Below are 72,089 nucleotides of genomic sequence, written 5' to 3'. Positions count from 1 at the left end.
TTTGCTACTACTAATCCTTTATATTGACTTTTGAAGTTTACAAATGCAACCATTTAAAAGCTGGATGAAAGGTGTAGCACTGGGAAACACTTTTTGAAAGATAAATAGTGCATTTTATATAAAACTATATATAGATCAGACCAAAATGAGGGACAAATGTGGAGGAAATAAGGACAGAGGGACTTTGTTCCAAATTAGGGACAGTTGGGAAGTATGCTGTTCCTCTGTGCTGTGTGAAGGGGGGGTGTCCCTTCCCTCCAATCATTTCTCAGAGCTCTCCTTGCTGAGCTCTGCAGTGTGTAATTTTAGTAGACTGTTTTACTTTCTTTTAATAGTCACTTTTTCAGGAAGCTGGTCACACCATGCACAGGGTCATTTTCCTCTTTGGATCTCCTACAGCAGTGGGCAGTCCTCGATGCATGGAGGTGTTTGGTCCATGGTGCCCTGAAAATGGGTTTTGCTTTAATAATTGAATAATCATGAGTATTTTAATAAGATCATTTAGTTTAGTCTAGTTAACCTCTTGATGCCGACTGCGCACACAAACATGCAGCCCTGTAAGAATTACTTACCATGCTGAGAGCGTGTCCTCTGCACCTCCCAGCACAGTTGCCGGCAGTGATCGGTAAGCTCCCGATCAAGGGCGGACTGACAAATCATGGGGCCCCTGCGTCCTTGCCCAAACTCAAAAAAGCCTATGAAAAAGGTACCAGGGGCATCTCATGGGGCCCCCTACTGACCCCGGGCCCTCGGGCAGTGCTCGAGTTTCCAAATGGTCAGTCCTCCCCTGCTCCCGATGCATACTTGCGATTGGGAGCATTCCGATCATGTGACTGCTGTGACAGCCAATCACAGCGGTCACATGACCTAAAGGCCCGCCTTCTGGCTTTTGGAACCCTTAAAAGGGACAGAAGGCAGTTGGCGCCAAAGACTTAATATAGTACTGATCTATGGTGTAAAGTGCACAAGGCTTTTCCGTAGAACACTCTTTTCTTTTGTCTTCTTTCTTTATATCGAACATCTAAAAAGGGGGCAAACAGTGATGACATAACATCACTTACAGTTGTGTTCAAAATAATAGCAGTGTGTTGAAAAAAGTGAATAAAGCTCAAAATCCTCCTAATAGCTTTTATATCCATACACACAAATGCATTGGGAACACGACACATTCTATTCCAAATCAAAACATGAAGAAAAATATATCAAATTTGTGTTGTTCCTCTAAAACATTTGAAGAAAAGTGAATATTAGACGGTTCAAAAAAATAGCAGTGTTTGTATTCTTCTTTACAAACTCAAACATTCACTATATAAACTGAAAAATGTTTGAAGATTTTGCTTTCCTTTGAATGACTTAATGAATATTTGGTTGTATAAGCACTGTTTCTGAGAACTGCTGTACATCTGTGTTGCATGGAGTCACCCAACTTCTGGCCCCTGTGAACAGGTATTCCAGCCCAGGATGATTGGACGACATTCCACAGTTCTTCTCTATTTCTTGGTTTTGCCTCAGAAACTGCATTTTTGATGTCACCCCACAAGTTTTCTATTGGATTAAGATCCGGGGATTGGGCTGGCCACTCCATAACGTCAATCTTGTTGGTCTGGAACCAAGATGTTGCACGTTTACTGGTGTGTTTGGGGTCATTGTCTTGTTGGAACACCCATTTCAAGGGCATTTCCTCTTCAGCATAAGGCAGCATGACCTCTTCAAGTATTCTGATGTATTCAAACTGATCCATGATCCCTGGTATGCGATAAATAGGCCCAACACCGTAGTATGAGAAACATCCCCATATCATGATGCTTGCACCACCATGCTTCACTGTCTTCACAGTGTACTGTGGCTTGAATTCAGTGTTTGAGGGTCGTCTGACAAACTGTCTCCGCCCACTAGACCCAAAAAGAACAATCTTACTTTCATCAGTCCACAAAATGTTGCGCCATTTCTCTTTAGGCCAGTCAATGTGCTCTTTGGCAAATTGTAACCTCTTCAGCACATGTCTTTTTTTCAACAGTGGGACTTTGCGGGGGCTTCTTGCAGATAGCTTGGCTTCACATCGGCGTCTTCTAATTGTAACAGTCCTCACAGGGAACTTTACACCTTCTTTCATCTTCCTGGAGCTGATTGTTGGCTGTGTCCGCGCCATTTTGGCTATTCTTCTATCCATTGGAATGGTAGTTTTTCGCTTTCTTCCACGTCTTTCAGGTTTTGGCTGCCATTTTAAAGCATTTGCGATCATTTTATTTGAGCAGCCTATCATTTTCTGCACTTCTTTATATGTTTTCCCCTCTCCAATCAACTTTTTAATCAAGGTACGCTGTTCTTCTGAACAATGCCTGGAACGACCCATTTTCCTCAGAATTTCAGAGAGAAATGCACTGTAACCAGCATGTACAACATTTGCTGCCTTCCTTCCTTAAATAAGGGCAATAATTGCCACCTGTTTTTCAAAGAATGAATGACCTCACTAATAGAACTCCACACTGCTATTATTGCCCCTTTCAATTAGTGATTCAATTACACAGAATCAGCAGCATGCATGTCATGATTGTTGGGTCTGTTAGATTTCTATTACTCTACTACACCTGCTAGTAAATTATTTGCCATGTAGAAATATCATTTCTACCAAAAACAGTGATTGATCAGGTTAGTGATGTCTGACTGCTATTATTTTGAACACAACTGTACATTTTCTTCTGCCAGACTGGCTCACAGATAGACCCCCACCTTCTTATGCATTTCATCCTGATTGGGTTTTATCATAAGTGGGAGCCATCAGTGAGTCAATCTTTGGATAACTTCCCTCCGATCGCCCATCCAAGTGGAAGTGGGAGCGGGTAACTGTCAAAGCTAGGTGTCAAAAAATGCAAGTTTCCAAAGGTAGGTAGGTGTGTGTGTGTGGGGGGGGGGGGGGGGGATTTGGGGAGGAGCTGGCAAAGTGGAACTTCCCTTTTACATGACATTCGCTTTACATTAACCCAAGGTTCATATATGTGCGGGTGGTGCCGCTGCGGATTGGCACGAAAATCTGTGCAGCCGCACCATCCACACAGAGAATTGTGGACCCACGGGCAGGTGCCATTAGTTCTAATGGCACACCGCCCGCACTGGAAAACGCAACCGTACTTCTTCCCTGCGTGTCATGAGCATGGAAGTCCATTTAAATGAATGGGCTCGTGTGCCCATGCAAAACGCAGCCTGCATGGCCGCATAGATGTGAACCGGGGGTCAGTCGTTTCGGTGAAACGCATCATGCGAGGAGGTTCTAAGTGGAGATACCATGATGATTTTTCAGATACAATAAAGTTACATCCACCTTAAATTTGACCGCCACAAGCTTTTCTTTTTTGGATTCTATCATTAGGTGATTATTTATAAGTATTCATAGATATTAGTATAAAAAGGTTTGTTAGGAAAAGCAGCAACTTTCCAGAGCGCTCATCACATCTCCGATAAAAGAATTATCTCCATAACTCCCAACAAATACAAACACTCTGGAAGATTATTCCGACTCATTACAAACTAATAGACGCTTCGTTATGCTGATTGAGTCTCAAATTACCCTCCAATGTTTGGAGAACAACATGTCTCGTCTACAGGAGAAAATCACTTCTGTCAATATTTGTTTAGGTACAAATTCAAATCAACTGAGAAAGAATTAACTGAAGAGCTGAGAGGTGAATGCAGAGACGGGGGACGGTGAATGACAAAAAATGTAGTGAACAGAGATACGTTTTTAATGGGCTTAAAGCTGAACTCCAGGATAAGTAAATATTGTCTGAATATAATACGATTTGTGTATTCTTCCCTGAGACTTGGTGTACTTTGTGTATTTTTCCCAGATCTGTGCAGTAATCCAGTATGAAACTGACTCTGTGCAGGAGCTTCCTGTAATAAAGACCGGTCACTGCTGCTCTGTGTTTTTGTGCAGGGTGACTGGTCTTGTCTCCGCCCCTACTATCATTTTCTTTAGGCAGCCTGTAGTGGGTGGGGCCTGCTGAGTCCCTCCCACAGCTCTGCTCTCTGCACAGTGATGATGCCACTACTACTTTTACAAGGTAATATCTGACCTTGCAAAGGCGTTCGGTGTATGCAAAGTGGATTTACAGTTGCAAGAAAACGTATGTGAACCCCTTGGGATTACGTGGAGTTTTGCATGAATTGGGCATAAAATGTGCTCTGAACGTCATCTAAGTCACAACAATAGAAGAACACAGTCTGCTGAACATAATACTACACAAACATTAGATGTTGTCATGGTTTAATTGCACATAACATGTAAACATTCACAGTGCAGGGAGGAAAAAGTATGTGAGGCCCTAGCTTAATGACTTCTCCCAGAGCTAATTGGAGCCAGGAGTGAGCCAACCTTGACTCCAATCAGTGTGATGATATTGGATGTGTTGCTGACAGCTGTCCTGCCCTTAAAAAACACACACTGTTTTGGGTTTACTGGTTTCAAGAAGCACTGTCTGATGTGAACCATGCCTCGCAGAAAAGAGCTCTCAGAAGACCTACGATCAAGAATTGTTGACTTGCATGAAGCTGGAAAGGGTTACAAAAGTATCTCCAAAAGCCTTGATGTTCATGTGTCCACGGTAAGACAGACTTTCTACAAATGGAGAAAGTTTAGCACTGTTGCTACTCTCCCTAGGCATGGTCGTCCTGTAAAAATGACTGCAAGAGCACAGCGCAAAATGCTGCATGAGGTAAAGAAGAATCCCAGAGTGTCAGCTAAAGACCTACAGAAATCTTTCGCACATTTTTGTTGACACATCTACAATAAGGAAAACATTAAACAAGAATGGAGTACATGGGAGGACACCACGGAGGAAGCCATTGCTGTCCAAAAAGAATATTGCAGCACGTTTGAAGTTTGCAAAAGAGCACCTGGATGTTCCACAGCACTACTGGCAAAATATACTGTGGACAGATGAAACCAAGATTGAGTTGTTTGGGAAGAACACACAACACTATGTGTGGAGAAAAAAAGGCACAGCACCCCAACATCAAAACCTCATCCCCACTGTAAAACACGGCGGAGGGAGCATCATGGTTTGGGGCTGCTTTGCTGCCTCAGGGCCTGGACGGATTGTTGTCATTGATGGGAAAATGAATTCCAGAGTTTATCAAGACATTTTGCAGGAAAACGTACAACCATCTGTCCGCCAACTGAAGCTCCACAGAGGATGGGTGATGCAACAGGACAATGACCCAAAGCATACAAGTAATTCAACAAAACAATGGCTGCAACAGCACCGAATACGCCTTCTGGAGTGGCCCAGTCAGAGTCCTGACCTCAACCCGATTGAAATGCTGTGGCATGACCTTAAGAGAGCGATTCACACCAGACATCCCAAGAATATTGCTACACTGAAACACTTTTGTGAAGAGGAGTGGTCCAAAATGACTCCAGATCGTTGTGCAGGTCTGATCTGCAACTACAGGAAACGTTTGGTTGAGGTTATTGCTGCCAAAGGAGGGTCAACCAGTTATTAAGTCCAAAGGTTCACATACTTTTTCCTCCCTGCAATGTGAATGTTTACATGTTATGTGCAATTAAACCATGGCAACATCTAATGTTTGTGTAGTATTATGTTCAGCAGACTGTGTTCTATTGTTGTGACTTAGATGACGTTCAGAGCACATTTTATGCCCAATTCATGCAAAACTCCACGTAATCACAAGGGGTTCACATACTTTTTCTTGCAACTGTATATCCTTTGTGGCTATTGAGGGATATGTTTCAATTAAGGTTTTTGTGTTCAGCGTTCAGTTTTAACCAAAGAGCAACAAAGAGAACAAAGAGGTAGGGACTGGTGAAATGACAATAAAAATACAGAACAGAGGTGTGTTTTTACCAGATTTAAGAAATAATTCTATCAAAGACGCAGGTTGCTGTCTCACACAGAGGTTCTTTTTGCTCCATTGCTAACAGCCATCTATTGCTTACCTCGTAATGAGTCTGAAACCAATTTGGGTGGTGTCTGCATGTTCTCAGGTTGTAGAAAGGTATCCACAGAAACAACGGGCAGAATACAAACTTCATGAAGATAATGCCCCCTATAGTAACTGATTTCAAGGCCCCAGTGCAGAAAGGCACATCTGCTAAGGCTTGGTTCACGTCTGTGTGGGTGGTGCCGCTGTGGATCCGCACAAAAGTGCCTGCAGCCGCACCACCCACACAGAGCAATGTGGGACCCGCCGGGTGCCATTAATTCTAATGGCACACCACCCACACTGGAAATCACAACCGTACTGGGAACCGAAGTTCCCGTGCGGGCTGTGTTTCCTGAAGAAGTACAGGGACTTATTCCCAGGGCACGGGAGTCCATTTAAATGAATCGGCTCTTGAGCCTGCGCAAAACATGGCCTGCACGGCCACATAGGTGTGAACCTGGCCTTAAAGTGTTACTAAACCCTGGACCCTGCATTCACTATATCTGGTCTCCCCAGACCCTGCATTCACTATATCTGGCCTCCCCGGACCCTGCATTCACTATATCTGGTCTCCCCGGACCCTGCATTCACTATATCTGGCCTCCCCGGACCCTGCATTCACTATATCTGGTCTCCCCAGGCCCTGCATTCACTATATCTGGTCTCCCTGGACCCTGCATTCACTATATCTGGTCTCCCTGCACCCTGCATTCACTATATCTGGTCTCTCACAGTACACACAACATGGAAATGCAATTATTTTAGTAAATATAAACTGCTAAATTCCTTTTCTCATCAGCAGTATAGAGCAGTCTTGTGACTTCTATCAGTGTCCAGCAGAGCACTAGTTAAAGCTTGTAGGAGGAGTTTTCTTTCTGCTCTTGGAGGAAACCAAGGTTCCCGTGCGGGCTGCGTTTCCTGAAGAAGTGCAGGGACTTATTCCCAGGGCACGGGAGTCCATTTAAATGAATCGGCTCTTGACCCTGCGCAAAACATGGCCTGCACGGCCGCATAGGTGTGAACCTGGCCTTAAAGTGTTACTAAACCCTGGAACCTGCATTCACTATATCTGGTCTCCCCGGACCGTGTATTCACTATATCTGCTCTCCCCGGACCGTGCATTCACTATATCTGGTCTCCCCGGACCCTGCATTCACTATATCTGGTCTCCCCGGACCCTGCATTCACTATATCTGCTCTCCCCGGACCCTGCATTCACTATATCTGGTCTCCCCGGACCCTGCATTCACTATATCTGGTCTCCCCAGACTCCTTATTCACTATATCTGGTCTCTCCGGACTCTGCATTCACTATATCTGGTCCCCTCGGACCCTGCATTCACTATATCTGGTCTCCCCAGACTCTGCATTCACTATATCTGGTCTCCCCGGACCCTGCATTCCCTATATCTGGTCTCCCCGGACCCTGCATTCCCTATATCTGGTCTCCCCGGACCCTGCATTCACTAGATCTGGTCTCCCCGGACCCTGCATTCACTATATCTGGTCTCCCCGGACCCTGCATTCACTATATCTGGTCTCCCTGGACCCTGCATTCACTATATCTGGTCTCTCACAGTACACACAACATGGAAATGTAATTATTTTAGTAAATATAAACTGCTAAATACCTTTTCTCATCAGCAGTTGGAGCAGTCTTGTGACTTCTATCAGTGTCCAGCAGAGCACTGGTTAAAGCTTGTAGGAGGAGTTTTCTTTCTGCTCTTGGAGGACATAAAACCTCTGACCCTCTGTCTGGGCAGTGCTAATTGGCCCTGTGCTAATCACATGCACCTTCCCAAAAGAGAAAAAAAAAAACCTCTCTAGCAATACACACCAAACTGAGCATGTGCATGTGACCACGGGTTCAGTCTGTATCAGGTGGACATTTCAACAAGAGGAGGGGCAGAGAAGACAGGATCAAACAGCCTTTTTTACACAGTGCAGAGGATTAACCCCTTAGGTTCCACAGTGAGTATAACAAGCATGCTTTACTGCATATACAGACTGATTTTACTGTTGTGGGTTTAGTAATACTTTAAGCCATCCATAGATGGATGGAATCTTGGTTGGTTCAGCAGGGACCAGCCAAGATTTACACCATCTATGGGCAAGTCGATCCATCGATCAACTGAGGCACAACCATCCTGTTTGGTGTTTTCCTGTGATTACTGCTGGCAGTTATAGCCAATAGCAGCAATCATTGTGTTCTGCTGGCCAGGAAGGCTGCTTGCTAACAGAACACAATAGCACTGGAGGAGGGTCAGTCAACAGAAGGGTCAGTGTTGATGGGGAAAATGAGCTTGCTGGAAGGAAAGAAAATCGAAACATCTATGGCTTACCTTAGTCATACCACATTCTCAGGAGAGGATCCATTATGTTAGGGCTGGTTTATACAACACAGCGTGTTATTGTGTGTACACCGCTTGTGTATGGGTGTTTGGCATGAGAGTGCTACCGTCCCCAGCCATTCATTATTAAACCGGATCACAGTGCTTGCTTTTTGTATAAACGTTATTGTAGTTCTATGTATTGCAGTACGTTGCAGCATGCTGTTGTGATTAGTAAAATGTTTTTATGTTCTTCGTTTTTCCCCAGCGTTCACAAACACAATGCTTTGGTGTGAACCAGGGGCAGACTGACAACTCATGGGGCCCCCGGGCAATAGGGGATCATGGGGCCCCTGTGTCCTTGCCCAAACTCAAAAAAGCCTATGAAAAAGGTACCAGGGGCATCTCATGGGGCCCCCTACTGACCCCGGGCCCTCAGGCAGTGCCCGAGTTGCCAAATGGTCAGTCCGCCCCTGGTGTGAACTGGCACAAAGACAGCAATAACATTTGTGTGTCCTTGCATTGAGCCTGCCTTAATCAATACAGATCAATGCATTAGGTGTGAACAAGCCTTAACCACTTGCCTACTGGGCACCTACACCCCTTTCCTGCCCAGGACAATTTTCACTTTGAATGACAATTGTGCGGTCATGCAACATTGTACCCATATGCAATTTTTAGCATTTTGTTCACACAAATAGAGCTTTCTTTTGGTGGTATTCAACCGCCACTGGGTGTTCTATGTTTTGCATTATAAACAAAAAAAGAGCTAAAAATTTGAAAAAAATGTTTTTTTGTTTCTACTATAACATTTTGCAAACAGGACATTTTTCTCCTTCACTGATGTGCATTGTTGAGGCTGCACTGATGAGGCGGCACTGGTGGGCATTGATGAGGAGGCACTGATTATGTTGCACTGAAATGCAGCACTGATGGGTGTCACACTGGGATAGAATGTCACACTGGGATGGGATGTCACACTGGGATAGAATGTCACACTGGGATGGGATGTCACACTGGGATAGAATGTCACACTGGGATGGGATGTCACACTGTGACAGCGTGAGGAAAGTGCTGCCGATAACTGGCAAATGTATTTACATTGTGATCTGCTGTGTCATTGGACACAGCTGATCCTGTGGTAAAAGGCTGCTGTGATTGGCCTTTTACCTCATCATGTGATCAGCTGTGTCCGTAGGACACAGCGATCATGGAGAGCACCGGGTGAGCGCCGCTGGGGGCGCGTTCTGGGAGGACCTCATATGACGCCCTCCAAGAACTGGACAATTGCGCTGTAGCCATCATTCTGCAAGTGGCTAAGGGCCCATTCACACTAAGAACTGCATGTGAATCACACAGGAACGCATTCTGAACGGCTGATATCGCACCACACCAAGGTAGTGCATGCACTACTTTTTGAAACACACGGCAATTGGATCGCATGGTATTTTTGTACCATGCGATCTGATGCAGGCCAGCGCATTGTGTTTGTTACCTGCATTTTTGGTGTCATTAACTTTGCACTGACACCCACAGCAGATTGCAAGGACAGTGCATTTATGGTGCAGGAAGCCATATGGGAACTCAGCTTTCCCGCACTGCATTCTAGAATAAATAGGTTCTTAACCTCCTGGAGGGAGGCACAGATTTTGTGGACTAGGTTGGCGCTCTTTTCATTGATCTAATTTGTAAAGTTACTGAAAAATCAACTTGCAAAAAAGTCACAAATCACAGCAAGAATCCCAAATATATGATCTCCAGCTATAGTGAGATCTATATGTGACTCTATGGCTGAATGTCAGCAAAGAATTTCTGTAAAGTGTCCAGGATGTAAAAAAAAAGGAAAAAAAAAAACCCAAGCACATAATAACCCAATTTCCCATGCCTAAATACTGCCTCATTATATTTAGGTGGGCAGCCATGCGTGCAGCGAGCGAGGGGCCTGGAAGGAAGGAGTTGAGTGTGGAAGCAGAAGTTGCCTCTGAGGAAGAAGCAGAGGACGTCTCCTTGAAAGAGGTTCCAGAAAAGCGTCACAGTATGAGCACGGGACACGATATTAAATCTGCAGCTCGTTAGGGATAATCTTGCATGAAAATAATTTGATAGGACTAAACGACCCCACAGAGGGAGGTTATTTTACAGTCTTGACATAGAAAATGAACTATAAAAATTAGACTCCTTTTGATTGCACTTTTCCTTTTGTTGCAATTGAGAGGAATAGTTTTTAAAAGCCTCTTGTTCCCCGAGGGTTTATTTTTAAATATTTCATCTAAGCAGAATTATTTGCATCTTACATAAAGGAAAAACTGATGTAATTCCAGGAAAAAAAATACTTTTTCTATTTCTAATGGGACTCCATAATCTTAACATACATATTTCAAAGAATAAAAAAAAATTGGAGCCTCTCACAGCCTCTTTGTCCCACAGGAACCTTTTAAAAAATGTATTAGGGGTCACTGGGACAAAATTACCCACACATTGATGGCCAGTGGGCAGAATGCCCCTTACAGTGGTGGTCAGAATGCCACCCAAGAAAATAATCATTGGTGACATGCAACTGATGCTACCAAGTGACGCTGACCTCGGAACTATGCAGACACCATCTAATGGGAGGTCAACCAAGCACATCCCCAACAACCCTTGGAGGAACCCTAGGTTTCCAAGAATGATCGAGGTGGACAATTAATACTGTAAAAGGCTCTATACTGTGAGGACCTACTGAATAAAAAAAACTGCTGGGGTGTTCTGTGACCCAACTTAAATTACTTCAACATATCCTTACAATGGCCAAAAGAATGATTGTGCGTTCCTGAAACACCCCCACACTTACTGTTACTCCTAACCTCTGTACTTTAAACTTTACATAATACTGACCCCTGCACTCTATGTTGCATACTACTGACCCCTGCATTCTGCAATACTTAATCCTTACCTCTGCACTCTAGATACATACTACAGACCCTTGAACACTATGCTACATATGACCAACCCCTTCACTCTGTGTTACTTATACTGATCCCCTGCACACTCTGCTTTACTTACTCCTTAACCCTGCAATGTAATGTTACATACTAATGACCCCTGCACTCTGCTTTACGTACTCCTGACCTCTGCACTGTATATTACATACTACTGACCCCTGCACTCTGCTTTACTTACTCCTGAACCCTGCAATGTACGTTACATACTACTGACCCCTGCACTCTGCTTTACTTACTCCTGAACCCTGCAATGTACGTTACATACTACTGAGCCCTGCACTCTGCTTTACTTACTCCTGAACCCTGCACTGTACGTTACATACTACTGAGCCCTGCACTCTGCTTTACTTACTCCTGAACCCTGCAATGTACGTTACATACTACTGACCCCTGCACTCTGCTTTACTTACTCCTGAACCCTGCAATGTACGTTACATACTACTGACCCCTGCACTCTGCTTTACTTACTCCTGAACCCTGCAATGTACATTACATACTACTGACCCCTGCACTCTGCTTTACTTACTCCTCAACCCTGCAATGTACATTACATACTACTGACCCCTGCACTCTGCTTTACTTACTCCTGAACCCTGCAATGTACATTACATACTACTGACCCCTGCACTCTGCTTTACCTACTCCTGCACTGTATGTTACATACTACTGACCCCTGCACTCTGCTTTACTTACTCCTGAACCCTGCACTCTGCGTTACTACTAACCTCTGAACTCTGCATTTCATACTCCTGACCTCTGCACTCTGGTTATATACTACTGCCTCCTTCACTCTGCGCTACTACAGATTCCTGCACTGTCTTTTACAAATAACTGACCCCGTGTTACTTGCTACTGACTCCTGCACTCTGCATTACTACCGGCCCCTGCACTCTTCAAACCTTCTTCACTTTTTAGAGTGCCTTGCTTTGTTATCCCTTTTAAAAAAGGGTGCTTCACCCTGGTGATCTTTGAGGTCTTCCATGCTGTTCAGGTAGGTCTCCACTCCACTTCCCCAAGTCTACGTAAACATAACAAAAGTGCAGTAAATAGTGAGGTGGCTGCATTAAAGTAGAACTACTGGCAAACATTTTTTTTTTTCATTTTGGACAGAATAGACAGGGATTAGAACCCCTGTCAGGTTTTTATTCCTGTCCATGACCCCCCTATAGGGAGTCTCACCCTATCTGTCGTATTTACTATTATCTTCGAAAGTAAAAGAAAATCCCAAAATTTGGAACAGAAATAGAGGGGAAATCGTCCTGGGGAACACTAGCTCTGGTGATCTTGGTGACACCTCAGGATTGCCTCACTTTGGAGGGATTTCCCCTCACTTCCTGTTTGGCTATGGGACAGGGATTGAAGGGAAATCTCCCCAATGGAACACAGATGGCAAAAAAAAATGATCAGGGTTTTAACCCTCCCTTACCTTATCCAAAATGAAAAAGTCTTGCCTTTACATCTACTTTCATTTTCTTTTTTTCAAGCATTTTCTTCAAGTACAGAAAAACAAATGGTGATCCTGCCTGAAATGTTGTCTCTTTGTAACTTCCTGTGGACTGAATACAAAGTTTCCTGTAAGTTCCGTCCAACTCAATTTGTAGTGGGATGGGATGTTCTTGTCCCCTACTGAAAGATACCTAGAATTCATTGAAAAAGAAAAAAGTGAACACTACTTGGGGGGGCACTACTGTGGCTGGGAGGCAGAGGTCACTGCTATGGGGGACAGAGGACACTACCAATTGGGGGGGGGGGGCTGATGTATAGAGGGCACTGCATGGGGGGGGTGCAGAGAACCCTGCTCGGGGGGGGGCACTACTGTGGGTTGGAGGCAGAGGTCACTGCTGTTGGGGGGGGGAGGGAAGAGGATACTAAAGTGGGGGGCAGGGTGATACGAAGGGGGTAGAGGACACTGCTATGGGGGGGGGGCAGAGGACACTAGTGTGGGTTGGAGATAGAGGACGCTGCTATGGGGGGCAGAGGAGTGTGTGTATGTGTTAAGGGGAGGCAGAGAACACTGCTTTTGGGGTGGTAGGCAGAAGACACTACAGTACGGGGGGGGGGGGGGGGGATATGAGGCACTACTGTGGGTAGGAGGCAGAAGACACTGCTAAGGGGGGCAGAGGACACTACAATGGGAAGGGAGGAGCTGATGTGAAGGGGGTAGAGGACACTGCATTGCGGGGGGGGGGGCAGAGGGCACTACTATGGAGGGAGGGGGGCACTACAGTGGGGGGGGGGTGATATGAAGGGGGCAGAGGACACTACTTTGGGGGACGATGTGAAGGGGGCAGATGACACTACTTTGGGGGGATGATGTGAAGTGATGTGAAGGGGGACAGAGGACACTACTTTGGGGGATGATGTGAAGGGGGACAGAGGACACTACTTTGGGGGATGATGTGAAATAATGTGAAGGGGAACAGAGGACACTACTTTGGGGGACGATGTGAAGGGGGACAGAGGACACTACTTTGGGGGGATGATGTGAAGGGGGACAGAGGACACTACTTTGGGGGATGATGTGAAGGGGGACAGAGGACACTACTTTGGGGGATGATGTGAAGGGGACAGAGGACACTACTTTGGGGGATGATGTGAAATAATGTGAAGGGGGGCAGAGGACAATACTTTGGGGGAGGATGTGAAGGAGACAGAGGACAATACTTTGGGGGATGATGTGAAGTGATGTGAAGGGGGGCAGAGGACACTACTTTGGGGGAGGATGTGAAGGAGACAGAGGACACTACTTTGGGGGATGATGTGAAATGATGTGAAGGGGGACAGAGGACACTACTTTGGGGGAGGATGTGAAGGAGACAGAGGATACTACTTTGGGGGATGATGTGAAGGGGACAGAGGACACTACTTTGGGGGATGATGTGAAGTGATGTGAAGGGGGACAGAGGACACTACTCTGGGGGATGATGTGAAGGGGGACAGAGGACACTACTCTGGGGGATGATGTGAAGGGGGACAGAGGACACTACTGTGACACACTTTCATGCCATCTGTCAATTGGGAGCTTGATTTTTTTTTTTAAAAAAAGTGTGCCACCCAGCTTTTCCCCTCCCTTCCTGGGGATCTTTGATGTCCTCCATGTTGTCCAGGTAGAGCTCAACCTCTGAAAGGTTGCCTACCACTGATCTAGTCCACTCCTCCCCAGCCTGACTGTCCCTGGTCCGCCTATTTTGTTTCTTCAATCATGAAGGCTCAGCATCACATGTGGGCGTTACCTAGGGTGGTCTGTATGTAAATGCACTCTACATAGAAACACCCACTCCTCCAGACTGCCATCCACCCATCAAGACTTTTTTTATATTTGCATAACTCCTCCCAAGAGCCAGCCCACTGCTTGTATCAAGACTGAGGCAAGGTCATGTGACGTTTTCAGGAAGCTATGTACACCCTCCCAGCCGTGATCTACCTGCGTTGTATATAGAAGCACAAAGACCCAGTGAGGATATCACTAGGTTCAAAATAAATTATGTAATGAAAACACAATAGTTACATTTTTAAAATCTCATTAGCCTGTTGATGGGAGGAGTCAGGGACAAAAGATAAAATAGAAGCAGATTAAACTTCAGCTTTAAAAGCAGATCGGGCTATTAAAGCATTTGATATGAAGGTCATCAGCGGAGTGAAGACACAGCACTCAGCACATTGTAATGTATTCAGTGTTACATTTGTCAAGATAACAGCTACACAGAAAGTGTTTTATAGACCTGACAGAGGCATCGTTTTTTATCCCATGCAGCAGCCAGATCTGAGAATGTTCCAGATTCAGATTTATTTTTGCACATTACAGAAATCTGGCAGCTTGACAACATCTGGCCCCTACATTGTTCTTTACAGCCACCTTGTGACCTGAAGCCAAGCAAGATGCCGATGTCCCATGTGCAGCAGTCACTCGCTTCTGTTGAACTGATCAGCTGCATACCAAGAAACATTTTTAGGAGCTAAAAAAGTAGAAATGCATTGACTAGGAACAAGCATGCAGCCATTGATGGCACCTGTGAACATCTGATTAGCAAGCTTGTTTTGAGCCAGTGGCATAGAAAGTGTGGATGTCAAAGGATCAGCGCTGACAGCAGCCATGTTTGTTTGCCAGAAAATATTTATTTTACCATTTTACCTGTCAGAGGACTTGTAATTCTGTTCATCCAGTCCTGACATTTACACAGGTGTGTGACCAGGCTGGACAAGAGACCCAAATTTTCTGTTTGCTGTATTTTAGTAACACTTACAGGTCTTGTCCCTCCCCAAGGCTGTGAATAGACAGTGCAAGGAGAAGCTGCAGACAGATTTGTTTTTCTCTGTCATTCTGCCCTCTCCTCCTGTCAGCATGGCCCTTGTTAGCACGAGTACTGAAGTACATCTGATTGGCTACTTGTGCTGCTTCTTCCTTCACCAGTCTGAGCTCTGCTATACAGAGAATGCAATACCAAGTCAGATTCAGGTACTTACACAGAGTACTTTTTTTTTTTTTTTATAATTTGCAATAATTTGGGTAATTTATATAGGCCTGGTATACAGCTTTGATTACATTTTTTGTTCTTCCCCTCCTAGGGTGTACTGTATCAAGGAAGGCTTGGGTAAAACCAAACATTTTGAATGCCACACCAAAGCTATGTATTATTCCTGATGACATGCCCCCTTTATGGGAATGGGATAGACATGTCCAAACCTTCCCCATACAATTCAAGGAAAAAAAAAATGGGGACTGCAAGATGTTCACTTCCGCTGTAGCCTCAGGTCACATTCAATGTGTCCGATTATAATCTGTATTCATCTGACATGAGAGATGTTTAGAAAGAAATATATTTAGTAAAATGTTGTCAGGGGTGAACTGACCATTTGGAAATTCACGCACTACCCGAGGGCCCGGGGTTAGTAGGGGGCCCCATGAGATGCCCCTAGTACCTTTTTCATAGGCTTTTTTGAGTTTGCGCAAGGACACAGGGGCCCCATGATCCCCTATTGCCCAGGGGCCCCATGAGTTGTGAGTCCGCCCCTGGTTATTGATAATATCAGAATTTGTTTTTCTACACATGCCATATTATTACATTGCTCTGCCTTTGTCTGGTTTCTTAGCCCACATTGATAAATGGATTAAAAGGAAAAATAGGACATGCTAAGGCTTGTTCAGCAATAGCCCAGGTTCACACCTAAGCGTTTTCTGCAGCATTTTGCAGAACCACAGTACAGTCCATTTAACATGATTTCCTATGAGACATGTTCACACCTGTGCGCTTTCACTCGGTGCATTTTTTGGAAAGGGTCAAAGACTTTTTTGAACAGAAAAAGTTGCGTTTCTGATTCTATAGACTGCAATGGAAATGCTACAGCAAAGAATGTATTGCGTTTTTGTCGCGTTTTACGGTTTAAATCTGCCTAGCAACAAGAAGAATTTAAAAATATGAAAAAAACATCAAAAACGCAAGTGCAACAACGTAAAAAGCAAAGCAAAACGCAATGCAGAAATGGCTCAAGCTCAACCTGCAGAGGTGTAAAGAGTAAAAGGAACATCAGAAAAAAGAATAAACCGCGGGAGGCTAAACTCAAACTAGGAGACAAACTGTACAAAAAAGAATTGAAAGAGTAAGGACGCCCTCTAGTGGATGTTCATGTAACTTTTATTGCACAATTCCTGACAAAGAGCTTAATGGCAGCCTATAGACTAATGCAGGCATAGATGGGTCGAACATCGGACGATTTTTCGAACGATAAACAAAAAATCTGTCGTTCGTTCAGCCAACGTTACCACCAACGAGTAAAAATATCGGCCGACTAAATCCTAAAGTTCACCCCATAACTTCTGTCCCTTGCAGGTCACTGCTCATGCGCCGATTTTTTTTAATCGTTAAAACGAGCGGCCGATTTGCCCATCATTGCTATGAAAATTGGCCAATCGACAAAATCGGCCGGCTTTTTTCCAACATAGCCGATTAAAAAAATGCGTCAAAATCATGAAAAACGGCCGACAAATTCACCCACTAACGATCCGAAAATCGGACGATTATTCTTTCGGACTAATTTTCGGCCGATTTTCGACCCATCTATGGCCTGCATAAGGCTGGCCATACAATTTTCTAACAGTTTTCTGCCCAATTTCCTTTAGATTTACCTTCCATTATGTAGTGCAACGGCCTGCCTAATTAGATAAAATTGAAAGTGTTGTTTAGGTTTGACCTATTCTATGGTTTTTGGTAAATCTAAAGCAAAATTCTCATGAAAATTGTATAACATGGCCAGCCTTAGTCCTCATACACACAGGGCGTTTTTGCAGCCGCTTTTTAGGGACATCAGGCGTTTGTTTCTTTTTACTGCTTTCAAATGGCCCTCCACGTTATCCTATGTGTCCATGCACACAGACTTTTAGTAGCAGTAGCGTTTACCAGCATGCACCTCTCGCACATCACATGCGCAGTATGGGCAGAGCGCGGCGCAAGTTGTTTGTAACAAGTTGCCATAACAATGGCGGCAACAGTGGAAGTTCACGCCCCATTGTTATGGCAACCCGTCAATCAAATGACAAAGGGAATGATTTCCCCATTTAAAAATGGCGCTTGGCTCTGCCTGGCATCGCATCCTTCCGATTTTGAATTAATGCGATGCTACAAGCAGAGGAAGCTTGTTGATTCCTGGGATTGATGACTCATCGATCCCAGGTATCAATAGGGTGGCAGATGATGGCACGGAAGTGCGGGGTAATAAAACAAAAAAAGGTATGTAAACCTTGAAAAAAAAACAAAAAAAAAAAAACATACCGAACTTTTACTGGCATACATCAAGGAATATTTTAACCACTTCCTGTCCGGACACTTTTACCCCCTTCCTGTCCAGGGCAATTTTCAGCTTTCAGCGCTATCACACTTTGAATGACAATTGCGCGGTCGTGCAACACTGTACCCATATGAATTTTTTACCATTTTTTTGAGACAGATAAAACTTTATTTTGGTGGTATTTATTCATCACTGGGATTTTTATTTTTTTGCTCTATAAATGAAAATGTCCAAAAATTTTGAAAAAAAGTGTTTTTCTTATAAAATTTTGCAAATAAATATTTCATCATAAATCTTGGCCAAAATGTATTCCGTTATCTTTTTAGTAAAAAAAAAAAAAAATAAGCCAAATTAGTTTAACCAAAAATTATCATTTGTAAACATTTTTTTTTATACATACTGTCGCCCTAGCAGGACAGTGGGGTTTTTTGTTTTTTTTTTTACACTGATTGCTTTTACACCCATATAGGATGTAAAATCAATCATTTCTCTTTCTCTCTGTCTGCATTCTTGCAGCCATTGAGAAATACTGTGATTGGTCACAGCTTGTCACATGGTACAAGGCTGTTGTGAATAGCCTTGTACCATGTGACCTCTGTGATCATTCACAGATTTCACATGTAGTAAGCAATGATGTCAGAAGTGACATCTTGCTTACTACTTTGCATGTGATCACTGATTGGCCAATCAGTGATCACCTGATCGAGATGTCGTACAGATCCGACGATCGGTGTTTCACTGTGTCCAGAGGACACAGCGGGCACCGGATCGCGGTGCTGCGCGCTCCCGGGGAGCCCGCAGAAGCAGGGTGCGGGGAGGCCATTTATAAATGGCCTCCCACCCCTGCAGTGCCACCGTCCGGCCGTTTATATACAACAGCCGGTCAGGAAGTGGTTAAAGGAAACTTTAAAAAAACAGGTGGAACTCCACTTTAGCCACTTCCTGCCAACTGTACACAGGTGGGGGTATGGAGGTAGGACTTATCCCATGGTCACACATACAGTGCATTCATAAAGTATTCAGACCCTCTTCTTTTTGGTCGATTTTGTTGTTATGTTGCAGCCTCATACTACATTTGTTTAAATTATTTTTTTTCCCTCAATCTACACTCAGTACCCCATAATAACAGAATTTTAGAAATGTTTGCACATGTATGAAAAAGGAAAAAGTGATATCACATTGAGTATTCAGATCCTTTGCAACAACACTTTCAGCTCAGCTGCCTCCCGTTTTTCTTAATTGTTGCTGAATTATTTCTACACCTTGATTGGAGTCCATCTGTGGTAAATTCAATTGATTGGACATGATTTGGAAAGGCACACACTTCTCTATAAAAGGCCTCACAGCTGACAATGCATACTGTCTCAGAGCAAAAGCCATGAGGTCAAAGGAACTGCCTGCAGAGACAGGAATATTGTAAGGCACAGATCTGGGGAAGGCTATGAAAAAGATTTCTGCTGCAAGAGCACAGTGGCCTCCATAATTATCAAATGGAAGAAGTTTGCCACAACCAGGACGTTTTCAGTCGCCCAACTAAACTGAGCAATCAGGAGAGAGGGGCTTTAGCAAGAGAGGTGGCTGAGAACTCGATGGTCACTCTGACTGCGCTCCAGCGATCCTGTGTGGAGATGGGACAGTTTCCTGAAGGACGGCCATCACTGCAGCCCTCCACCGAGCTGGGCTTTATGGCAGAGTGGCTAAACGGAAGCCTCTCCTCCAAAACACATGAAAGCCTGCTCTGAATTTTTGAAAAAAAGCACCTGAATGACTCTGACTTTAACCATTTCAATACCGGGCAATTTTACACCTTCCTGCCCAGGCCATTTTTCACGTTTCAGCGCTCTCACACTTTGAATGACAATTACGCGGTCATACAACATTGTACCCAAACTAAAATTTTATCATTTTCTTCACACAACTAGAGCTTTCTTTTGGTGGTATTTAATCACCGCTGGGGTTTTTATTTTTTGCTAAAATTAACAAAAAAAGACCCAAAATTTTGAAAAAAAAACACGTTTTTCTTTGTTTCTGTTATAAAAGTTTAAAAATAAATAATTGTTCTTCATAAATTTAGGCCGAGATGTATTCTGCTACATGTCTTTGGTGAAAATAACCCAAATTAGGATGTATTATTTAGTTTGTAGGAAAGTTATAGAGTTCACAAACTATGGTATAGATCTGAATATTGATCAATCCTGAAGTACTGACAGCCAATCTAATTTCTTGAGGTCCAAGAATGTCAGAACAGTACAGATATCCCCCCAAATGTCAGAACAGTACAGATATCCCCCAAATGACCCCTTTTTGCAGAGTAGACAGTCCGACGTATTTCATAAGAGGCATGGCAAGTTTTTTGAAGTTGTATTTTTTTTGTCATAATTTTTCGGAAAATTAAAAAAATTATTTTCACTATTTTTTTTTTTTTTACATACTGTCACCAGTGCAGTACAGCATCATCATATAACTGGCATGGCGGTGAACAGAGACACTGACTGGTGCTAGTATGAAAAAAAAATATATATTTTTTTTATTTTTTATTAAATTTCTTTTATTTTTTTTAAGATTTTTTTTTCATATTTTACTATGACCAAAGTAGTACAATATTACCATAGTAACATTGTACTACTTTGGGGAAGTGATCATTTTTTTTTTTTTTTACACAATTTGCTTATAGCAAAGAATTACTTTGCTATAAGCAAGTATTTACCTGAATGACATTGATTCATTCAGGGTTTTTTTTGTTTGTGCTTAGCTGTGATTTGGCCACAGCTAATCACATGACATGTGCATGTGACCTGCTGTGACCATTCACAGCTAGGCACTAGTATACAATGGATGGCATGAATGAAGCCATCCATTGTATACAACTGTCATGTGATCTGCTGTGATTGGTCACAGGTCACATGGTATCGGCAACAGGAGCCGGTACTCAGATCTGTCATCGGCCGTGTCTGAGGTACACGGCCGGTGACAGATCACGCTGCTGCACGGCTCTGCAACTGCGCATGTGCGGGAGCACGCCAAATGGCGTGCACCCGGAAAGCTACAGCGCTTTTGATGCCGCCAAACGGCTATAGGTTAAGGAACAAGATTCAGTAGTCTGATGAAACCAAGATTGAACGGTTTGGCATCAATTGTAAACATTGCCTGGAGTAAACCAGGCACTGCTCATTACCTGCCCAATGCCAGACCAACAGTGAAGCATGGTGGTGACCGTATCATGCTGTGGGGGAGTTTTTCACCAGCAGAGACTGGTAGACTGGTCAGCATTGAGGGAAAGCTGAATGGAGCAAAGTACAGAGATATCTTCAAGGAAACCAGAGAACATAGTCCTCAGTGCCAAGCTGCGCTTCGGGTGTGCGGATCCTCAACTACTTTGCAATCAGGATGCCCTGACACATGTACAGACGCAGGTGAAAACAATGCCATCAATAGTAGCCAGAGTACAATGACCCTCAGCCGCGCTGCCTGAATACACACTAAAGTGGAAAAGTAAACCACTCATATACACATACATACATTTTGTTTGCCCTCCGTCACTGAATGTGTGGCCTGTACACATGGACTATACACTCACCAGCCTCTTTATTAGGTACACCTGTTCAACTGCTTAACACAAATTGCTAATCAGCCAATCACATGGCAGTAACTCAATGCATTTAGGCATCTAGACGAGGTGAAGACGGCTTGCTGAAGTTCAAATTGAACATCAGAATGGAAAATAATGTGGATTTAAGGGACTTAGACCAGTTTGCATGGCACAACAACCATGCCATGTTCAGAGTATTTCAAAAACTGCTGATTTACTGAGATTTTCACACAACCATCTCTAGGGTTTACAGAGAGTGGTCCAAAAAAGAGAAAATATCCAGTGAGTGGCAGTTGTGTGGATGAAAATGCCTTGTTGATGTCAGAGAATGAGCAGACTGGTTGCTGCAACAGTCAGATGGTAGGATCAGAATTTGGCATAAACATCCTGAAAGCATGGATCCATCCTGCCTTGGTCAATGGTTCAGGCTGCTGGTGGTGTAATGGTGTGGGGGGATTTTTGCCACTAGCTTGGTGTACCTAATAAAGTGGCCAGTGAGTGTATGATGTATAGGATTGTATAAGATCTACTTGATGATTGTCAGATTGTATAATCTGTCCAATTATTGATATGTAGTATAACATAAGCAGTAATGCACATATATGTATCTCTTGCAATACAGAATGGCAGAAAATCCCCCTATCCATGTGTGCAAAGCTTGTTGTCATACCAAAAAAGAGTTGAAGAATGGAGGCTGTAATTGTTGCCAAAGGTGCTTCAATGAGGTACTGAGTAAAGCATGTTTTATATTGTTTCAGAATGAAGGGGTTAACTCTTACCAATGGGGTGAGTGGGGGGTGCCCTTGCCTGACAGGAGTTACACTATTGGAGTATTTAAGTGTTGGTACAAGGCATAGGTCTTCTGGCTCTGAGGAAGAGGGCAAGTCCCTCGAAACACGTTAGCCTGCCTGACTTGTACTGTCCCTCTATGTGATGTATAGAAGACTAGAAGCTGATGTATTATGACAAGCTTTGATGTATCTGTTGGCTTGTGAGTATATTACCTATTTCTACCAATAAAAGATATAATTGAGGAGAATGCCCTAGGCTGGAGTGATCTGTTTGTTCTATGGTTGCAGCCTGTCCAGATTACCCAAGTCTTGAGGGGCAGCAAAGCGTGACATGTCTATGAAACCCAAGATGTCAATACAGAAGTCTATTATCTGTGGGAACCACTTTCCAGCACAGGAGGTTGTGCTTTTGTTTGTCGATTTGGATATCCTCCATGAAAAGTGATAGCGGCGTTCGTTGGGCACTCTGCAATGGTATGACCTCCCAGAGAAAGGATCTTGGGAATCCAATGAAAATCTGTCAATTTACGCAGCACTTTACATATATATATTGTACATTCACATCAGTCCCTAATGCAGGCCATAGACGGGTCGTATTTTCATCCGCACGAAAGATCAGCTGATATTCACGCCGTTTGTGGGGCCAGCCCGTTGGCCGTTTTTCGTGGATCTTCTCATTTATTTTTATCGGTCAAGCTTGAAAATCCACAAAAAACTGCATTGGTGGCAGTATCGGCAACAGGGCCGACCCGATTTTCCGTTTATCGTTTGACAATTCGGCCGATAAACGGCCTGCATAACCCTCAAGGGGCGTACAATCTAAGGTCCCTAATTTACATACATATACTAGGGCCAATTTAGACAGGAGCCAATTAACCTCCCAGCATGTCAGTGTGGGACGAAGCCAGAATACCCAGAGGAAACCCACACAGGCACAGGGAGAACATGCAAACTCCAGGCAGGTGGTGTCGTGGTTGGGATTCGAACCAACGACCCTAGTACTGCCAGTGCTAATTATTTAGGAAATGTGCTGCCCACCTTCAACATGACTATTCTAAACACACAGCCAAGAAAACACAAGAATGGCTTAGGGACAACTCTGTGAATGCCCTAGAGTGGCCCAGCCAGAGCCCTGACTTGAACCCCTCTGGAGAGACCAGAAAATTGCTGTCCGTCAACATTCCCCATCCAACCTGACTTAGCAGAATGGCAGAAAATCCCCCAATCCAGGTGTGCAAAGCTTGTTGCATCATACCCACAGAAATACTCAAGGCTGTAATTGTTGCCAAAAGGTGCTTCAACAAAAGTACTGAGTAAAGGGTCTGAATACTTGAGTACATGCAATATTTCAGTTTTTCCTTTTTAATAAATTCAGACATTTCCAAAATTCGTTTTTCACTTTGTCATAAGGTACAAAATGTAGATTGAGAAAAACCCTGAATTTAAACAATTGTAGTATCAGGCTGCAATGTAATATAAATGAAAAAAGTAAAAGGGGTCTGAATACTTTATGAATGCACTGTATGTATGTTTTTTGCTGACAGCATGCTCAATCACCTTTCCCCCGCCACTGTGATTGTGCTCCCACCAACAGCTCCCAGTCTCATACCAATTAGGAGATGGTAGGACTGGCTTCCGATCATGTTATCACTGACAGCCAAAGTACTCACATGACTGAATCCAAGGAAATGCCTCCAGCATCAAGATCCAGACCAGTAGGATGTGAAAAAGGGGTAAAAGCCAAATGTCAAGATTAAAAAAAAAAACAAAACAAAAAACATGCAAACGTTTAAACAAAAGTGCTAGAATCAGCCTCCTGCAATCCCTGTACAGCAGAGGTCAGACTGGAAGTGGAAGAAGCAACACAAGAAGCCAATCAGCCATGCTCATAAGGGACATTCTGATAGGAGAGTTCAAAGTGAAAGAAAGATGAGCTCATCAGTCTGCTAGGTTTCCTTTAACTGTCCAGTCACAGGTTGGGGGAGGGACAAGACCTGTTACTGAAATGCAGCTGAGAAAAATCAGGTCTGTGCAGCAGAGCTGTGAACCTCAGAATATCAACTGATTTGTCAGGTAAAACATCTCCCTTATATGTATTTCTTTGTGTACTGTATTTAGCCTGGAGTTCAGTTTTCTGTATTGAACAATGAAGATATCAGCTTGCACATTCACTAAGCAGTCAGCAATGACTGACAGGTCCCCTTTAAGTGACAAGTACCAGCATGTGCTGGCTGAGCCCACAGAAGGCAAAGCGCAACCAATAACTCCAAACACCAGGACACGCAGAAGCCGTTACATATAAGAAGTTGTTCACTCTTTATTTTGGATGACATTTTATACATTAGCTCTTACAGTGAAAGTTCGGTTACATAGCAACCCGTGAAGCCAATGACGAGAACTGTTGCGGCCCTGGCGGCAGGCGGGCAACATACTGAAACTCGGCAATGTAACATTCTGTCCATAGTAGAGTTTTTTTGTTTGTTTTTTTTAATTCATATTAAGCCATATTTAAAAGCATTGTCCCGGCACTGAAGCTCCGACAGAACAAAATGAGATATACAACATATACTGCTTCCATGGATAATAAAAAAAGGGGAGATACTTTATATGTAGAACTAGTAGCAGCTACCTCAAACACTGAAATACTTTGGACATTGCAAAGACCATCCTTAAAATGAAACTCCACCCGAAACTTTTTTTTTTTTAAATTTTGGAGTCACGTGATGTTTGACCCAACCCTTCAGGTCTAATGCTGTCCATCATCCTGGACAGGGAGATCGCTTTACCCGTTGATCCGTGCTACTCAGGCCACTGATGCAAGATAAACTCCTCCATCCCCCTGCCGCCTTCCCTCTAGTCTAGTGAACTCTACTTGGCCATTGATGAAGAATGCACTCCAGAATATGGAAAATTGTTACTTGGAACATACTGTTCTTGGCCCCTCCTCCTTATGTTTGCATACCAATGGTTCAGCTCCATCCCGAGCCCTTAGGACAACCATTTCCTAACTTATAATTCAGGTAAAATCACCCTTCTTCCCTGTGTTTTTATCTGCAATCATGACAAGACAAGTCAGGGAGGGTAAATAAAAAAAAAAAATCCTGCTCTGAGGCAAGGCCAAGGTGGAAACAATATTGATGCCACCTCTGAGAAAATACGTAGCCTTCACATCAGACCTAGAAACCAAGCTGGAGAACAGAAAGCTAAAAGACGGGGCAATGATGATATACCAGGACCACCATACTTTGGGGAACCAAGCTAGAGAGCAGAATAAAAGAAGATAGAGACAATGATATACCAGGACCACCATACTTCCGGGAACCAAGCTAGAGAGCAGAAAGGAAGAAGATAGAGACAATGATATACCAGGGCCATCATACTTCGGGGAACCAAGCTAGAGAGCAGAAAGGAAGAAGATAGAGACAATGATATACCAGGACCACCATACTTCGGGGAACCAGCTAGAGAGCAGAAAGGAAGAAGATAGAGACAATGATATACCAGGACCACCATACTTCAGGGAACCAAGCTAGAGAGCAGAAAGGAAGAAGATAGAGACAATGATATACCAGGGCCATCATACTTCGGGGAACCAAGCTAGAGAGCAGAAAGGAAGAAGATAGAGACAATGATATACCAGGACCACCATACTTCAGGGAACCAAGCTAGAGAGCAGAAAGGAAGAAGATAGAGACAATGATAAACCAGGACCACCTTACTTCCCGGAATGCGACACAGGTAATGGAGATATACCAAGACTGCTATACTTGTAGGAACAAAGCTTAAAAGCCAAGGGGAAAAAGATGAGGCTAAAGGGGATATATTGGGGCTACAATGAGAGTCATGCACACAACCACTGGCCACCATTTGAGGCCAGGCTTGTGTCCACCGGCCCAGCACATAGAGAACATCCTGGATCAAGAGATCTAACTCCAACCTATGAGGTCTTTCACTCAGGTAAGCCTCATTTGATGGAAACAAAAATACCGTAGGGGGAATGTTTTTCCAAAAGATATCCTGATTGACACAGAGGTAATGAAGATATATCGCCATTCTTCCATCTCTTGCCCCTCTGATTACCAGCTTTTGTTCTCCCAAGTATGGCAGTCCTAGTATATCCCATGACTACTGTCACTTCCCCCTCTGCTCTCCAATTTGGATTTAGGATCTTCACAGGGTACTTCTTGTTTTCCTAGATGTCACTTCTACCCCGCTTCTCTCCACAGCATATTCTTTTACCTTTCCCTGACTGTCCTATCATGACTCCAGAGGGGAACACAGAAAACAAGGGTAATTTCGCCCCAGAAAAGGATGGTCTTAAGTGGTCACAGCTGGTCCACTGATATGTGGACATGATGAGGCAGGAAAAAGGGATTACCTCAGCAGACAGAGCAAGGCTTTCATGACATCAACTCCCAGGACAGCAATAAAGTTCCCCAAACGGATCAACCCTACCTTACTGCAAAATAATGTTTTGGGTGCAGTTTTGCTTTTAAATTCCATATCAAAGAGAATAGATACAACAGCAAAATAAACTGAAATATTATGTCAACCAGCCTGTTACTGGCTTAGAAAAGACAAAAGAAATATCAGTAAAGAGTTTTAACAGAAATGTTTTGGTACACTCAACGAGAACCAGATCCACTTCTCCCAGGCATACAATGTAAGCAGGGCTGCCAAATAGGAGATTAAAGGTTTCTATTTAAAAAAACAAAACAGGTTAAACCAGGTAAATAAAAAAAGGGAAGATCTGTATTACATCAATTGAACTCTGAGCATAAAAAGACAAACCAAAGCATAACAAGTTAACACCAACGTATGTAGGTCAGTTTATGTTTTCAACCAAATTGTTGGAAATGGGCAAACTACTGAAGAATTCAGGAGCCTTTTAGTTAACTCTAAAAGCCAACAGCATGTTATCCATACAGGAGAAGTGGATTTTTTTTGGTTGCTTTATCCATATGGCCATTAAAACGTTTTCTGGGGGCTTAATACATTTTTGGCGCTAAAGGACGTTAACGCACTACCTACCGTGCAATGCAGGGCACTGCAATTCGGGTGCATTACCTTAGTTCAATGGAGTGCCATTCAGAATGAAATGTATTGCAACGCAATAGTGTAAATGAGCCCCCATTTTGTATGACAACTACGTGAATTTTCTTTTTTTGTGTAGTAAAATGTATTTGCTTTTAGAAGGCTTTATTTGGAAAAAAAATATAAAAACATACATAAAATTTAACACATATAACGTTTCAAATGTATGCTTAAATTAACCCTCTGCAAAAGCAAACTATAGCTTAAAACAGATATGCTTCAGGTTTAAAGGCGACCATTTGTGCCCCCCCCCCCCCCAACAGTAGAGAATAACTGATAAATTGCAGATAAAAAGCCTGAAAAAGGGCTCATAAAACCCATTTCATCTCCTTTTCTATTTGGGTTTTAAAAAACAATGAAAGAAATAAAGTAAATTGATGTGTTACATGTACCGGATAAACACATGGGCATCTCCATTAATACGAATGCCTAATACTAAGTGCCGAGAGAGTGCAACATAAGATGGCTTCCTGCATATATTTGATATTATAAGCAATCGTGTTTTAGAAACTATAAATTGAAACAGAAAAATAAAGTGAAAACAAAAACGCAAGGAGAAAGGTTTGCCAATGCATAAAAGACAAAATTTCCTATCTAGATGTCTTCAGGTGATGCGAGTTCACACACCATGCCTTTTCTCCAAGCTAGGTGGTTTACAAAGATTTAGTGAGTGGCACAAACATAATGACTGTGCATTCACAATTACATAATGAATGCACAGTTCCGTGGTGGTGCCCTGTACTCACAGTGTGTCCTCAGTCTTCCAGGTTAAGTGGTGTTCAGCGCCTTTCAACCCAGGAGACTGAGGACATCTCGGGGTGCAGGAGAGGCATAGCAGAGGACAGTGCCAGACTAAAGGTTTGATAAAGAGAACTTATTACATGATCACTATTGCACTGTGTACTTATAAATCCTGATACTTCAACATCATCCTCTACACAACAGAAGGGCAGTAAATTCCTGAGCACATGTATGCAAAAAATTCAGTGGAGCTAGCCTTTGGGGTGCAGATGACACAGACCAAGTAGTTCAATACAATCAGTCCTACAGCCTGAATACACTGCAGAAGGTGGATTCATCTGTACACATCAGTAACTTTACTTCCCCACTACTAGGAAAAGAGGGTATGAAGGTAGACTTGAATTTCAGTAACAGATAAGTGAGACTGTGACTGGTTCCCTTAAACAAGTGTACCTTTGACTGGAAAAAAAAAAATGCAGCAAATTTGATGTATTGATGAATGTGCATTTACTAATTGTGTGTGATGAAGCCTGAGGGGCATTGCACTATGATCAGCACATAATGGGTGCAGCTTTCAAACTCCTGAATTGTCTCAGGTCTGTATAGAAGTACAGACCTGCTGGAGGAAGTGCAGCTCAAACCCCACATTGTGCATAGTCCATCTGCTGTGGTGGCAATAAGGCAAGCATTACATGATTACATTTTTGCTTTCCTGAAAATCACTTGATAGGGAAATCCCTCCCGCAGTGCTATTGTGCTCTGCCGGCAGAACAGGATTACTGCTAGCTGCTATAGCCGGCAGCAGTAATTGCATGTAAAACAAAATCCTGACAGGCTGGTTGTATGCAAGTCGATCGATGAATTGACTTTGGGTACAACCAGCCTTTCCATAGACGGATTGAATCTCGGCCAGAACTTGCTGAACCACCCGAGAGTCGATCCATCTATAGCCGGCTTAACTGTTTGTTTACAATCCCAGGTTGGACGATGTGGTCCTGTGTGGAGCCATGCTAAAAAAAAAAAAAAAAAAAATTAGACTTTTGCATGGAGAATCACCCCCGATATTCAGGTAAGATAGAGTAGGCGTAGCGTGAAACATTGAAACAAACGTGGATTTTGCCTTTAAAACCTGCTTACTGCCTCTTAGACTCCTGGATTCTTCAGATAGTTGCTGACTCCTATGCTGCTAACATAACACAATAACAAGAGTAAACAATAGTTTAAGAAAAAAAAAAAAAGAATGTTTTAAGCTTTTATGTTTTTCTTATAACATACACACAGGCTTCTGGGTTTACAGTTCATAGGCTCTTAGTATCAATTTATAATATTATTGTTAAAATTCATGTTTAACTTCTGTTTAAAAAAAAAAAAATCGTATCCAGTATGGTAGGTACTTAGGACAATATATGTAGTGAAAAAAGGCACTGGGATCAATGTCTGGTTTGCAAGTGTTATACATAAAAAAAGGTATTGAAACGATGTAATTTTTCTTTGCAAGTGTTGTTCTTCGAGAGAAAGATTATAGCTACATGTATTGTGACTTCTGTTCTCCCACTGCGGCTCTTTACGTATAAAAAATAAACTAAAGGGAGAAAGACACAGTACAGAGTAGGACTTGAAGAGATAAAAACAGTTCCTTACACGAACCACTGTCACCATTGCACACCTGACTAAACTGAAAACAGACCATAGACAATGTGTGGCAGGTCAAGCTCATCAATGGTGCTTTTATTTTTTGCATTTCAGCAGATCTAAAATTGAAAGGCTACATCAGATTGATAGTCCAGATACAAATTCTAGTCTAGTATAGTGTCAGATGGAAGATCAAAAGGGGGTAGCCAATGTGTTTCGTAGGTCCAAGAAAAGCCCCCTTAGGGCTTGCAATGGGAAACAACATATATGGACTGAATAGATGGGAAAATCTTAATTGTATTTTTAGTCATATCAGTCACAGGTCTCAGCAGCAGCTGATTAGCCAACCCTAGTTCAGTCCAGATAACTAGTTTTCAATTTCAAGCCATGATGAGAAGGGTGTTTGTTCTGGAGTGGATTTACTAATATCTGGTGCAGCTCTGCATAGAAATCAATCAGCTTCCAGGTTTTATTGTCAAAGCCTAACTGAACAAGCTAGACGTTAGAAGCTGATTGGCTACCATGCACATCTGCACCAGATTCTGTAAATCAATCCCATTGGCTTTTAGCAATGGTTCACATATGTGCATTCTTGTGGGCCGCGTTTTGCGCGGGCACGAGAGCCCATTCATTTGAATGGACTCCCGTGCCACGCAGGGAAGACGTCCCCGCACTTCTTTGGAAACCACATCCTGCACGGGAACCTCGGTTCCCAGTGCGGTTGCAATTTCCAATGCAGGCGGCGTGCCATTAGAATCAATGGCACCCGCTCGCAGGTCCGCATTCTTCTGTGTGGGTGGTACGGCTGCACGGATTTTTGTGCGGATCCGCAGTGGCACCACCTGCACATATGTCCATCTAGCCTAATTGGATTCTGATCCTACACTGGAATAGAATACATATAGGCTATCAATCAGTGGTGTGGCACTTCCATCTTAGACCTGCTGTTTTTGTACTACAAACCAAGGAAACTGTTAGAACCCTCTGGGGCGTAGAAGCTTCCAGCTCAGAAACCAGACAACCTCCAGTAACAAGATAATACTACTGGACAGCAATATCAATAGGACAACCATAGGGTCCAGAGCTATTTATTCTCTTTCCCAAGTTTTTGCATTTCAGCTCAGCTCAGACCTCTTCCTACATAAAATTATTCTGCACTGCATTTCTTCACAACTTATAAAAAGAAAAAAAAAAAAAAAAAAAAAAAAAAAAAAAAAAAAACACGGCAGGGGGAGACACTTGTGTGAAAAAACAAAAAAAAAAAAAAAAAAGTTTATTTTTGGGACTTTGCTAAAAAATAAAAATTTGTGGCACACTCCAGTTCTTAAAAGCAGCTGACCAAAAATTTGGCTTCTAATTAACCAATAAAACATGACGCTCCAGGTCACGTCATTCATACTCCACATCTTGTAAGGAAAATGCCAGCTTTAGCCTAAAACGTGGGCTGTTTATAATGCCATAAAATGTCAACTACAAAAAAACCCCAAAAAAAACAAAAAACACAAAATCCTGTACTTTAACGATTTTAAAAAAAGGATATGGCAAGACGGCTAAAAGTGAATACAGTACATCACGGGAAGAAAAAAAAAAAAGTCTTTGCAGGCAACACTGGCTGGAAATAGTAAAAACACTTAATGGGTAAAAAAAAAAATAATGATCATCTAAATTATGTACAATATTACCTAATTCAGTCATTCTCAACGAAGATTCCACCAGAGGTTGCTAGGGGCTCTTTAACGTGTGTCTGATTGACCTCCCATTTATTGGTGCCTGCATAGTTCCGTGGCAAACGCCACTTGGCAAAACCAGTGGCATGACACCAGTTGTCTATAAAAGGGGGCAATCAGGCTGCCGCTTTAAGGAGGCATTTTTCCCTCTGATCACCAAAAAGCTGGTTTTAGCAGGGGTTCCCCAAGACACACAAATAATTTTAGGGTTCCTCTGGGGTAAAAGGTTGAGAAAGGCTGATCTAAATTGGTTCACGACGCAAACCTAATCACGTTCGCAAAGGCTGTGCATCGTCATTCATTACGTTTAGTTATTTTTACCCCAACACACGAATAGATATGTAAAAATGAAACGTGAAAAAAAAATACAGTATTTCCTTTTGAAAATGAAAGTATAAGCTATGTCCAATGTGGAATGTACTTACAATAACTGGTAACAGGGCTCTACAATAAAATTCTTTTTATAAAAACACTATAATGCCCCCCCATTCCCCCCCCTCACACACGCTTTAACGACTTGCCACAAAGATCGTCCAAACCCAATGAGGAAAGGGGGAGATGATTCATTCGAACATCAGACAAGTTCTCTCCATCATAGACAATATTCATTCATGGTTCAACAGCAAACCCTGGCAGAAAATGCAATACAAGTCTGTAGAAGCCCGAGTCCTTATAAAGGACAAGAATCACTTGTTGAATTTTAACGGGTACCCGATGGCTTTTTCCAGGCACTCTACTAAAGAACCTGCAGAGAGGAAATCTCTCTCCACTTCAACAAACTTGATGTAGATAGTTTTTGGGGAGACGCCTGGCTCCACCTTGCAGTTCTGCGCTAAGAATCCGTTGATGCTTGCCCACTCTTTGCTCTGGTTCTTGACGGTGGACTGAAAGTGGAAAAACAAGCACTGCTGCAACGTGATGCTTTCGGCAATGCCGAGGTAGCAATAGTTAATTTTTGGAGGTACCGGATCGTCAGACTCAGAAGGACTGTCACAATTCCCATCGTTGACTAAATCCACCACCGCGTTGTCGGAAGCTGGCTTGCTCCGCAATTCTTCGTAGCCAATGGCGTAGAGACCCGGGCATTTTGGAATGCCCCCAGGCAAGAGGTATTGGACGATGTCTCCTCCGATAGGCTTGGAGTGCGCAATGGGAATCCAATCTGTGTCCATGTGCAGTTCCAAACATCGAGCTTCGCTGATTGTGATCTCCAAAAATTTGTAATAAACGTTTTTCCAATTCATCTTCTGCACTCTGGTCATTACTACCCGCCCCTCTGGCTTCTCAGGATTGAAGTACTCACGGAGTCGCTTGCCCAACGGGACCTGGGAACTTATCTCTGCGTAATGGTACCGTATATCCTCCTTCCACCTCGTGTTATAACCAATTCCGAATATTGCCAGTTTGTTAGAGAGGTGTAATCTCGAAAAATCTGTCCAGCTCTGAAACAGCTCCCACTTAAGCTGGACGGACTCCAAAATGTGCATTATAGTCTGCAGCATATCTCTTTTCCTGGAAAGAAGAAAACATATTAAAAGCTGAAGAGTAACGCATATAATGATACCTTTCCTAATTCAATTAAAATATTTCAATCAAATAATTCGGTTTTCAGGAAATCTTTTTTTTTTTTTTGAGACCTAGGGAAATCACTGGGTCTTTCTGCTGGTCCTTGCTTCATAGACAAAAATTTGGTGGCAGAGGCCATCAAGCTCCTGTAAATGGCACAGCACCCTACCTCCAGTGTTATATGAAAGTACACATCCCCAGCACCCCTTTAGATGTATATCACTTGCTTGCCACTGGTTGCTGCAGACTTTATCTGTGCAATCTGCTGATTAGTTGTTTAATTACACTCAAAGAGAATGTAATCATACAATTGATCAGCAGACTGTTCAGCTAATTAGCAGCATGCGTGTCTAAATGGATGCCTGGGATATGTTCTTTTATACAGTGCTCAGCAAAAGCAGCATTGTGTGATGACAGCTCTAAAATTGCAAAAATGATTAATGGCAGAAAAAGTCAATAGCGGTGAGATGTGGATCAACGAGCACAGGAATCAGAAGGAGAGGGGATTGAGGATAAATGAAGCCATTCAGACAGGAAATAAAGGTGAGCTCAAGAAAGCTGTTACACCTTCAAAGGGCTAAATTTTGGAGATGGGAATTGCAGGGAATTTAGAGAAGCCAGATTAAACAAAGGAATGGACTTGTTACAAGTGTGACGGAAAAGGTAAAGCTGGTTTGAGATTTAAAGTGTCAGCAAACCCTTAAAGTTATTCTCTACAATTAAATGTGTATAATATTGTGAACTTTTAATACATTGAAAATGTACAGAAGAAAATATCTTTTGATCCTTTCAGTGACTTCCTCTTGTTTGTTAGCCATGGCAACAATCTGCGGGCCTGTCTACCCTCCGCAGTATTTGCCAATGCACCAGATTATTAAAAAAAAAAAAAAATGCCCAAGGTTTCTTTCCTGCTCTTAACGGCCGCCTAGGTGGTAGATGGCACTAGTCTGCCCTGCCATGAATGACAGGACACACAGGAGGAGCCACCGTCGATCGCTATGGAAGCCTGAAGGGGCGGATAAACGTTTCTGAATGACAGTGGCATCTCCTCTCCCATAGCCTCAACCACTGTGATTTACCTGTGACATTGGTGGAAGCCACCGAGTGTCTTCTGCAGTCTTTACCCCCAGCCCTCCAAAAGCTGCAAGGAGAAGAGGGGGACCAAGCAATCAGGTGACAGTAATGCACCAATAGCAAAAAAGAAAAAAACAAAAAACATTCAAGAATCCAGTTTAAAGAAGCCCTCTTACTCTTTTTAAAGTATGAAAGAGCAGCAGGAAGGTCACAGCTTATGTGTTAACAGATCTTTGGCATTGGGGGGGAAACCCAAAGCGTCCAAATCTCCTTTATTACTCATACAAAGCAGTACTCAAGTGATGCTCCAATTCTCTCCTCTTCTATTTACAAGAGGCAGGGTCTTTCTTGGGGTGTCCATGTCACTGTCTTCATAAGGAGGACACTTCCATTTGGCTGTACAGTAGCAGGGTGCTCTCAGGATCCAGGGACCAGCCAGCAAGCACATTTGCAGCTTTGGATTAGCGGTCCCTTGCACCTATAAACAGCGTTGGTAAGGGAAAGAGATGGTGCATAAAGCTTGGCTTCACAAGGTAAGAGAAAAAAAAACAAAAACGTCCAGGATGAGCTAGAGCAGGGAGGGAGGGTTCACATTTGTCCAGGGATGGTCTTTAAAGAGATGCTGTCACATTGGTGATTCAGGGCAAATTGCTTCTGTATAAAGAAGATTCCCCCGCCACCCTCAATTACTTTACCAAGCCCCCTGCTGCTCCTTAACCTGGGAAGTTGTGTGCTCACCCATACACAGAAGCACTGGGCATTTTGTAGTGCAAGCCACAGGAGGGGGAAGTGTCCAGGGATTCCTGGAGAGGTGAGAATAAAGTGGTCAGCTTTACACAGATCCTGTCAATTTACTTCAAGGCCTCTCATTCCACCATATTGCAGCAAAATGCACTGTGCAAATGTTAAATTACACCCCAAAGCATCTGTGCTGCAATGATCCACAGCGCACCACAATGCATGATGTGTCGCCAAAAAAATAGGTGTTCTATAGCCCATTCATTTTAAATAGTAGGCCCAATGCACATCACTCAGTGAACATTCCTCTACATAGACAATGACAAGGTCTATAAGAATTGTGTAACACATAGAAGAACATTGGTGACTTCAGCTTTGTTTCATAAAATGAGTGAACTTCTATGCTAACAGAACATGAACACAGCCATAGACATTTACACAACACTGGGATTCTTTTCCCAATACAGCACACCTCATGGACATGGAAATTCTGTCAGAGTGTTGCATTCTGGGAGGCAGGGATGGTATCACAGGAGATCAAGGAGACTATGCAGAGCTGGGGCACTGGAGAATGGTTGCAAGCAGTGGTGGGGATCACACTTTGACCTTTGGATCACGTGCGCCTCAAGACTTATATAAAATGCATACAGCAGCACTTTATTACAGCTACTTACTGTATATCCTCTACAGAGTCTCTGCTCTTCGGCGGTCTCTTTGGAATACTGATTTCTTCTAGATGAAAAGGAAGAAAAAAAATCCATCAAGTGAACAAAAACCTAGGAAAAAAATGCTATCTCTGTAAATTTGTCTGCACTACAACTGTGCTACTTTGAAATGCAATAGATAAATCTCAGATTTAGAAGACTGAGTTTAGAAGGTTATATTAGTGCTTATATTTTGCATTCGCTGGTTCCTCCCTCTTTCCCCAGCATTACATTTTTAAATAAAATCTTGCCTTTTTAAAAAGAAACATTTATTTTAATCCACCAACATCACTGGGTCTCTGTGCTTCTACCATGCAATGCAGACAAATCATGCCTGGTGGGAGGGGCCAGTAGGGTGTTGTACATAGCTTCCTGAATGCATCACACCCTCTCAAGAGCCCCCAGTCCTGACACAGGCAATGGGCTGGATTCAAAAGGAGTTATGCAAATATCAAAATGCCTTGATAGGTGGGTGTCAGTCTGGAGGAGTAAGCTCCTAGGCAGGCTGTATTTGCATGTAGACCATCCTAGATGTCCTGCAGCCAGGAAATAAGGCAGGTTCTATCTGACTTGCTGCAGCTTTAATTGGACATTATGAGAAGCTCACAGCGAGCAATTAAATCAGAGCAAGCAATTTCAGTAGAGGAGGGGAGCCTGTACAACTGTGCAAGACTTTGTATCAGACAAGGTCGCAGGGGGCTCAGAGCTTGTAACCAGGGAACATATTGACCTGAGTTTTCTTGGATTTAGGTCTATTTAGGAGAATTCCAACAACTATAAGCAGGGATGTGCAATTCATATCACCGGACGCCCAGAACATGCAGTTCCGGGCGCTGGGCAGGTAGGTTTTTTTTTTTTTTGCCTTTAGCTCACCTGTCAGGTGGAAGCATTTGGGCGGCAGCCCTGCCACTCGATTGCTTCCACACAACCTACAGTGTGAACCTCTCCCCCCTGCCCACTCTATATGTCCCGGGCTCCGCTTGCCCATCTGCGGTGTTAAATAAAATTATTATTTTTATTCTTTTTTTTTTTTAAATGGAAGTTACACCCAAGCATATAACCGCCCCACATTTTTCAAGGCCCCACATTTGTACGCACAGATGTAAAAGCACGCGCTGGGGCACCTACACATCAAAACATCAATTGCGATACGTTACTTATGGCCGCGCACGTTAGAATGAGAGCGATAATTCTAGCACCAGACCTCTGTAATGCTAAACTGATGACCTATAAGGGGCTTTAAAAGCACCGCCTATAGAAAATATAGGGTACTAAAGTTTGTTGCCGTTTCACGAGTACATGCAAATTTAAGATTTGACATGCTGGATATTTATTTACTCGATGCAACCTCGTCTTTTCGATTTTACAAAAAATTGGATAATGTTTGCTTTTTGTGCTCTAAAATTAACTTAAGTGTATTTTTTTACTGAAATTTTGTGTTTCCTAGACCTTTGATAATATTGTGTGACCTAAAAAAAATTGAAACTATAGCTATTTTATTCTCCAAGATCTCTGATTTCAGAAAATATATAATGTTGGGGGTTTTGCGTCATCTCCAGGCCTTAAATGATTTTTGACCGTGTGCAAAAAATGCAAAAATCAGCTCTGGCAGCGAAATGGATAAAAGATAAGCCCGACACTCCCCTTTCCTGACAAGCACCCAATCGGTGCTCATTACACTGCAAGGTCTCTCTCATCCCTGCTAGTCCCCGGGTGCGGTGCTGGAGAGAGGCGGGAAGGGGAGGAGATAAACAGCGCAGTGTTAAAAATATTAAATGTTTAAGTCGCCATAAAACCCCTTTTGTTTTTAAAAGCCCCAGACATTACTTAAAGCAGATTTAAATACGGTTTTGGTTAAAATTTATGTTTTTTTTATCAGGACAAGTAGATTGTCATGAGGGACAAGTAGATTGGGACACCGATTTAGTCCCTGGATATGTAGTTTTTTTTCAAACATTTCCACACCCCTGTGTAAGGCGGTCCATTCAGATAAATAGGTTGCTGTAAAACACATGCTATTCCATGTGAATCCATAAATTTATAAGTCACCCCAACACACTAATACAGCAGCTGGCTATGCACCCCCTATTGTGGCATATCAAAAATGTAAAATTTTTGCCTGAGAAAGAAGCATAAAATGAAAGTTGAAGTCAGAAGTCCATATGTGGACCTATGTTGGAAAGGCTGTGGCCAAAGAGGCACACTTCAATACATGTGCTAGGGTTGCCCTGTGACATCGATTTTCTGGGTGGAAATCCAGGAATGCATAGCTGAGATCCTGGCATAGACCTTCCCTTTTCCCCAAAACACGTCTTGCGCCATGCCCCCACTACCTATAAACTTAGTGCTCTCCCTCATCTGCTCAATGCCGCAAAATATCTTATGCCTATTCATTGGAAGAACCCATATGTCCCCAGCCATGGAGACTGGTCTGGAAAGGTGATGGAGATAATGTAGGCTGAGGAGTGGATTGCCACGTGTAACAGTGCTTGGGATTGCTTTGACTCCACCTGGGCCACATGGAGGCACAACATGTCTGGGTTGACCACGGTCTCCTCTAGCCTAGAAATTACCCTGCTGGCCATAGTGGAGCCTACATTCAAACAACTTGTCAAGGCGCACCAACAATCCTGATTCCTTTTTTCCCACCTCTATTTCTTTACCTCATTATATGACAAGTTTTTTCCTAATAGTATTTTTTTTTCCAGTCTGTGACCTGGTTTTGGTTGACATGTTCCAGAACCTCAGCAAACGATTGTGTCCTTTATCCTGATTAACCTGTATGGTTTTATTTACTTTGTCATGGCCTGATTTCTGGCTACACTTTTCCTCTCAGCTTGACTTAGGGACTTGTCTCACCCGTGCTATATGTGGGTCAAATTCCCACCTGCTGGGCTGTCGCTCATGGATGGCTTGATGGCATTTGAATGGCACACACGGCCTCACCGCCTGGCTGGATGGCCACCAGGTGGCTGAGAGAAACCTTCCTGAATAAACCCTAGGTTGCTTGTCTAATCTGTGTAACTCTGATGGTGTCCGTGGGCCATTATTTGCACCGATTGTGTTTGTGACATCACCTTTTTACTCTTTTCATATTCCTATCTTGTCAGAGATCAGTCCACCATGTGGCTTTAGACTTATTTTTATAGAGTACACAGTGTATGCCTCCTTTAGACATGTTTAAGCAGTACTGGAAACTTTGTGGTTGCTGTGATATTACTGCTTCAACATTGGATGAGAAAGTTCTTATGGATGCTAATTTTTTTTTTTTGTGCTATAATCTTTGTATTGTTTAAACGTTAAAGATTACATAAAAAAGAAGTCCGTATAGGTTGTTTATCTGTTCTGGGTCAGTGAAGAAATCAACAAGACAGCTAAGCAACAAGCATTTGTAGAAATGCCGAGTGTGCCACTTCCACCCCCTAGAGAGCCACTCTCAATGCAGACTATGCCCCACGCATGTCTGGGAAGGAGAAAAAGCCAACTGCACTCCAGGAAACACTAAAACACTGTCAACTTTAAGACAAAACAAGAAGAGTTGCACCTGGAACCTCCTCCCCTTAATAGGAAGTGGTTCCCTACAATCTGTAGCTTACTAGTCGTTTGTCAAAAAACCTAACAGAAATATTGTAAAAAAAGAAGAGTTGGTGCCAGGCATGGGCTGCTTGTTTGTGTAATTCTGAAGTCACCAGTGGTCAGTCTGCCGGTTTCTCTCAAAAGCTCACTGTACACACTGCTCTTATACAAAGCTCAGTGTACGCTGTTCTGATACAAAGCTCAGGCCCATGTGAACAAGGCCTTAAAACACTGTACAGTGCAGCATCAATGGGGTGCTTTATTATAAAAAATAAACACTAGAACATAACATCCTACAAAGAACAGCAGAGGTAAGAACAGTGCAGTACCGTCATTTGGGGGACATGGCAGTGGCTGCTTCTGGACCACCCAAGGTCCTAAAAAACAAAAGAAAAAAAAAAAGACAACTTAACAATGCTCATTAAACAATGCATTGCTAAGAGTACTTATGAGGAAAAAAGTGCAGAAACCTATTGAAACAAAGTAATTGCATCTTCAGTCATTTTAGAGTTGTCAGGACAAAAAGCTCTTCTGTTTGGTTGCCTAGCAAATACAGTTATTTGCTTTATTTCATCTGAACTCCAGGAATAATAAAAACCTACCCTTGCAGTCGGGTAGGGTCTGGGTCAAGCCATCACAAGCCACCCTCCCCCACGAATGGTTTAATGCACATCTATGCCTAGGGTTCTGGGACTTTAACCTTCCCCCCATGGGTCCTGCTTCTAACTCCTCCGCAGCAGCGAGCACTCCCTCCTCCAGAAATAAACAATGCACACATCATGACGTGTAAGACCAGCCCCTCACCTGCATTCTAATGGTATTAATTACTGAAACTTTCCATTTGTATTCAACTTATTTTAGACCAAGCAATGTCATCTGGTAGTACTCAGATCAGCCCAATTCCTGCACCTTCACACCTAACCATAGATCTAAAACCTGCATACCTAAATTTGATGATAAGCCCCAATTCAAGCTCCTTCAACCCTCAGTTTATATACCTTTAGATCTCAGATCAGCCCCAAATCCTGCACCTTAAGACCTCAGATCTGCCACAATTCATGCACCATTAGAAATGCAGGGGGTCCCTGACATCCAAAGAAGCCAGCAGTCCTACACCGGTACTGGGAGAGAAAATGGTGGGGGGGGGGCACAGGCTGAGAAGGGAAGGCCATGCTTTTTAACCAATGACCTAGTGAGCGGTCAGAGGTACAGCCACTGGCAGAGGCATTCTGGGTGCCAATGAAAAAAAACAAAACAATTGTGAGTCTATTTGGACACACGTGTCCATAGGTTGCCAACCCCTGATACTTTTTATTGACATTCATTAATATGTAGATCCAGAGTTTTTTGTGGGGAAGAAATAAAACCAGTCGGCTCTATCTGGTGCTCCATTGGGAGAGATTTCCACTCACTCACTGTCGGCAGAGACAATGGCTTTACCAGGCAGGAAGCAAGGGAAAAATCTGCTAGAGGGACACACACAACAATAAAAAGTTGACAGAGCTTAGCCATCACCTGCTCTAACAGAATAAAAAGCAATTTCATTTTTGCCGGTGTTGCTGTTTGAGATTTTATCCCACTACCTCCCTGGTGCAATAGTTGTCCTGGGGGCAGGAAGTGAGAGGGAAGGTTTCCAATGAAGTATTCATAAGTATGAAAGGACCCCCCAGCACAAAAATGTGCCCGGGATTGACAAGCGTTGGCCTCAAGACACAGGAAGTGGTGGTCTCTAGCACCAGATGAGAGTGTCAGCAGTGGTGGTCACCATATTTACAGGTCTCCTTTATTTTCATGCAAGAGGCAACAAGGACAGTTCTGTCAACAAACACTTTAGTACATAATGCCAGTTATGGTCAACCATGTCACCGAAATGAGTGGAAGAAAATACAGTAAAAGCCAGCACTATTTTAAATCACAGAATTAAAGAGTGGGAATCACCTGGTAACGTCTGACCTGGCTCTTCGGACCTCTTGCCAATCTCCTCCACTGAATCTTTGCCTCCACGGAAGACTTCGCATTGCAGCTCTGGTCGTGTGTGCAGCTCGCCAGCATTGCGGTATGGCGCAGGTGCCAAGTATGAAATGTTAGACTTTTCTACTCCTGTGCAAGTGTGAGAATGTTTTATACCATTTTATGTTAACTACTCTATTCCTCTAAGGGCAATTAATTGATATAGTCAGTTTGAGCATAAACAGTTTTGTAAGATCGCTTGGCAGGATGGCCATGGTTTGGACCATAATGCCATTTGAAGATTGTTAAATATAGTTTGTTGTTGATCAGACACAGAAAATGTGCACGAAGGCACACCAGTGCATCTGGCAACTGGTGGACTATATAAAAACCCCAACAGAACAAAACTGACTAGTAATATTTTGTATGAAGACTTGAATCTTACCCAGTTCCTCCCCTGGGAAGCCCTGGATCTCTTGGCTGTGGTTGCCCCAATCCTCCTGGGAATAGTCCTCCATGGTGCTGCCGTCAGACTCCATCTCCTGGTACAATCCACTGCTGTTTATTAGCACTGGTTGGCATGGCTGTGTGTCCCATCCGCCCTGGCCAAACACTCGTTCTAGCTGTTCAAAAGTGTAGCTGCTTTTCCTTTTCCCAACACCACGCTCTTTCACACGACTGTAGCATCTGCGCAGAGTCTGAAGTAACAAACAGATTTCAAACTCTAATCTCTGTACAGAGGAACGCTATCAATTAGATCGGAACCTAAACAAGTCAAAAGACATATATGGCAATAAATGGCAAAATCCAACTGTTACTGCAAAGTAACTATTTGTCAGCAGGAAGCTTCTGTTTATTGTGGGTATATACACTAGGTGTTACACTTGCATAAAACCAGAAACTGCATGAGGTGGTGGCAAGTCATCTCCTCCCTCTTTAAAGTGGAAGAAAGCTTAATATATTGTAAAGCACTGAGCAAACTGTTGGCGCTATATAAATCCTGTATAATAATAATAACGATTCTTGAAATATTTTCCTCTCCCCTCCTACCCATCTTGACTAACCTTTATTTTAAAAAGATATGTATACTCCCCTATTTTAAATCTGCCCCAGTAACATGATCGCACAGCTCCAGCTCCCCTCTGTCTGTTGGAGGCTGCTGCAGTGGAGAGGAGGGACCACTGACAATGGCAGCGCCATGGGAGCCTATGGGTGACGTCACCTCCCGGAATTCACATCTGTTGTCAAGTGCTCCCAGAAGCAGATTGAAAATAGAGAAGTAGACAGATCTTTTTTAAATAGGTTAGGTAGGAGGAGTGGGGAGGGAAATTATTAAGAATAGTTATAGTTGGGGTTTACTTCCACTTTAAAGGAGAAGTACTGCCAAAGCCCTTTTGGCTGTACTTCTCCTGTGAATCATAGGAGTGCAGTTCATTCTGCATTCCTGTGACTCGTTATCAGCGGACTGAAGTCTGCTGTCAGCTGATGTTACTCAGCCGGTCCATGCTAGGAAAAGATCCCGAATTCGAAGTCGGGATCCATCCGGCTCAGCCTCTCAGCGAGCCACTGAGAGCCTGAGCCAGCCTCCCCCTCCACAGCCCAGCACGCAAGTGAGTGCTGGGGGAACAGAGCAGAGAGTGGTGACTGACAGTTACCGCTCCCTGATCAGAGCGGAGAGGAGAACTCAGTGATCAGCGATCATGTGATTGCTGCGTTCTCATCCTTAGAGCCGGCAGGGACAGATGCAGCATCGGACCAATGCTGAATCCACCTAGGTAAGAAATATCTGGGGGGGGAAAAAAAAAAGTTATTTCTCTTTTCATCAGTTTGAGAAGGGACATAGTAATGCTTAGTACATTACCACAATGCACTGCAACACACATTACATGTGCTGGTGTGATGGAGTGCCTGCCATTCATTCTGAATTGTACTGAAATGAAATGCTTCTTGCCAGATAGATGTGCCTTGCAGCACAGCTCACTAACATATTGTGGTATACAGTCAGAAATGGTGCTGGTCATGCATGGTCTAACACACCTGTGGTTAATGCACTGTGATGGTGGGTATGGACCCTTACATACATTTTTCTGCCAAGAGGGGACAATTCCAGCAGCAACTTGCTCTGTGCTTATTATTGAAGGCTCGCCAGTGGAGGAAGACCCCGGGAGCACGGCTCACCCCGCACTGCATGAGTCCATGGATTACATGGAAATATTGAAGAAAGAAAAGACGGATTGGAACAAAGTTTTGGAGTATATGGTATTGAGAGATATAAACAAGTTTTAATTGAGTAAGGGTGTTTAATACAGGCAGTTAGATGTGGACACTAAGTGGGGCGACACGTCAGTAACCACGGGGGGATTATATGTTTTTTGTATATTTGTGTGGGATAATGCACTATATTGGAGTTTTCTTTTTTTGAGATTTCAGGGATTAAAGGAATATCTTCATGAAGGTGGATTAAATCAGAGAGCACGTATATAAAAAGTTTTTGAGGATATCACAGACACTGAAAGAATATTATATTGACTTTTGAACTTTCAGGGGTGAAAGTGGAACTTTTGCGTCTAGGGAGACTTAGGATTTTTTAGAGTGATTATTGTTAGGTGAACCGTATTTGTGTGAATAATACAAAGACTTTCTATAGCTTGGCTCCGTAAGAAGCATGTGATAATCTACAATAAAAGTTTGGCCAGTTTTTAAATCCTTGCAATGCATATAGTTCACCCGGCAGTTCTTTTCCAACCAAAACTGGAAATAAACTTTAAGATATGTCACTTTTATAGGTGTTGTCCTTTAACAAACACCCCACCTCCCTAGAGACAGTCCACCTGGAACACCACATTTAGTCCCATTTCCAGCACTCTTTCCTCCAACCAAAGCTGGAGCCCTGGCTCTTCATACTCTGTAGGAGTGCCTTGGCCCCATCCCTTTGGATAAATTGTACTCATTACTAAAGGCAAGTAGGCAGTTCACTTTGTAAGGGATGGGCATCTTGGCAAGTGAATTTTCCCCAGAGCTTAGTGAATGTGGTGAAATTCCACTTTGTAAAGAATACCCAATCACATGTATGGGGAAACATTTATTTTTTTTTGCTTGCATGATTGAACCATAGAAGTTAGCAGAGCTTTAATACATTCATTAACATCTGAGGAAAATGCCCTTTACAAAGTGCTGAGTGTTTACCTTTAGTAAACCAACCCATGGTGTCCTCCAACAACTTACCTACAGGAATAAATGGCACCACATAGTACATGAGCAGCATGAAAAGGAGCTGGATGGAACCTTGAAGTATGAAGGCAAGTATAATCCCAGGAAGGCTTAATGTAACGGGTCGGGGGGGGGGGGGGTTGGGGGGGCATGGTGTAACATTCTAAGCATTATAACATTTGTAGAATGACCTTTAATAGTAATAACTAAAGTGACCTGTGCTGTGCTCACACACCTCTACTGTGCCATTCAACCATCAGAAAAGGAAAGTCCTGTGTACACTAGAGTCGCACAATTTGGCCCAGCTCTGTAGGGGCTTATTCCTACTTGCGGCTGGAACTGTGGACAAACCCTAAAGCCTCATGTACACTGCTGCTCCTAAATGTGAGCTTAGGAGCTTTTGGCGTTTTTGTTTTTTCCCAAGGCCCTGAACTCAACTCAGTAAAAGCCTATGTGTCCATGCACACACAGCCTTTTAACAGAGTTTAGGGGCAGTTAAATGTCCCTGCCCTGAATGCATTAGAATTGCGTTCAGGAGAGGAACGTTTTGGCCAATAAACGCCAACAGTGGCAACAATGATTTTAACCGCTTTCCCGCCACCCTATAGCAGAAATACTGCTACAGGGCGGCAGGGGTGTGCACACCCTACCCGTGCCGCCTTTGGTGGCCTCACCTGTCGATCAATCAGTCCCTGCCATTGATTCCCCGCCGGCTATCGCTGTGTATCAATGACGGGGGGAGAGACCTGTATGTAAACATCTCTCCCTGTCAGCTCCTGCACATTGCTTTGTATTACTCTACATAGCATAGCAATACAAAGCAATGTGCTTACACAGTAAAGCACATACACAGCACACAGCAAAACAGCACACAGTTAACCATTTGATCGCCCCACATGTTAACCCCCTGCTGCCCAGTGCCATTAGTACAGTGTCAGTACTTCTCATTATCACTGTATTGGTGTCACTGGGGTTGTCAGTGACAGTCAGGTCCCCCCCAGTGTCAGAATGCCCATCGCTGATCATTACTATATATACACACACTATATATATATATATATATATACACACATATACATATATATACACACATATATATATATATATATATATATATATATATATAGCTATATCTATCTATACACACACATATATTTTATATATATATATATATATATATATATATATATATGCGATTTTTTTCCCCAAGAAAGACATGTGGCAGAAGATATTGATTTTGTAAAAATTTTTCACTGGACATGTTTTAATAGTAAAAAGTCAAGAATATTGTTTTTTTTTTTTCTCAAAATTGTCGGTCTTTTTTTTTTTTTCTATAGCGCAAAAAATTTAAAAATGCAGTCGATCAAATACCACCAAATGAAAGCTCTATTTTTGGGAAAAAAAGGACATAAATTTAATTTGGGTGCAGCATTGCATGACTGCGCAATTGTCAGTTAAAGTAACAGAGCCATATCACAAAAAATGGCCTGGTCAGTAAGGGGGGTAAATCCTCAGGAGGGCAAGTGGTTAAGCACCGCATTTAGAGCTTGGGCGTTTATTCATTTCAAGGGCATGTACTCCGGTAAATGAAATGAATGTCCAAGCGCTAAAAGTGGGTAACCAAAGTAACCTTTGTAAAAGTTTTTGCTGCACTTAGCGTTTTACCACTGCCGGTACAGTTAGGGTCTATGGCAGTTCCAGTGTACATGTAGCCTTGTACCTCTGCAAGTACCAGGTATTTTCTTTGCCTTTTGGCAGTGAACAGAATTGAAGAGAAGCAAATGTATGAGTAGAAGGGGAGAGACCTAACATATATTTGCTTTACCCTCAATAGGCAAAGTGCAGATTTGCTTTAAATCGTCTGAGAAAAACCGCCTGCCAACATTGCTCCCTGCTCAGGAGAGACAGTTTCCTACTTTTTGTTCAAGTTCAGTTGAATAAGAACTGCACGGTGTTTCTCAAAATATCAGCTTCTCAAATGGATCAATACTCTACAATACATGTGCATGAACTACGACAATGGTACCAAGTGTGTGACCCCCGCCCCCTCCATTAGTTGAGCATTGAGCAGAATTAACTCCCAGGTAAGACCATCATCTGGGACTATATGGTGGTTGTCCATTGTTACGGCATCTAACAGGATGAGACCTCTGAATTATACGGTAACACAAAAGGCCTTGAAAAGGTCTAGGGAAGGACTCTTGAAAGGTCACTATTGAACCCTAGTATGAAAGACCACAGTCTCATTTATTGGATAGTTTAATCCACGACATCTTGAATATCCTGGTTGTAGAGCCTACACCAATACTGACAGTTTTAGTTACCTTCCTAGATCCAGAACAAGGATGAACTGGTGGAAAACACAATGCAAAGGAATGCACTGCAATACTTGGGACTTAAATATATCTCCTATGCATCTGTACAGACGTTACCTCCTCCAAGTGAATTCATCGGTGGATAAACCTTCCAATATATTTTAAGGCCGGCTATACAAGAGTCGATTTTCAAATGATTTTGTGTTCGAAAATCGGACCTAAGAATAACTGGACGATTTTCGCCCTGTTAGTGGGGCAATGGCACCGACCGATTTTTGTGGTTCCTCCCCATTTCGTTTATCGGGCATGCTGGAAAATTTATGAAAAACAACCGATTTTCTAAATCGTTGGTGGCACAATCGGATTACAGAACGAACGATGTTGTTGATCGAAAAATCATTTGGAATTCGACCCATGTATGCCTGCTTTAGTATAGGAACAAATTAAGTTCTCTAATGTTTTCTTAACTACTTGCCGTCCGGCCGCTGTATATAAATTGCCGGATGGTGGCAGTCCAGGGGCGGTTTGCCATTCATAAACGGCGCCCGCCATTTTGGACTGTGCGCACTCCCTGGGAGCGCACAGCACCGCGATCCGGTGCCCACTCTGTCCTCCGGACACAGTGGAACACCGATCGTCGTACGGGACCTCTGTGCGAGGTCCCAATCATGTGATCACTGATTGGCCAATCAGTGATCACATGCAGAGTAGTAAGCAAGATGTCACTTCTGACATCATTGCTTACTACGTGTGAAATCTGTGAATGATCAGAGATCACATGGTACAAGGCTATTCACAACAGCCTTGTACCATGTGACAAGCTGTGACCAATCACAACTCATACAGTATTTCTCAATGGTTGCTAGAATGCCGCCAGAGAGAAGGAGAAATGATTGCTTTTACAGCCTTTATAGGTGTAAAAGCAATCGGTGTAAAAAAAAAAAAATCTTCATCACCCCCCACAAGTAGTACAGTGTCACCATGGTGACACTGTACTGCTAGGGTGATAGTATGTAAATAAAAAAAATAAATATAAAAAAATAAAAATGTAAAAAAAGTTAAATTTTTGGTTATAAACTAATTTAGGTTTTTTTCTTTTTTTATTAAAAAGATAACTGAATAAATTTTGGCCAAGATTTATGATGAAATATTATTTATTTGCAAAATATTATAAAAACACTTTTTTCAAAATTTTTGGACTTTTTCATTTGTATAGCAAACAAAAAATAAAAATCCCAGTGGTGAATAACTACCACCAAAATAAAGTTTTATCTGTCTCAAAAAAATGCTAAAAAATTAATGTGGGTACAGTGTTGCATGACTGCGCAATTGTCATTCAAAGTGTGATAGCCCTTAAAGCTGAAAATTGCCCTGGACAGGAAGGGGGTGAAAGTGTCTGGACTTGAAGTGGTTAATAACAACGGGAATATGCCATCTCTCTCTATAAAGCAAGCCTATGCTTTGCCAGGCAGGTATGCTTTAAACCCAAACTCCAACATATATTCACCTCTTTTATCACCACTGCTCCGTTTTGTTATTGGGAGGAAAGAAAATCCCCGGGGACTTTAGAATAGGAAGGAGTAACTGATTGCACTGGGCCAATCACACAGCACCACAACCATCACATAGGGAGGTGTACATAGACCAGCATTGACTGGCTGCAACAGACCATTTTTCAGCTTTTCTACAAGCAGCTGAAAACCTAACGGTAGCCATACACACTTCAATTTTATTATCCGATCAATGCGGCATTTGAGTAAAACAATCAAATCCACAAACGATTGAACAGCCACCACTTCACTTCCAATCGCTTTAATCTTAAAGGATAAGTTCACCTTTGGGAACAGGTTACATGTTCCCTCCATTTTTAGGGTGGAACATGTAACATGCTCCCAATGCGACAGCCACTGCCCAATCTTGGTCCAAATGAACTATCCAAATCCACAAGAAATCTGGGGTTCTGCTTTAAGTGATCTTTGTCAGGGTAAATCATCAGGTTCATTTGAATGTGTCCTCTACAGCTGCACCTACCTGCTTTTCCTTCACACCCTGCCTTCCCTATATGAGAGGGCTGAGAGGGACCAGGTGTAATAGGAGGAAGGTAGTATACAATATGCAGGGAGGAGATGCTTTCATCCTCTCATAACACTTACTGGGAGTGTCTAATGGAGGGGGGCTCAGGGTACTATGAGGAAGGTAATGAAGAATGTAGTGTGTACTATGGGGGTACCTTCTTCCTCTCACAGCACCCGCTGTTGGTCTGTGATATAGAGGGTAGTACAGAAGAGAAGGTAGAGTAGAGGATTATTCATCCTTTGGTGGCACTGGCTGAGGGTCTCACAGATAGGAGGGCAATATGGAGGGGTACTAACAAGACACTTTCATCCTCTGGTGGCATTGGCTGGGGTCTCATGAATGGGAAGGGTAGTATACAGGGGAGGGTTACTATGGGTGTATATTCATCCCATCATATCACAGGCTGGGGGCTCTGATGAAGAGGCACATGTTTTAGAGTGGAGGGGGTTACTATGGTGGTACCTTCACCCTATCACATCATTGCCTGGGGACCTCTGATGGAGCAGAGGGTATTATAGGGGCATTATGGGGGTACTTTGTTCTCTCACATTACTGGAAGGAGGTCTCTCATGAAGGGGTTCTATACAATGTCAAGGTATACTGTGGGGTTAGCTCATCCTTTTTCAGGATAGACACAAGAGCAGCTGTGATGAAGAGTTGGGTATTATATAGGGTAGGGGGAATTATCATCCTATTATCACAGGTTGGGGGTCTCTGGTGGAGAGATGGGTACTAGAGGGGAGAGGGGGTACATTCACCCTATCACACTGCTGGCTATGGGTATTTGATGGAGAAGAGAAAATACTACAAGGGTACCTAAGACCTCTCATCACTGGTGAGGCAGGAAGGGGGAATGTCTCATGGAGAGAAGGGGTTATATATACAAGGTGAAAGGGAACTGTGGGGATGTGTACAGGAAAGGTATACTATTGGGGATATCTTCATCATTTGATGAAGGTAAGGAGTAATTTCAACCACTTTCAGCTCCAGGTAGGAGTTTTTCATGGAGAAGGTGGTAGAACACAATGCGAGAGGCTACCATGGAGGTACCTTCATTCTCTAGTGGTACTGACTGGTGATCTCATGGATGGGGTAAGTTCATCCTCCCGCCAGGAGTCTCTCATGGACAGGAAGTATTATACAGGAATGTTGATACTACAGAACATAGTACTATGGGGGTACTTCATCCTCCTGTGGCACTGGCTGGAGGATATTATAGAATGAAAGGGGTAGTATAAAGGAAGTATAGTATAGGTGTACTATGGAGGTACCTTCATTTTCTTGCAGCACTGGTCAGGATTATTATGGGGCAGGCAATATGGAGGGGGACTACAGAGTTATATGGGGGTAACTTCATGGAGAGGAATAGTAATATGGACAAGGTAGGGGTATCTCCAACCTTCCACAGTACTGGCTGGTGGTCTCTGATGGAAGGCGGCACAGTAATGTTGGGCAGGTATTAGAAGTGTACTCTGGGGGTAGCTTCATCCTTCAGCACTGATTGTGGAACTCTGAAACAGCACTTGGTGCTATGGGTGCTGCTTCATCCTCTCACAGCACTGGTTGGAGGCGTTTGATTGAGGAGGGAGAGGTATTGGAGTACCCTTAACCTCTTACCATATTGGTTTGGGTCTTTGATGTGGGAGAGAGTATATTGGAGTAGCCGGGGGTAATGTAGAGCTACATTCATGCACTTGTGGCCCTGGCTCTGGGTCTCTTGATGGAGGAAGGGTAGTACAGAGGAAGGAAGGTGTAGTATATGGGTACCATGGCAGTAACTTCGTCTCTTGATAGCACTGCCTGGGGGTATCTGATGGAGAAAAAGGGTAGTATGTGGTGGGAGGGGGTAGTATAAGGGTACTTTCATTATTTGTCAGCACTGCCTGGGGGGTCTCAGATATGGCAGCAATTAGTTCAGGGGTACTATCGGAGTATCCTTATCCTCTCACATCACTGGCTGGGGGAGAGCAATAATATAAGGGTACCTTTATCCTCTGGAAGCACTGGTTGTGGGTCTCTGATGGGGGAGGACGTTGTACAGGGGTATCCTCACCATCTTGTGTTACTGGCTGGGAAGGGGAAGTCTGTTGTGGAGGAAGGGGTAGTATGGAAGGGAGGAGTAGTATAGGAGTACCGTCATCCTCTGGCAGCACTGGCTGGGGGTTTCGGAGGAGGAAGGGGGCAGTATAGAGGTACTATGTTGGAACCTTCATGGGCTATAGAATGAGGTAGTATATTGACACTATGGGGTTAACATCATCCTCTGGTAGCAATGGCTGGGGGTGTTTGATGGGGGTGGGGAGATAGCATAGAGGTAATATGGAGAGGAAGAGGGGGTAATAGCATAGGGGTACTATGGAGGGGAAGAGGGGGTAATAGCATAGGGGTACTATGGAGAGGAAGAGGGGGTAATAGCATAGGGGTACTATGGAGAGGAAGAGGGGGTAATAGCATAGGGGTACTATGGAGGGAAAGAGGAGATACCATAGGGGTACTATTGGGGGGGCAGGGATAGTATAGGGGTACTATGGGGGGGTTATAGTATAGGGGTACTATGGGGGGGTTATAGTATAGGGGTACTATGGGGGGGTTATAGTATAGGGGTACTATGGGGGAGATTATAATATAGGGGTACTATGGGGGAGATTATAATATAGGGGTACTATGGGGGAGATTATAATATAGGGGTACTATGGGGGAGGGGATAGAATAGCGGTACTACGGGCATATTGAATAAATTAACTGAACCAATGCAGCGCTACAAGTGGATATTCTACCTAAAACCAAATGTGATAAAAATACAAAAAAAATATATATATATATTTTTTAGAATAATTATATACTTAACCACTTGACAACCGGGCTATGGCCGAAAGATGGTTACAGCACGGTTGTCCAGTTCTGGGAGGGCATCATATGATGTGCTCCCAGAACCAGCCCTGGCGATGTGGTAAAAGGTCAATCACAGCGTCCTCTTACCACGTGATCAGCTGTGTCCAATTACACAGATCACCCGGTAAATGCAGTTGCCGGTTGTTGGCTGCACGTTCCTCATGCTGTCACAGCGTGAGGAAAGTCCTGCCGATAACCGGCAATTGTCAGAAAACAGATCGGCACTGATGATCAGTGCCCAGCAGTGCCACCCACCTGTGCCTTTCAATGCCCATCAGTGCTGACTATCAGTGCAGCCTCATCAACGCACATCAGTGAAGGAGAAAAATTACCTGTTTGAAAACTTTTATAATAGAAAACAAAGAAAAAATTTTTTTTTGTTTTTTTTTTTTTGTTTATAGCACAAAAAATATACACCCAACGGGGATTAAATACCAAACGAAAGCTCTATTTGTGTGAAAAAAAATGATAAAAATGTCATATGGGTATAGTGTTGCATGACCGTGCAACTGTCATTGCGACAGCGCTGAAAGCTGAAAATTGGCCTGGGCTGAAAGGGGGTATAAGTGCCTGGTAGGCAAGTGGTTAAAAAAACAAAAAATAAGTCCAAAAAAAAGTTTTCTTCTTAGTGACTCTTTTCCTTCTATAATCACCAAGTTCTTCAGTCACAAACGTGCGTCCTTCCACCACCAGATGTCTGCTCACCTCCAGCACTGTGACCTCACATAATACTGTGTCCTGGTCTGACTGCCCTTGTGGTCCCACAATGGACTCTGAAGACCACTTGATGATCAGTTTTAATCCCCACCTCGTTCGGGATGTTAGATCTCACCACCAATTCACCTCACCAATAAAAAGACTCCACATAGTGCGCAAAGCTTTATAACATTTTAATATCAAAAATAATATACAAATGCAGACTCACATGCAAATGGTGCCTCACCGCACGAGGTGTGTACTGCTTTTGGTTATAATAGCTTGGCAATCTGAGAAAACTGTGCCGTGAAGAGTCAGCTGTCTCTGCCTACAGCAGTGTGCGCTCCGACACTGACAACCTTCCAATATAAGGAATAACATCCACCGCTGGTGCCGCTATGCTTACCGGCCTGGACGGCAATGTATCCTCCGGTGCAAGCGTATTGCAACCAGTGTGCACTAACTCTGCAGTGATCACTGACTCCGTGTTGCGTCGTGACGTCATCCAAGGCTCCTACCCAACGCATTTCGTCACTCATCACATGGCGTTCTCAAGGGGAACATGAATGAACTGTACGACGCTAATCGGCCATATATAGAGAGACCACAGCGCCATTTTGTTGTAGATAATTGAGGCACATCTTCTGAAGGGATGCATATTCTATCCTAATCGGACTAAAACGAAAAAGGAGGAGAACGAGGTGGGGATTACAACTGATCATCCATCAAGTGGTCGTCACAGTCCATTGTGGGACCACAAGTGCAGTCAGACCAGAACACAGTATTATGTGAGGTCACAGTGCTGGAGGTGAGCAGACATCTGGTGGTGGACGGACGCACATTTGTGACTGAAGCACTTGGTGATTATAGAAGGAAAAGTGTCACTAAGAAGAAAACACACATCAATTTTTTGGACTTATTTTTGTTTTCTTTAAGTATATAATTATTATAAATATTATTCATTTTTGTATTTTGTATCACATTTGATTTCAGGTAGAGTTTCCACTTGTAGCACTGAATTGGTTCACTTCATTTATTCAATATGCCGTATAAGAGATAGGGGTTTGTGCAGAATTGTAATGTTGGATTCACTCCCGTTTATTGTTTGTCATGATTTGGTTTGTTGTTTATAAAAGCGTGCAACATTCACTGTTTAAAGAGGTACTAAGGGGGGAATTTATAGCATAGGGGTACTATGGGGCGAGGGGATAGCATAGGGGTACTATGGGGGGAGGGGATAGCATAGGGGTACTATAGGGGGAAGGGGGATAGCATAGGGGTACTATGGGGGGAGGGGATAGCATAGGGGTACTATAGGGGGAAGGGGGATAGCATAGGGGTACTATGGGGGGAGGGGATAGCATAGGGGTACTATAGGGGGGAGGGGATAGCATAGGGGTACTATAGGGGGGAGGGGATAGCATAGGGGTACTATAGGGGGGAGGGGATAGAATAGCGGTACTATAGGGGGGAGGGGGTAGCATAGCGGTACTGTGGGGGAGGGGGTAGCATAGGGGTGCGGTGGGGGAGGGGATAGCATAGGGGTGCGGTGGGGGAGGGGATAGCATAGGGGTGCGGTGGGGGAGGGGATAGCATAGGGGTGCGGTGGGGGAGGGGATAGCATAGGGTACTATGGGGGTCCCTTCCTCCTTTGGCTGGCCAACCCTGGTGGGTATTACAGATGGGATGGGGGAGGGGTGGTAGCAGTACAGATGTGTGGGGGGGAGGGGTGGTAGCAGTACAGATGTGTGGGGGGAGGGGCGGTACCTTCATCCTCTCGCGGCACTGGCTGGGGGTCCTCTCGTAGCCCAGCTCGGCCAGGGCCCGGGACACCCGGTCGTACATGGCGGGCCCCGGGGCTTTGGTGCCGAAGATGGTGCCGGCTCCCTCCAGCTGCTGGTAGCGGGCCTCCACCAGCCTCTCGTTGCCCCACACGGCGATGAGCGCGTTGGTCTCGGCGGGGGTCCACGACATGCCGCGGCAGGCGGTGGAGAAGGAGACAGAGGGGGAGGGGGCAGGGCCGCCTGTCACGCCGGCAGTGAGCGGGGAGGAGCGGCTCGGGGTGGACGGGTTGGACAGGGAGCGCTGCCCATCGCTCAGGCCCGGAGAGGCCGGCGATAAAAGCTCGCTCTTCGGGATTTTCAGACAAGACGAAGCCTCGGACGGAAGCTCCGAATTACAGGGCGCCGCCATCTTCCCCCTTGTGTGCGGCCGGAAGTGACGTATTCGGAGGGGGCGGGGCCGGGCCTATCACTGCCAGACCAAAGAGAACCGCCAGGAGGATGGAGGGGGGAGGATAGAGGGGAGGTGAGGACCAGGATGGCCGGGGGAGGTCCCGGGGATACTCGGAACCCCAAAACAATTCTCCCGCCAATACACTCGTGTCCTTTATATCGCTGCCATCCACCATAGCCCTTCCTGCAGGGTGACCCCCGCCTGCCTGGGACCGCAGGGTGACCTGTATATGGGGGATTTATATCACCGATCACCTCATAGACGTCTAATATTACCCGCAGTGCCTGGATATCAATTCCACCCCATAGACAGCCGACAGAATCAATAGATCTGCTTGTATACCAATATTACCTCATAAATATCAGTTTTATATCTGTATTACCTCAGAGAGCTTATCAGTGTAATCCGTGTGTGTGATCTCTGTGTGTGATGTCCGTGTCACCGATTACCTCATAGAGGTCTGTTATCACCTCACAATGTTCACACGGGCGTACTTACAGTGCCTCCAAAAAGTATTCATACCCCTTGGAATGTTCCCCATCTTGTCATGTTACAACCAAAAACATAAATGTATTTTATTGGGATTTTATGTGATAGACCAACACAAAGTGGCACATAATTGTGAAGTGGAAAGAAAATGAGAAATGGATTTCAACAATTTTTACAAATAAATCTGTGAAGTGTGGCGGCATTTGTATTCAGCCCCCCGGAGTCAATACTTTGTAGGACCCCCTTTGGCTGCAATTCCAGCTGCAAGTCTTTTTGGGGATGTCTCTACCAGCTTTGCACATCTAGAGAGGGACATTTCTGCCCATTCTTCTTTGCACAATATCTCAAGCTCTGTCAGATTGGATGGAGAGCGTCTGTGAACAGCAATTTTCAAGTCTTGCCACAGATTCTCCATTGGATTTAGGTCTGGACTGTGACTGGGCCATTCTAACACATGAATATGCTTTGATCTAAACCATTCCATTGTAGCTCTGGCTGGATGTTTCGGGTCGTTGTCCTGCTGGAAGGTGAACCTCCGCCCCAGTCTCAAGTCTTTTGCAGATTCTAACAGGCTTTCTTCTAAGATTGCCCTGTATTTGGCTCCATCATCTTCCCATCAACTCTGACCAGCTTCCCTGTCCCTGCTGAAGAAAAGCATCCCCACAACATGATGCTGCCACCACCATGTTTCACGGTGGGGATGGTGTGTTCAGGGTGATGGGCAGTGTTAGTTTTCCACCACACATAGCATTTTGCTTTTAGGCCAAAAAGTTTCATTTTGGTCTCATCTGACCAGAGCACCTTCTTCCACATGTTTGCTGTGTCCCCCTCATGGCTTCTTGCAAACAGGACTTCTTATGGCTTTCTTTCAACAATGGCTTTCTTGCCATTCTTCCATAAAGGCAAATTTGTGGAGTGCACGACTAACAGTTGTCCTGTGGGCAGATTTTTCCACCTGAGCTGTGGATCTCTTCAGCTCCTCCAGAGTTACCATGGACCTCTTGGCTGCTTCTCTGATGAATGTTCTCCTTGCCCGACCTGTCAGTTTAGGTGGACGGCCATGTCTTGGTAGGTTTGCAGTTGTGCCATACTCTTTCCATTTTCGGATGATGGATTGAACAGTGCTCCGTGAGATGTTCAACGCTTGGGATATTTTTTTTATAACCTAACCCTGCTTTAAATGTCTTCACAACTTTATCCCTGACCTGTCTGGTGTGTCCTTTGGCCTCCATGATGCTGTTTGTTCACTAATGTTCTCTAACAAACCTCTGAGGGCTTCACAGAACAGCTGTATTTATACTGAGATTACATGACACACAGGTGGACTCTATTTACTAATTAGGTGACTTCTGAAGGCAGTTGGTTCCACTAGATTTTAGTTAGGTGTATCAGAGTAAAGGGGGCTGAATACAAATGCACGCCACACTTTTCACATATTTATTTGTAAAAAATGTTAAAAGACATTTATAAATTTCTTTCCACTTCACAATTATGTGCCACTTTGTGTTGGTCTATCACATAAAATACATTTATATTTTTCGTTGTAATGTGAGAAGATGTGGAAAATTTCAAGGGGTATGAATACTTTTCCAAAGCACTGTAAACAAGACGAAGATCATGAACACGAAAATTACGACAATCTTGGACTTGACAGTGACAGAAGAGAAGTTGTGAAGCATTTTAATCTCCTAGGCTCTGTCATAAACAAGGAAGCAACCAGCAGTGAGGGAATATTCCGCAGAATTGCACTTGGTAGCTACGCAATGAAGGTTCTCAATAAAGTTTTCAAATGCAAAGAAAGTACACTCTAATTTTCTCATTTGTCCTTTACTGCTGTGAATGCTGGACACTAAACACGATAGAAAGAAGATCAACTAATTTGAGCTGGTGCTGGAGAAGAATTTTATGTGTGCCGTGGACAGCCCAATGAAATAATAGACCAATTTTGGAAGAGCTCAAACCAGCTACGTCACTAGAAGCCCAAATGATGAAGTTGCAACTGTCCTTTTTTGGTCACAATGTCAGAAGAGAGAGAACACTGGAGAAGGAAATAATGTTTGGGAAGATCAGAGGAACTAGGCGAGGGAGACTGACTACTAGGTGGTTGGACACATTGACTGCATTTGTGGGGATGACATTGGAAGATCTCGCCAGACTAGCACAAAGCCAACTTTTTTTTAGTGCTCTTATTCATCAAGTCACTAGGTCTTGAGTTGATGGAACATATTAATAATATGTTATCATCTTATAAATATTTATATTTACACCTGGCAGTACTAGGGTTGTTGGTTCGAATCCCAACTACAGCACCACCTGCCTGGAGTTTGCATGTTCTCCCTGTGTGGGTTTCCTCCGGGTACACCGGTTTCCTCCCACACTCCATAGACATGAAGGTAGGTGAATTGGCTCCTGTCTAAAGTGGCCCTAGTATGTGTATGTATGAATGTAAGTTAGGGACCTTAGATTTTACACTCCTTGAGGTTTAGGGACTGATGTAAATGTACAATATAAATATATATGTAAAGTGCTGCGTAAATTGACGGCTCTATAAAAGTACCTGTAATAGTAATAATATATCCTTTTTACCCCAGAGACTTGCTGTAAGATGTCAGTGCAATCAGTGGGGACTTTATATGATCATGCACCTCATAAACACCTATTATTACTGCAGAATAATCCTGTATGCTTCCCAATATCACCTTATAAACATCCTACGGTATATCAAAAAAATCAGCATATCTGGATTTATACCAATATCACCTCATAAATACACAACTTTACATATAAAAAAATACATTTGGTTATACCTCAGAGACATATTACATGACATCTGTGTAATCCATATATGTATAATTTATCCCCAATTTCCTCATCAACATCTATTAAGGTAAAGAAACATGTATGAGGTAATTGATCATATCAAATTCTGATATACAGGTTTACTGTATGCTGAAGTTATCTCATCTCTAAAGTGGGCAGCACAGTGGCTAAGTGGTTAGCACTTCTGCCTGGCAGTACTAGGGTCGCCGGTTCGAATCCCAACCGTGGCACCACCTGCCTGGAGTTTGCATGTTCTCCCTGTGCCTGCGTGGGTTTCCTCGGGGTACTCCAGTTTCCTCCCACACTCCAAAGACATTCTGGTAGGTTAATTGGCTCATGTCTAAATTGGCCCTAGTATGTGTATGTATGAATGTGAGTTAGGGACCTTAGATTGTACACCCCTTGAGGGTTAGGGACTGATGTGAATGTACAATATATTTGTAAAGCGCTGTGTAAATTGATGGCGCTATATAAGTACCTGAAATAAATAAATAAATAATACTGTTATAACACGCATACCGGGGATTATTCTGATATAAACATGGATATTTATGAGGTGATATTGGTAAAAACCAGAAATACTGAACAGCCAAGAAGTCCAGTTTGTGAGAAGCCATGTGGGGACACAGCAAACGTGGAAGAAGGTGCTCTGGTCAAATTGAACTTTTTGACCTAAAAGTAAAATTCTATGTGTGACGGAAAACTAAGACTGCACATCACCCTGAACACACCATCCCCACTGTGAAACATGGTGGTGGCAGCATCGTGTTGTGAGGATGCTTTTCTTCAGCAGGGACAGAGAAGCTGGTCAGAGTTGATGGGAAGATGGATGGAGCCAAATACAAGGCAATCTATAAAACCTGTTAGAGTCTGCAAAAGACTTGAGACTGGGGCGGAGGTTCACCTTCCAGCAGGATAACGACCCGAAACATCCAGCCAGAGCTACAATTGAATGATTTAGATCAAAGCACATTCATGTGTTAGAATGGCCCAGTCACAATCCAGACCTAAATCCAACTGAGAAATCTAATTTCTTTACCCCTCTGCTCCACCGCAAAATCTCACCCGCACTGCTACCATCTCCCTACTACTGCTCTTAACACCTCCTGCTGATACTTCACTCTCCTGCTTACCCAAACACCAGGACTGGAAGGCATGTGCGCTCGTGTACATCCCACTCCCATCTTACTTTCCTCACCCTTCTTCTTCTCCTAACCTCTGGGGATATCTCCCCAAACCCTGGTCCCTCACCACCTCACTCACCCACTAGGCACCCTACTACTCCCACAAACCGCCACAACCCCCTCAACCTTATACCTGTCCCCCTCCTCCCCGCATCCACCCCTCCACTCGCGGTTGCACTCCTGAATGCCCGATCGGTTTGCAACAAGCTCACCGCCATCCATGACCTCTTTATCTCCCACTCCCTCAACCTCCTAGCGGTCACCGAAACCTGGATCCAAGCACCCAGACCGAGCGGTCGTAGAGGTGGTGGGGTCGGCATGCTCTTGTCACCACTGACCACCTTCCAGGTCCTCCCAAACCCCCCCTCTCTATCCTTCTCCTCCTTCGAAGCCCACTGCATCCGACTCTTCTCCCCCACCCCTTTGAGGATTGCAGTAATCTATCGGCCTCCTGGACCCGTACCCGCTTCCTTGAGGATTTTTCCACCTGGCTGCCCTTCTTCCTCTCCTCTGAGCTACCCACCATTATCCTTGGAGACTTCAATATCCTTATCAATGTCAACAACCCGGCTACATCCCAACTCCTCCACTTAACCTCTTCCTTTGTACTCACACAGTGCACACAGTCCTCCACCCACACCGACGGGAACACCCTGGACCTCGTTTTCTCCCATCTCTGCTCCCTCCACAACCTCACAAACACCCCTTTCTCTCTCTCTGATCACAACCTCATTATGTTCTCCATCTCCCCGTCCTCAAACACCTCCCCCCCCAAACGTCAAACCATCACCAGCCATAACCTCCGCAACCTGAACCCGGCCCCTCTCCACTCTGCAGCTGACCGTCTGTACGACAGTATCCTTCCACTGTCATGCCCTGACCTGGCCAGTACTGCGTATAACGACTTGCTATCAGCTGCTTTAGACTCCTTAGCACCCCTAACCACACGTAGCATTAGACCCTGACCGCTTCAACCCTGGCAGAATGACCACACTAAAAATCTTAAACAATGCAGTCGTGCGCTGGAATGATTATGGTGCAAAACCAAATCCCCTCGGGTGTTCTCCCTCTACAAATCTGTCTTCCTCACCTACTCCTCCTCCCTCCACGCCGCCAAACAAGCCTACTTCGTAACCTTCATCAACACCCTCTCCACCTGTCCTCGCCGGCTCTTCTCCACTTTCAACTCCCTACTCTCTGCCCACCCACCCCCACCCAGTACCTCACCGCCCACGAGATTGCCAATCACTTCCAAAATAAGATTGACGCAATCCGTAAGGACATCGCCAATGCTCAACCTACCTCCCCACCTAGCCTCCCTCCCACTATAACCCCATCAACTCTCCCGTCCTCTGACCTGGCAACCGCCCTGCCCCCCACCACACCTAACATCCCGCACACTATAATCTCCCCAACACTCCGCTCCTTCAGCCTTGCTACCACTGAGGAGGTCACTAAGGTCTTCTCAGAAGCCCGCCTCACCACTTGACCCTGTCCCCACACAACTCCTCCGGTCACCCTCCTCCTCCATCCTACGCTCCCTCACCCACATCTTCAATCTCTCCCTCTCTACTGGCGCATTCCCCTCCCCCCCCAAAGCACGCGCACATCACTCCCATACTCAAAAAACCCTCCCTGGACCCCACCGACTTTAACAACCTTAGACCCATCTCCCTGCTGCCATTTACTTCCAAGCTCCTTGAGCGCTTAGTCTAAATTCGCCTAAGCGCCCACCTCACTGACAACAACCTCCTCGATCCACTACAGTCTGGCTTCCGTCCCCTACACACCACCGAAACCGCCTTACTCAATATCACTAATGACCTGCTAACCGCCAAAGCTAATGGCCACTACTCAGTCCTCTTACTCCTCGACCTTTCCGCGGCCTTTGACACAGTTGACCACCCCTCCTCCTTAATAAACTACACTCCCTCGGCATCAGAGACTCCGCTCTCTCCTGGCTCTCCTCCTATCTATCCCAACGCTCCTTCAGTGTTACCTATAACTCTACCACCTCCCCCGATCTCTGTTGGGGTCCCCCAAGGCTCTGTCCTCGGGCCCCTTCTCTTCTCCATCAACACCTCCTCCCTCGGCAAACTGATACACTCCCACGGCTTCAACTATCACCTCTACGCCGATGACACGCAAATTTACCTCTCCACCTCTCACCTCACCCCTTCAGTCTCCAATCCACGACCAATGCCACCATTAGTCCCACCCCGCAAGCCAAAGTCCTAGGTGTCACTCTAGACTCAAACCTGTCCTTCCAACCCCATGTCCAATCGTTGGCAAATTCATGCAGGCTCCACCTCTGCAACATCTCCAAATTGCGTACGTTCCTAACCCCAGACACTACTAAACAACTTGTTCACTCCCTTATTATCTCACGACTCGACTACTGCAACTCCCTTCTCACCGGCCTACCTCATCACAGACTATCCCCGCTTCAGTCTATCCTGAACTCAGCGGCCAGACTTATCCACCTTACCAACCGCTCCGCTTCTGCCACCCCCCTCTGTCATTCCCTCCACTGGCTCCCATTTGCCCAACGCATTAAATTCAAATTACTAACACAGACATACAAAGCCATTCATAACGCTGCCCCAAACTACCTCACCGACCTGATACCCAAATACCACCCAACCCGTACTCTTCGCTCCTCACAAGACCTCCTACTTTCTAGCTCCCTGGTCTCCACCTCCCACGCCCGACTGCAGGACTTCTCCAGGACTTCCCCCATCCTCTGGAACTCACTACCCCAATCCATCAGACTGTCACCTACCCTCCTCACCTTTCGGCGCACCCTGAAAACCCATCTCTTCAGGGAAGCCTAGCCCGCTCTCACCTAACAGCCGATCTCCTCCACTCCTCCTACCACTCCATCCCCCACAGCCACTTCCTCCTGTACCACTACCCCCTCCCTCCTAGATTGTAAGCTCGAAAGAGCAGGGCCCTTGACCCCCTCGTGTTTTGTTTTGTTACTGTATTGTCTCATGTTCTGTCCCCCACTATAATGTACAGCGTTGAGCAAACATTTTAGCGCTATATAAATACTGTATAATAATAATAATCTGGATGGAAGTGATTTCCCAAATAGGTGGGATAGGATACAGAAGATGTCAGTCTAAAAACTTTTTCACTAGAGGGCGAGTACACGATGTATGCAGATACGTACCCTATTCTCCACAATTCCTGAAACAAGTTGACAGATAACCAGCCACAATTTTCACCAAAGGTTCTCTTAGGACAGTGGTGGGCAACCTTTTTTTTCAACTGAGCCAAATCTCGCCAAAACCACGATTGAAATTTATTTTGAGAGCCACATTTTTAAAACTGAAAATACATAGGATGGTACACGCCCCCCCTATACCACATGACCCGACTGGAGCTGTGTAGAGCCAGCCGTAGGGGCTGCACACAGGGCGCGCACTGACAGAGGCTAGCTCAGGGGTGGGCAAACTTTTTGACTTGAGAGCCGCAATGGGTTCATATATTGGACCCGGGGGCCGGACTAGCTGCTGGCCGGCCCAGCCACTACCATGCCATCCATAGTAAGTATAGTAATATTCCCCCATAGTAAGCATAGTAATTAATCCCCCATATAGTAATTCATCCCCCATATAGTAATTCATCCCCCATAGTAATTCATCCCCCATATAGTAATTCATCCCCCATAGTAATTCATCCCCCATATAGTAATTCATCCCCCATATAGTAATTCATCCCCCCTATAGTAATTAATCCCCCATATAGTAATTCATCCCCCATATAGTAATTCATCCCCCATATAGTAATTCACCCCCATATAGTAATTCATCCCCCATAGTAATTCATCCCCCATAGTAATTCATCCCCCATATAGTAATTCATCCCCCATATAGTAATTCATCCCCCCTATAGTAATTAATCCCCCATAGTAATTCATCCCCCATAGTAATTCATCCCCCATATAGTAATTAATCCCCCATATAGTAATTTATCCCCCATATAGTAATTCATCCCCCATAGTAATTCATCCCCCATATAGTAATTCATCCCCGCTATAGTAATTCATCCCCCATATAGTAATTCATCCCCCATATAGTAATTCATCCCCCCTATAGTAATTCATCCCCCCTATAGTAATTAATCCCCCATATAGTAATTCATCCCCCATAGTAATTCATCCCCCATATAGTAATTCATCCCCCCTATAGTAATTCATCCCTCATATAGTAGTAGTAAGTAAGTAGCAAGTAGTAAGCCAAGTCCCCCCTGTGTCAATTCACTTACCTTTGCTCCGCGCGTTCTTCTCGCCGTGTTCCGGTCTTCAGGGCGGACTGTGAGAGGAGCCTAGCTCCTCTCACGTTCGTCACGCTGCCCCGCCTACACACATCCTGACAGCCAATCACTGGCTATCAGGATGTGAGTGGCAGCGAGACTGGCCAATCATTGCATTTGAGTGCGCTGCCCTGGCTGTTTTTTTTTTGGATCACGCTCCGCGGGCCGGATTAAAAGGTCCGCCGGGCCGTATACGGCCCGCGGGCCGTAGTTTGCCCATTGCTGGGCTAGCTGCAGAGTCCTGACTTTTGGGGCGGCCGCCCGAGAGGAGGGAGGGGAGCGGGCGCCCGGCACACAGAAGAGCCGCATTAAAGTGTGTAAAGAGCCGCATGTGGCTCGCGAGCCGCGGCTTGCCGACCACTGTCTTAGGGCAATGAGTGAGTCTGGGGTGAAGGTTGTGTAGTGTTGCCACTTCTTCTGGGAAAAAATACCGACCCTATTGTTTTTTCCTATTAATAACATTTGGCAACAAGTCCAATTTTTACCCCCCAGACCAGTAGAACACTGTCCAATTGGCAACTTTAGTTGTGTGAATCTTGGGTGAATTTGATAAATAAACCTCATATGTATACTTATTATATTACCTCATAGACATAAAGCATTACCTCAATTTAGCCACTCTGGTTATTTATATCAGCATTACCTCATGAACATCCAACATGACCTCAGAGTAACCACTTGAAGACCATGCCTTTTATGACACTTTATGTTTACATGTAAAAATAAGTATTTGTTAGAAAATTACTTAGAACCCCAAAACATTCTATATATTTTTTTTTAAAACAGAGGCCCTCGAGAAAAAAATTGTGGATGTTGCAATTTTTTTATGTCACATGGTATTTGCGCAGCAGTTTTTCAAACAAAAAAAAAACCACTTTTTTGCATTTTAATGCACAAAAATATGATATAATACCCAATTATTTGATAAAATATAAAAGATGATGTTATGCAAAGTAAATAGATACCAAACATGTCACACTTTAAAATTATGCACGTCCATACAATGGCGACAAACTATGTAAATTTTATTATCCATATGTGCCACTTTATAAGCCTCTACAGGTTACCACTTTAGGTTAACACAGTAGATCTGGTGCTCAAATTACTGCCCTTAATCTGACGTTTGCGATGATACTTCACATGTTTGGTGCGATTGCTGTTTACATGTGCATGTGGGACTGACATGTGCTTTCCCCTTTGTGTGTGAACATGGGGGGATGGGGAGCGCTAGTTTCTTTTAATTATATATTTAGTTTATTTGTTATTTTTACACTGTCCCTTTACATTCTTTTCTTGATCACTTTTGTTGGTATCGCAGGGAATATAAATATCCCCTGTGATAGCAAAAGTCAGCGATAGGTACTCTTTACTGACAGATCTGGGGTCTTTTAGGTTCTTCAAAGCTCAGATCATATCAAGATCGGTATGATCTGATGCATTTGTCAAACCAGTAGGGGTTTGTTTCCATGCGGTGAAACCGAAACTGATGAAATGCTCATCACTTCTGGTTTCTTAGACCATAGAGATGATTGGAGCCGTTCCTGTCTTTGATCACCTCTATGATCAACTGACAGAACTGCTACCTGATCACTCGCATCTCGCGATTGGACATGAGAGCCGCGGGAGGGGGAGAATGTCCCCTCCCGCTGCTTGTAGAACCAATCTGGCAGCAGCTGCAGGCATCAGCCTAGTATGATAACTTAAAGTCCAACAAGGTGCCAGTACGTCACTGGTCCTTAAGTGGGTAATCTCTATATGCAAATTTTATGTCAGTGTTGCTAGACATTATTATTTCCTCAGTAACTGGTAGATATTTGGTAGAGCTGGACCAGTAATAATATAGACTGATTTTGATGTACATCTAAAAGACGGGGTGTTCTCTTTGAAGGAGGGGAACACATGGGAAAATATGGTGTGTAGACCAGGTTGAGGTCCTAGGCTGGAGGAATCAGTCATCAGAACATTAAGTCCTGGATCTATGGTTGGGAGGTCCTAGTAAAAATGGTCATCATTCTTGGATCCAGTCGACTGTTGCCAGTTCACTCAGCCACATATTAGCATCAATCCTCAGCTTTTCAACAAACACTGCCATGATTAACCTATAAATCATCATATTAGCCCTGAAGAAGGGAGATGGCCTACCCCTTAAATGTGTGAGATGAATTTGACCTTCTTGCTCCGTAAACATTTTTAAACAAAGTCCCAAGCAAGGTGACTATTTTTACTAGGAATTCTCAAGCACATATCCAGGTTTTTTTCTATTAGTGTGATCACCTGATATGGTGAATATACTGTATCAGTGTTTTCACCTAAATATCCAGCATTACATCAGAATTACCATTGTATGTGGTTTTATTCAGATGTCCCTTATCAACATCCAACTATCAGAATATCCCCCCATTTATGTACGACCATTTTTTTTTTTGTGGGTAAGGATTATAACAACTTTTTTACCCCAGAGGAACCCATGAAGTAATTTTCAATTAGCAGGGAACCTCTGGCAAAATTAATTGTACCTACAGCTTAGGGGATATTAATCTGATCGGTAAGTTATAGAACATTTTAAAGTTTAACTGAACTTCCAGTTTAATTCAGTAAAATACTTTCCATGCATATCAAAACAAAAGGTGTACACAATCGTAGAGGTTTTCTTTTGAAGTCAGCTACAGGAAATGAAGATCTGTCATCTTCCAGCATTCTGCTGGGCCATTCCTCTCTGTGTTGAAGCAGTAGTCTCTCTGTAGAGATTCAGCACACCTGTCTAATCAACAGGGAGCATGAGCTTTGCTAATTTCAGTGATATTGGATTGCATCAGCAGGGGAGGCATGACAGAATTCTGCAGAGAGACCACTGTTTCCACACAGAGAGCAAAGATCATCAGTTGGTAGTGTAGATGTACCCCTTGCATTGGTTGGTAGTGTAGATGTAACCCTTTGCATTGGTTGCTAATATAGATGTATCCTTGCATTGGTTGTAAGTGTACATGTAACCCTTTAAATTTGTTGTTAGTGTAGACGTAAACGCTTACATTGGTTGTTAGTGTTGATGTAACCTCCCTCATTGGTCGTTTGTGCACATTTAACCTCTTACATTGGTTGTTACTGTAGATGTAACCCCTTACAATGGTGGTCACTGTAGATGTTAACCCTTACAATGGTGGTCAATGTAAATGTATCTTTTTACATTGGTCTTTAGTGTAGATGTAACCCCTTGCATTGGTTGGTAGTGTAGATGTACCCCTTGCATTTGTTGTTAGTGTAGATGTAACCTCTTGCATTGGTTGTTAGGGTAGATGTACCCCTTGCATTGGTTGGTAGTGTAAATGTACCCCTTGCATTGGTTGGTTGTGTAGATGTAACCCCTTGCATTGGTTGTTAGTGTAGATGTACCCTTTGCATTGGTTGTTAGTGTAGATGTATCCCTTGCATTGGTTGTTAGTGTAGATGTACCCCTTACATTTGTTGGTCGCGTAGATGTGATGGGGCAGCACAATGGCTAAATGGTTAGCACTTCCGCCTGGCAGTACTAGGGTCGTTGGTTCGAATCGCAGCCATGGCACCACCTGCCTGGAGTTTGCATGTTCTCCCTGTGCCTGCTTGGGTTTCCTCCGGGTACTCCGGTTTCCTCCCACACTCCAAAGACATTCTGGTAGGTTAATTGGATCCTATCTAAATTGGCCCTAATATGTGTATGAATGTAAGTTAGGGACCTTAGATTGTACACCCCTTGAGGGTTAGGGACTGATGTGAATGTACAATATATATATGTAAAGCGCTGCGTAAATTGACGGTGCTATATAAGTACCTGAAATAAATAAATGTAAACCCTTGCATTGGTTGGTCATGTAGATCTAACCCCTTGCATTGGTTGTTAGTGTAGATGTACCCCTTGCACTGGTTGGTCGTGTAGATGTACCCCTTGCATTGTTTGTTAGTGTAGATGTACCCCTTGCATTGGTTGGGAGTGTAGATGTACCCCTTGCATTGGTTGGGGGTGTAGATGTACCCCTTGCATTGGTTGGGAGTGTAGATGTAACCCTTTAAATTTGTTGTTAGTGTAGATGTACCCCTTACATTGGTTGTTAGTGTTGATGTAACCTCCCTCATTGGTCGTTTGTGTACATGTAACCTCTTACATTGGTTGTTAGTGTAGATGTACCTCTTACATTGGTTGTTAGTGTAGATGTACAACAGCTGAAAAGTCAATCAAATCCCCAGTCTCTGGAACTGGTGTCTGGGGATAGGGGTTCACCATCTCTTGTCCATGGAACCCAGAGGATGTTACCAGTGCAGGGCAGAGTTCAGTTATGTTTGGCCCTGTTGCCAGCTCTTCTGCTGGAGGCTCACCAGTTTGTTTTTCCTCAGCAGAGAAGTCTATCAAATCCCCAGTCTCTGGAATTTTCACTGCCGAGTCTTGGGCATGTTGCTGAACATGTTTTAGCGTTGCCTGTATGCCCTTTCCAGATGCTGTTCTTTTATCAGCAGGTATTCCAGATCTGGTTCAAGCTCTGAGACCCCTGTGAGACCGAACATAGCCTCTCTGTCTTCTTGCAAGTCCTCAAGGGTAGGTTCTCCTTCATCGCCAAACACAAAATGATCTGTAAGGCTCTCCCACAGCAATCCAGGGCCACCAAAGTCATATCCCTCCGGAGAGCATTCTGTTGTCACCCCTAAATATTTCTGCTCTGTGTACCATTGCAGAGCTCGATATCAGTTGTCCAGCTCTATCTCCTGCTGGACCAGCCTGTCCAACTCAGTCACCCATAGCTCCTGGGGTTGCTCTCCCAGGAATGGCATCCGTAACTTCTGATGGTTCCTGGCACGTTCCCCTGGGGTTGGATAACACTTGCCCTTGTTCATACCAACAACCTGGAGGGCTCCACTCCAAAGCACCACCCGAATCTGCTGCCTGAGCTCCAGGTACTCATCCGCAGACACAGTCCTGGGGTATGTTGCAAGAACGATCCGCAGCAGCCCCGGGAACTCTGATGCCAGGTCCATATCCCCACTGGGAACCGACGTCTATTTTCCTGATCTTGAATGCTGGTGGTGGTTTGGACGTGTTCACAGCCAGGAACCACAATCCCACCGCTTGCCACCAATGTAACGGAACCGTCCCAGTCTGCGCTTGGGTATTTCCGTTATAATACCACTTCCCCGTCCAAACACCGACCACGGACACCACCGCTGACCATACGAGACTAGACAACACCAGTCTTGAAATAAATCAGGAAATAGACTACTTTATTTTAACACAGATACAAGATATATACATTCAAAGGAACAACCCCCCCTCCCTGCATAATGAGACAGGGCGGGGCAATCTACCTTTAGTAACAAGAGATACACCAGCAGACAGTCCCATCAGGAGGGCTGCTGGAGACACCCCCCACCAAGCCAATACACATAAACACATACATCCCATAATAGTTTGCTCCCAAGCAAGACACACAATATAACAATGGGATGCAACCACATGGCATTAAACAATCCACAACCCTCCACCCCAATATTAGGACAGATCACCTAACAGGTACAGGGTGACACATAAGAGGGATATGGGGAGCTGAGACAGGGGTCTCCCCACCTCTCCAAAGTGAGCTGTGTTCCATGGGCCCCCCACCCAAAGTGACTCCCGTCACATAGATGTACCCCTTACATTGGTTGTTAGTGTTGATATAACCTCTTACATTGGTTGTTAGTCTACATGTAACCTCTTACATTGGTTGTTAGTGTATATGTACCCCTTACATTTGTTGTCAGTGTAGATATAACCCTTTACATTGGTGGTTAGTGTAAATGTAACCCTGTACATTAGTCATTAGTGTAGATGTAATCCCTTACATTGGTGGTTAGGATAAATGTGCAACTTTGGCCAAAATTTTTAAGAATGACACAAATATTCATTTTCCAAAAGTCTGCTATTTTAGTGTTTTTAGATCTTTTTGTCGGATGTTACTATGGTATACTGAAGTATAATTACAAGTGTTTCATAAGTGAAAAAGGCTTTTATTGACAATTACATTAAATTTACTCAAAGAGTCAATATTTGCAGTGTTGACCCTTCTTTTTCAAAACCTCTGCAATTCGCCCCGGAATGCTGTCAATCAACTTCTGGGTCACATCCTGACTGATGGCAGCCCATTCCTGCATAATTAATACTTGCAGTTTGTCAGAATTTGTGGGGGAGGGGTTTTGTTCACACACCTCTTGAGGATTGACCACAAGTTCTCAAAGGGATTAAGGTCTGCGGAGTTTCCTGGCTATGGAGCCAAAATTTCAATGTTTTGTTCCCCAAGCCACTTAGTTATCACTTTTGCCTTATGACAAGGTGCTCCATCATGCTGGAAAAGGCATTGTTCGTCACCAAACTGTTCTTGGATGGTTGGGAGAAGTTGCTCTCAGAGGATGTTTTTGTACCATTCTTTATTCATGGCTGATGGTCCCCTGCTCCTGCAGCTGAATCAACTTCAGGAGATGATCCTGGCACTTGCTGGACTTTCCTGAGCACTCTGAAGCCTTCTTCACAACAATTGAACCTCTCTTCTTGAAGTTCTTGATGATCCAATAAATGGTTGATTTAGGTGCAATCTCAGTAGCAGCAATATTCTTGCTTGTGAATCCCTTTTTGTGCAAAGCACTGATATCTGCACAGGTTTTCTTGCAGATAAATTAATATTTGTGTCATTCTCAAAGCTTTTGGCCAGGGCTGTAACCCCGTACATTGGTAATTAGTGTAGGTGTTACCCCTAACATTGTTGGTTGGTTTAAATGTAACCCTGTACATTGGGTATTAGTGTAGATGTAACCCCTTACATTGGTTGTTAGTGTAAATGTAACCCCTTACATTGTAGATGTAACCCCTTACATTGGTGGCTACTGTAGATGTAACCCCTTATTGGTTGTTACCCCCCTGGCCCTTAGTGTAGATGTAACCTCTTAAATTTGTGGTTAGAGTAGATGTAACCCCCGTACATTGGTGGTTAATGTATATGTAACCCCTTACATTGGTGGTTAGTGTAGATGAAATTCCTTACATTGTTGGCCAGGGTTGCTACCCCTTACTTTGGTGGTCATTGTGAATGTAACCTCTTACATTTGTGGTCAGTGTGAATGTAGCCTCTTACATTGGTGATCAGCATAAAGGTGACTCCTTACAATGGTAATCCATGTAGAAATTACCTCTAACATTAGTTGTTAGTGTACATGTAACCCCTTACAATGGTCAGCAGTGTAGATGTAACCCCTTATATTGTGGCCGCTGTAATGACCCATTGGTGGTCAGTGTAGACATAACTCCATACCATTGGTTGGCAGTCATTGTAAAAGTGATCCCTTACAATGGTTGTCAGTGTAGAAATAAACCCTTTTATTGGTGGTCAGTGTAAATGTAAACCCTTTCATTGGTAGTCAGTGTAGATGTAACCCTTTACACAAGTGGTCAGTCTAGAAGTGACCTTCTACATTGGTGGTCAGTGTAGAAATAGCCCCTTATATTGATGGTCAGTGTAGATGTAACCTTTAACATTGGTGGTCAGTGTAGATAGACTCCTAACATTTGTGGTCAGTGTAGAAGTGATCACTTATATTGGTGATCAGTATAGTGACCCCTTACTTTGATAGACCCCTTAAATCACATGTGTCAAACACAAGGCCTGGGGGCTGAATGCAGCCTGTCAGGCCATTTCATGTGCCCTTGCACTTCTCCTGCAGGTGTGGCACCCTCCTCTCGGCCTCCACCTTGTCTCAGCAGCGAAGAGGAGGGCAGAACTCCTCCTACAGCTTCTGTGCCTCTCTGTGAGGCCGCAGCAGCACCCCCTTATGTCTGCCTTCCCTGGTCTCAGCATTCAGCAGAATACAGCAGTTGACTCTAGCCCTCCTCTGGCCTTCCTCCAGACCCTGCACTTTCTGCTTCTAAAATTCATCCCCAACATCTTCCTGGCAGCAGTACAAGGTAATTGGGGTGCACTGTGATGTAGAGGAGTGTGGGGAACTTTTGACATTTTATGGTGGGGGGGAATCTTATGCTCTGGACATCTTGTGGGTGGCTCCTACTGCACCCGTGCACTAAGGGTGCCTTTGCCTGAGGGTGCGCACACCATTGCCCGGGACTAAATGGATACTGTGGTCAGGTGTACAGTCTAACATTAAGGCATTCTCCTGCCTCAGAGGTGAGCTTTCACAGTGCATAGTAATGAAGCAGTGTTGTGTTAGGTGGTGTCCCATCGCTCTAAACACCATGACTTATACTTGTTGCATTAACAGTGGTTGGCTGAGCCACGCCGCTTGTACCAGCCAGTGTATCTCTGATACCTCACTCCCAGTAACAGAATAAGATCCTGCTGGACAAATAGCATGGATCTCATGTGTGTCCTGTGTTAACTCCTTTGCTCCCATACCATGCGGCTGAGGGACCCAGTAATTCTGTTTGCTAGGGGAGATGGATCACTAGGGAGGAAGCTAAAACAATGACTCCCTCGCTACTGGAGGATACCTCACCCAGGTACCATACCTCAACTGGTTGTTAAGTGTCATGAACATGTACTTGGTTACCATTAGCAAGGACTTTGTTCTCTGCTCCTTACAGGCTGACTTGACACTGTAATGTAATATGGTTCATACCCCTATAGTAC

General features: G+C 44.0%; 1 protein-coding gene across 1 annotated transcript; it reads right to left on the bottom strand.

The window, feature by feature from the left end:
* Positions 1-24,709: 24,709 nt before the first annotated feature.
* MSANTD2 (Myb/SANT DNA binding domain containing 2) lies at positions 24,710-54,625 on the bottom strand. The gene is made up of 6 exons (XM_089680904.1): positions 54,176-54,625; positions 41,665-41,917; positions 41,223-41,369; positions 39,599-39,646; positions 35,664-35,721; positions 24,710-33,123 (listed from the first exon to the last, which is right to left on the bottom strand). The coding sequence occupies exons 1-6, from the start codon at positions 54,599-54,601 to the stop codon at positions 32,298-32,300; spliced, it is 1,758 nt and encodes a 585-aa protein (XP_089537030.1). The 5' UTR covers positions 54,602-54,625; the 3' UTR covers positions 24,710-32,297.
* Positions 54,626-72,089: the final 17,464 nt, after the last annotated feature.

This window comes from Staurois parvus, unplaced genomic scaffold (genome assembly GCF_062004578.1).
Source record: "Staurois parvus isolate SC_StPar_1 unplaced genomic scaffold, SC_StPar_1.0 ptg000253l, whole genome shotgun sequence".
Classification (NCBI taxonomy): Eukaryota; Metazoa; Chordata; class Amphibia; order Anura; family Ranidae; genus Staurois; species Staurois parvus.
The sequence above is the reverse complement of the archived record's forward strand: the minus strand, read 5'-3'. Positions and strand labels throughout refer to the sequence as shown.

What these genes read in the sequence shown, in the direction of transcription:
- MSANTD2 (XM_089680904.1), bottom strand. Translation starts at nt 54,601, where the DNA reads ATGGCGGCGCCCTGTAATTCGGAGCTTCCGTCCGAGGCTTCGTCTTGT. An exon ending in AGTGCCGCGAGAGGATGAAG is followed by an intron (nt 41,918 to 54,175) that starts GTACCGCCCCTC and finishes TTGTTACTTCAG; the next exon opens with ACTCTGCGCAGATGCTACAG. An exon ending in GCCATGTCCCCCAAATGACG is followed by an intron (nt 35,722 to 39,598) that starts GTACTGCACTGT and finishes CTTTTCATCTAG; the next exon opens with AAGAAATCAGTATTCCAAAG.